A 62,131-nucleotide genomic window follows, 5' to 3' on the forward strand; every position below is an offset into this window, starting at 1 on the left:
GATGGACAATTGACCTTTTCAGTCATTTTTTTATCGACCATCCATCTTCACGGAATTAGAGAGCTAACTAAATTTAGACAACACAAGTTTTCTATTAAACAGTGAGACATACTAGTATTATGGTAATATTCAAAAGAATATCAATCTCAAATCTCAAATAAAATGCAGTAAGAAGAGACATAAACGTAAGTATGTTTAATACATCTCAAATATAAAATGTCACCTATTTACTTCGGCCGACACCGACTGCGAAATAACAATAATTATACAATATAGACATGTTACAAGAAAGAAGAGAACTTTCTTGTAGAGTTTAGAGAGTTTTCATGACATTATTTTGTTTCTTCTTAGTGCATTTTGTTTGAGATTGTTTTTTATGTTATTGTAAAGGTCACTTGTGCCGACATTTGAGCCGTTTATTTTGAAAGTGACCTAACTCCGTTTTTCATTTTTTTGCCGATTACCATGGTTACATGTACAACTTCATGTTATTTATCAGTGAAACACTTCAGATTATCAGAGAAAAAACGATAAATTTTTTACACATAAGTTTTCCGAATTAATTAAATAACTGATCCGTGTAGTTTGAAAGTGGCCCAACTCCATTTATAGTTACATCAAGTTATTGTTTCATGCATCTTAAAACATATTAAAAAATTTAAAAATTTACTGTACGTTCCCCAAAATTATTACAAGATTATTAAAAAGTGTCGGAAGGGTAATAATTTTATTCTAAATGAAATGAGACAGGAAGATTTTGTATCGACAAAATTATTAGAAGACGCTATTTTTAAAAGAGTAAAAAATTCTGATGGAGAATCAGTAAACTGGTTAAGAAAGAAATCAAAGAATATGTTGGATGCGTTTTGTCAGAAATGAACCATACAAATTTTTTTATAAGACATCCATGAATGAAAATGAAAATTTTAAAGTTCTGAATTTATTACCACGTCGGGGTAGTCTAGTAAATTGTTTTGTAATTTTATGTTTGTAATTTTCTATGTTCTGTAATTAAAAAATGTTTTGAATCGCATAAATTATGTTTCCGAAGTGTTTTCAACATATTATGCTAAACAAATTCCGTATTTTTTTTTTTTAATTTGAAACATCTTAAATTATGTTGAATGGACTTGGGCACCTTCAAATTTTATAATGAATCTGGCTGTTAATTTTGAAAGTGGCCCAACTCCATTCTTGATAAGAAAACGCACGTTATTTACTTAATAAATGCAACTATTTTAACAGGAACTTTAAATTTAACATCCTTAGATACGCTTAAGCAGCATGACTCCTTAGTATCTTATACGTATATTTTTAAATTCATTGAAACGCAAAACTTTCAATATCTCGATTTGAAGATAAATGGAGTTAGGCCACTTTCAAAATAAGCGGCTCATTTCATATATTAATTTTAGTATAACACAATTTAACATTATTTCACTAACATAATTATTTTATCTTTTTCCTCATTCTTTCTCGTTTTATCGTATACTTTTTTTTGTAAACAAACAAATTATCTTCGCTATTGTCTTTGCGCAGCGCACGTGCATCCCCGACCATTAGAAGGGTTGGGGCCATAAATCCATCGAGTTCGTTATCGCATTCTCTGTGCGGGCTGTCCATTTGATCCTTTGTTCATATTTTTAAAATGCAAAATTATTTTTCGTTGACCATGAAGAAGCCCCAAAAAAACAAACGACGGTAATAAACACCTAAATCCCTTTTGTTTTTGAGGAACGTTTATTGCGTGCACATTTCGTCTTTCGTATTTTTAAATTTATTTTTCATTGTTTGTTTCTTATCTACGCAATGACAAAAAAATCCTATTTGTACGCTTTTTCAAATGAACCATAAACGATTTTTTTTTATATTTTTTGCCGTCTTTAAACTTCAATATTAAAATAAACATTTTCGTCGCCAACAAAGTTTAGTTGTAATTTAGTTACGACGTTGAAGAGTTATGCACACTTGATTATTTTGATTGCAATTCAACGCAGTGTTTATCTTTTTTACTAGATTTTTGCGTTTCACGTATAAGACAAAGTGTATAATTATTGTATTTAGAATAAAGTACTTTCGTACCTTATGTTGATTTTATAACAAAATCATGTTCTAAAAAAAAGTGATGTTAAATAAATGAAAACTAGTTTTAATGTGAATAAAATGTAATATAGACTTTTCGAGATATTTGTGTAAATGTGAAATAATTAATAAACTTTGAAGGTGTCTAGCGCCTAAACTTCGCAATATTTGATAGAGGTAAGTTTGGTTAAATCGTCACTATTTTCTAACAAGGATTCTGCGTTACTCTTTTGATCAAGTCTTTCCCGGCCGCTCGGTGTATTGTATAACCTACATACACTCGCACTCGCTCGTTCTCGTTCTCTCTCGTTCTCGGTCACCATTCGACTCGCCGACGGTCCCCGAACATAGCCGAACTTACGAATGTAGCCTGATGCATAATTTAAATAAAATGACAACACGTCAATAAGTGTCTATTGTTACAATTAACGGACTAAATTAACGGAAGTGAAATTTAACGGAAGTTAACAAGAGCGTTAACACTTTTTGAATTTAACTTAAAAGTTAATCCGTTAAGGAAAATGTTAACTTCGTTAATTAACGATTAACGGATTAACGAGTTAATGCCCAGCTCTGGATGCTATAAACGATTAAATAAACGACACAATATTGCGTACATTGATTGAATTAAGGGTGTACAAAAAGACATTTTAAAATATTTCGTTTACATTTACCTAAAAACCAAAAAATAGTGTCATAAATATTTTTATGTTAATAATAATGTTTTAAGCTGCTCAGCTCATGAGGTGTCAAACTTTTATAAACAATTTGTATGAATTATCGTTTTCGTGTAAGGTATACACGTAAAGCGAAACTCTAACCTTGGTAGGTGTATTCGAATCATAATTTACTCTCCCCAAGCAGACAGCGTCAGTAAACAGAAGTATTACAATGTAAATAACGTTGTCTCACAAAATAAAATATCTCACATTATAACCTAGAATTTATATATATCAAAGAAAGTCGTGTTAGTTACACTATTTATAACTCAAGAACGGCTGAATCGATTTGACTGAAAATTGGTGGGCAGGTAGCTTAGAACCAGGAAACGGACATAGGATAATTTTTACCCCGTTTTCTATTTTTTATTCCGTGCGGACGGAGTCGCGGGTAAAAGCTAGTAAATAATAAAAACATGACGCTTTGTGAATTGAAGGTTATAATAAAAATCTAAGTAAATTATGTTATGTTTCTTTTTTCTTTAAAGTAAAAAAGTAGTAAGTTTTTGTAACGTTTGGTAATAAAATAAAGTATTCAACTTTAATAACTATGTAAACAAGTAATAAAGTACTAAGATGGCTGCAGCGTTTGGCAACGTTTCATATTGGCACTTAAACTAATTTAACGAGACTCGGAGGTAATTGTAATGTTTGTCTTTAGTCAAAATGTCAGCGCGTACACCTGTCCTAAACTAAAAGGGTGCGTTGCAATAAAGTGGAAGAGGAAGTGATAACGTGAGCTTTTGGCGGATCCCTTCTCCAGTGTGTTCGCTTATCATGCTAATATCATTCGAAATAATTACTTTATAATTTAGTATATTAATTATTTAGTAACTTAAATATTCATGTATTAATTTTTAACAATGATAATCAACAACTATCTCCATATTATAGAGTTTTAGAAATAAAATGTATGACGTTTTTGTAAAATAAGTTCAATGACTTTTTAATAGTAAATTCCGGTGAATCTTTTTTCAAATTCTGAGCTTCTTATTAATATATAAATAACGTGTTGATAACACGAATAGTAGCCAAATGTCCTAGATTATTTAAAATTGATGGCATTCCTACTCGAGCAACGAAATAAATCGAAGCGACAACGTACTGTACAGACTTTATAGCTGAATGTATCTGTGATTTTTATCATCTGATCCTATACAGACTATAAATGACGTACATCAAAGATTGCTATGAATTATATTGCTCAATCTGGGAATTTGTGACGTCATCCGTAACAATCAAATGCCCACCATTCAATGGTTAACACACGCACTTACTAATCTTGCTTCATTCCAGAAATCTTTGCAGAATTGTTATTTTCTTTGTATATTTCATAAACTTTATTTTCTCTGACGATACTGAATACTATATATTTTTTGAATATCTAATATATAAAATTCTCGTGTCACAGTTTTCGTCACCGTACTCCTCTGAAACGGCTTGACCGATTCTCATGAAATTTTGTGAGCATATTCAGTAGGTCTCAGAATCGGCCAACATCTATTTTTCATAACCCCCCCCCCATTTTTTAACTGCGCGCGGACGGAGTCGCGGGCGACAGCTAGTATTGTATATTTTAATCCAACATATTAGTTTTTTCAGTTTGTGAATTAATTCTACGTCTTTTTCATCTATACGCAAAAAAATGTTTAGGAACAACGTATACCATATTTTCCGGACAATTACATCGTAAGCACTTTTTTATTTTTATTTATGGACTTATAGAACAAAGTAAAATGTAGAATAGTCATCATTTAGTAAGAGGTACAGACATAAGCTATAAATGTCAGATTAATTTTAATTCATTCACATCTAACGATTGTAATAAAAGTGTTTTGTCGCCATAAATCATTATAAAACTTTAAGAAAAACTTTACACGATCGTGAAAGTTTATTTCCGTATTATTTGATCAAGATTTATAAACAACCCGCTATTTTTTTGCAAACTTTACTTGAAGTATTTTTAAAAATTTCAATAGAGTGAAAATAGTCGACAACCTAATCTAGTTCTTTAATAATAACTAAGCCACTGCGAACTCGTAGGACATAGATCAGCTCAGGAGACTTGTATGGTTTCATTATGCAGGTCACACTTATATTTGCGAGTCTCGTCTTGCGTCTACTCTTCAAGAGGAAGAAAGTCTTTATAATTTAAAAATAAATCAGCCCATATATATTTTTTTGATTTACCTCTTTGGTGAAAGATAGCAATAAGTATTTGTTTCCACAAACAAAGGTCTAACGATCATAAGCGTATGTAAGTTATCAATAAGAAAACTCGATATTCGAAATGCATTAAAAGACTTTATGACTGATCAAACATTAATACATATATGCATAGCCGTGTAAAGGTAATCTCGATTGCAAATAACTTCCAGAATTTTACAAATAAAACTTTTTATTGCCGCGATCGTAAAATTTTGCTTTAGCACATCACTAATTTTAATAGCGAATCACGAATTAATTCGGTGCTAAAGCGTTCATCCTCCAGCTTTTATTAAGCATAGATTCGAAACATTTTTTTGAAGGAAGATTTTAATTTTTTTTGTAATTGAAAACAAAATTACGATACCATATATCGTAGACAACCTTAGATTTATTTGTTGAGATCACCAAATTAAAACATATTTATAGTTGCTTTGTAGCCATTCGTAATTAGTGTATTTTGAGTTACGTAACTGCTGTCTCATAACTGGTTTGTTAAATCGTTACTATTATGTTAATTTGTAACTCACGAGCATGCAATGACATAAATGATCTAATTATATGCAATCTCTTGTCATTGACTTTGCTACGAGCCGAAGCGACGCGCTGCAATCTTGACGGCCTGCAAATTACTGCATGTTTAAAGTAGAGCAATGTTACTGCTAAAAACTAGTATTTATACCTTTCTTGTACTTACATATATGTACGCCATATACGGTCATACATGTTGATAATTAGCCATTTAAAATTAAATAAATAAGCTAATTAAATAGGGTGAAATATAATAAAACAAACTATAGTAGAAGCTACTATAACGAACTCCTGGAGAAGTAGTAACTTATTTGGTAAGTCATTTGATTTGTATGCTTCTGGTGACCACAGTCTAGTTTTGCAAAATGAAAACTTTCCAAGGTAGTTATTTCCAATCTTTTCTTCAAATGTAACCAATAAATTATATTTTAATTTTATACGGTTATTAGATCCTTACACTTCGTGCTCAAAATAAATGAAACTTTACATCTCATTAAAGATTTCAACAAGCAATTTGTTTAATTTACGAGCAGTTAGTGTTATAGACTGGCTGACTAATGATGCACTAAAGAGTTAAGGTTCCTAATATAGTAGTACTCTGATCCGATTAAGGAGTCTTAGAAATACTTTGCATTAGTGGATCGGTATTTCAATGCATTGAATCATGTGTCATGTTTATATTGCTTTTTTATTTCGAAATAGTCAAAACATCACGCTCGTAGTATTATGATTATGTGATCCTGAGATAAAAGACGGCCATCGCATACTTTTTATCTTATAATAATTGCGAGTATAATCAAGTCCGTCAATGTCAGTCAGAAAAAATTGTAGTTCGCTGTACTTAAATTTATTTAACAAGTTATTAAAATATGTTTTATTTTAATACTGTTACGTCTTTCTTTGAAGTTTTCGGAAGCTGCATTAATCTTTGATATTGTATCTTTATAACCATCTCACCTCATTTCGCAGTTTATTTTTATGTGCGAAATTATTTGGTACTTTTTTCATTAAGAATTATACACGTCTGGTTCCTTGACCTACATATTGTCTATATTATGCGTACATGCACGATCATAAATAGATAACGTTATCAGTATTTGAACAGATTAAATTCACAGAATTTGTATTCAATTACTAACCCAAGCCACATAACAGGAAATGCTTAAAATTTCTGCAGTCTTTGGAAAAAGTAAAACATGTTTAATGTGAATGCATTGCAATGGATCTATCTCTAGTTCAGATCCATCCCATTTATTTATTTTTTACTTTAAATCGAATGCACAAAGGTCATCGAACACACTATGATCGTTTCTCCACCAGTTGACGGACCCGATTTAAAACACGTAATTGTCTCTGGACAGTTTATAGCGCGTCGTTTATTTTTATAGTGTCACATTCCCGTGCACGGTGACCGACATCTATACTATATTGTCTGTGGCATCACGTCTGTACCTTTGCCCAGAATATCTATTTTATAGTTTACAAAATATTTACAGAAACATATAAACTGTTACAAACAAGAATATTCAATGTTCTGTAATGTAAAATAAGCGTTACAAACTTACTATTATCTATATGGGTCTTACGAATATCTATCTCAGTAATTATGTGCAAATCTCGATACAGTTGTACAACAAAATACATTATACAATCCTAACATCGCCGAACTGGTTTGCAGACAGAAACAATGGCTGTCAACGTGTTATTGTTTTAAATTGGGACTTCCTCGCGGCGCGGCTGCTAGCGCCGAGGCTCACTCACTTTTCTTATTGGCCAGTTTATGGCCGTCTTCCTGTGTTTGCTTGTTCCTACATTGTGCTTTGAACTAACTTGTTTACAGATTTATTAATTAATTTCTAATAGACCGTTTCAAAAATCTCGTAACAGTCTATTCAAATTGTTAGAATTCGAAATGTTTGAATGTATGATTATTTAGGTCAATGTTTGACCTTGAATAGGTGGAAATTTTTCATGGCCTCTACTTAAGAAAAGTATGCTTAAAAAGGTGATGTTTTCATATAAGTTAGCTTAGAAAATAATACGATAAAGTATTAAAGTATCGTTTCATTGTGCACTTTTAAGTGCAAATGTTAAAACGAAAACCAGAATGAAACAAGTATTAATTTAGTAATCATATAAATAACAATCTTTATTGCATTGCAAAGGTTAATTACCTCTGTAACTTTTTAAATAAGCCAATCATTCAAAGGATGCGAATTTTAAATATTAATACTCTTCCGTGTATCAGTTGATTAAAAAATTATATTTGAAATAAATGAAGATCGAGTTGGTGTTGGTGGTGATCGAATTAAAATTGTAACAAATTCTTTATACATTCGTTTGTTTTTAATGATAAAGTCAAATTATAATATTTATTTCATTTAGATATGAATTACTAATTGGCATGAGAACCGTATTTGTATTATGTTACTTCAAATTACCATCGAATAAACAAAATATGTCTTACTTAATTACCAAAAGAAGATTTTTTTCTTAAAGTGGAAAAAATTCACAAGCAGTAATGATCTATCGAGAGTAATTACTATTTTTGTTTTAGTGATTATTTTACAAGGAAGTAATGGAAGACTGATTTCTTAGCTTCATGTGTTTGATACAGGTACATCACTAGATTCGGGTCAAAAAATCAAAACTTTAAAATCAATTTTGGGTATCTAATAAATACATAAATTTAGTTAATATAAGCTCGGTATATATCAGGTTCCCTTTAGTCACATCTGACCTATAATAACTCGACAAAATGGGACAGATATATCTATCCCAAAACTTATTGATTGCCTCCATGAACCAGATAACACACGGGTGATGTCAGTCACATATAGTTTAAAAGTAAAAGAGACAGTTTAAATGCCTCCTACGGAGACCGCGGCCGACGGCATGCTCTGCCTGTCGCGACATGAGAACTGCCCCTGGCACGAAGCCCTCAAGTCCGCGGAGATCACGTGGACAGGCCTACAGTACACCTGTCTCAAAATCCTTCATCTGTACTGCAAAGTGTTCGAAAAGGAGGAGGTGCTCGAGTTAGTTCTTAGGTAAGTTTACATTTCCTTTTTACCGTTTTGATATTGCTATTGGCTATTGGTCTATTAAATCCCCTTCACATGATCAAATTGTACCTATATCCTTGTAAAAGCTGTAAAAAGGATTAAACACGATACTTATGTTGCATTATGTTAGTTACTAAACTAGGAGCCTTTAGGCGTCTGTTCTTTGCAGGTGATTATCGTTTAGGTCGTGGAAAGTTGATTTTTCATTAAACACTAACAAAAACTTTATAGCAAGCCATTTGGTCTTTACGATAAAGCTAACGTGTGATCTTCGATGTATCGATTCTGTGGCGAGTTATCGAGTAATACGAAATCATTAATTATCGCATCGCATAAAGTGTAGCAATCGACCGAAATTACGGCTATTTAATGGAAACGAAAACGCTATACTGTTGGCACTATCCCAGAAATATAGAGCAATATGTGTACACCAGTATTTGCTTGTTTAGGATTGATAATGATAATGAAAATAATGCTAATCGTTTATTTATTGATTCACAAAATTGTTCATTTTAGTTGTACCTTTTAACGGTGCTATAGCTAAGTAATTTTGAATTTGAATTGCTATCGAAATGTTATGTAAATTCTTACAGAATTTCAAAGTTGTATTTACAATTCAAGGCGAATTTTGTAATGTAACTTTTATCTTGTCTCTGTTTTCATTTGTTTTAATATACGATGTCATCTCCGTCTTTATTAAATAAATAAACATTTATTGTTATTTTAAGAATGTATGTATGGTATTTGTTTATTCCGATCATTGAATAAGTAGTATGTTTGTTTTTTATTGTCACGTTTCATATTTAGTAAACAATGAGACGATTTATATGATTGGATTTTCAGTCTGAAATTAAGCTTATGTTCCGATGACCTGAAGTTGAGGTGACAGTGTATTTTTTAAAAGAGATGAAACTGTCTTGTTTGTTTTGTTTTTTTATCAATGTCGCTTAAAAATGAGTATGCTTACAATCTATTTATCATCTCTAATCCGGACGTCTGGACGGATAATCCACGTATTTCTCAATTCTTTAAATTTGTATATAGAACACGGGAGAGACATTCTTGGCATGGGGTATAGCAGACGAAAGTTGAGTGACGACTATAAACTGTCAATTTGACAAGCTTGCTACGTCTCGTAGGACGTGTATAATTAAGATCAAAAATATCTACGAACTTTCATATTTTACGAGCTTTCTTTCATATTATGACGAGGTTCGTTTATTGCTAAAATAATTGAAAATTTAAATATGCGCCTTCTGTTGGAATTGAATTTTGAAAACAACTCAATCGATAGAAAAGTTCTTGGTGGATGGTTCTAATTGTGTTTCAGCATCCATTTCATAAATAAACTTGACCGCTATACAGTAATGTTTATTTTTTAATTTTACTATAAAAATACACCAGCGACAGAAACTAAACAATTGCTAAAAACTAGATCATAAACAAAGATGAAAATTTCATACAAACTTTGAGAAAAGTTTGATAGGTGTTTCCTTTACATGTTTTTTATGTTCAGAAGATGCACCGATGGATGTAAACAGTTGAATACACATCGAATATTATTTCTAAGGTTATTAAAACTTGTAATGAAACGAAAGTATTTTGTTTTTACCACCTTTGCTAATAGAGTGATAACGTTGCGTTATCTCTTGATAAAATTTTTATACTATTTACATTAAAAATAAGTAACGTAGAGTTAACGTCCATTAAACACTACTTACCCCTTAATTGGAAAGATTTTATTTAAGGCGTGTCTACAGATACTGTAAGTCTTCGACCGCGACCTTTACCTCTAGTCTAATGGAACTAACCAGCCAAGCCCACCGCATTTACTTTGCATTGCTTTCAAAATAAATAAATCTGATAATAGGGTTCCCACACCGTCGTAGATCACTGTTCAGTTCGTAAATATGTTACAGACAAATGTATTATAAATACTGGCATGACTGCATATTACTTGTGTCATAAATGGATGTTCCAAACCAAAGCGAAAAGTTTCTATAGCAACATAACGATTTATTTTTTACTTTAGCGTGTTACTGGCTAATAAGAAGGTAAAGGAGAAATAAAACAAATATAGTATCGACAAAAAACTTCGGCGTGATGCTGTTAATAAATAGCTTTTTCGTTTTCTATCTAACAGACATGTCACATTAGACCTTCGACGTTCATCGAAGCGTTTTGAAATATGTTTATTTCGAACAGGCTGTAACATTTTATATCAGCGTAGCAGCCGTTGTTTTGACATGGTCTAAAATGTGATCGGTTCGATTGTCTTGGAACTGACCCAAGAAGTATCCATTGTCGGTGACGTCATCTCATTCATGTTCCATGTACTCATCCCCCCTTACGTCACGATAATAAATAAATTGTAAAACTATTTCGGTGTGCCACACGACCGCTTCGTGAACATACAGGAAGCGGGAATCATTTTATATTTATGTGATTCGTAAATTATTGTAATTTATGATTTTTTAAGTACAAGCAATCAGATTGCAGCTGGTGGTACAACGCGTGCATTACAAGATGATAGTTACGTCAAATATTACAATTTTATTTCTAAAAAAAAAAAATAAATAAATATACACAATCCAACAAGTAAATATTCAATGTAGATAAACATATTATATCATGTGATTATATAATGGGAAAGCATAATAATTAGGCTTTTCCGTATTCAACGCGCGATGTGGTTAATCTATGTTTTGATGACTGGTTTTGTGTGATTTTTGCACAAATATTGAATGAACACCACATTACTACCTTATTTTACTACAAAATATGATATTTTGTAGTATTAAATATTGCTAGAAAATATTGAGAATATTAATTTGCAAAAACACATCGTTCGTAAACTGGCTTCTATGTTTAAATCACTTCATAAGACCTGCCTGGCTGAATATTTCTCCGCGTTTTAGTGTTCATAAGTATGACTTTATTCTCTATTGTTAAGGTAACGTTGTCTAGATTGTCTTTTGTTTCATATGTCTCTTGTTTCTCGAGGCGAAGGCATCTTGTACGAGTTTTATAACGAGCATTACAATTAGGGCATGCAAACGTAGTTACTCCTTTGAATTCTTTATCTCTCTTCGCAACTGCGCCATTTTTTTTTTATAAATGGACTACTAAAGTAATAGAATTAGTAAAAGAATCCATAAAATCAAGTACGCAGTAACGATTTAACATATGAAAAATCTTTTCTAACTAAATGTGAACCACAAGTTCAGACTAGTGCCAAGATTTGATCACTAAATTTCACTTTATCTCTGCGCCTAGAGGCATATATTATATTGAACACTTATTAAATTTGATAAATGGATCAATCTAGTTTCGAAATATAAAGATATAAGTATGCGTTTGTCATTGAGATAAGTAGAAAGAGTTAGAATTATATTCAAAGAAAATTCAAACAAATTAAGTGAGTTAGAGGGATGAAAATATGTTTTTATACATGTCTTTCTCCAGTGGAATCTCATGTAAATACAACTTGCGACATCTCTTACGAACAGATGTGTTTCTATAATAATAACAATAGCATTCATAAACATCCTGTACATTCCAAACGTATTGTTTTATACAGCGGACGTAACTTGTTTAGAATAATCTTACAAGTGTCGTGTTTGTACATTTTATAGCTCTATAGCCTTTAAAAAACTATACTTTGTACGTTTTAATGGAAAAATAAATAAACGTAGACAATGTTAAACATTTATGAATGAACATGGTAGTTGTTGTATGAATATTTTTCACCGAATTATAATGGCATTTCCTTGAACATATACTTCGAGTTGTAATTATTGATATTAAAACAACACGATGCTCTAAAAACTCTTACATCTGTGTATATGCCACAGTTTTTATAATTATGGTGAAGGAATTTAATGAATGTATTATAACGTTAAAATTTATATTCACTTTGTTGAGGATGTTATTAAATTTAACGTCGCTCGTATTCTCTGACTAATCAAAAGCAGTCACTTTCGCACCTGCTATTTCTTCGCACCTACGCCATATAGCTAACAAACTAAGGCCGATTTCACATTGGATCTGTTCCAACTCGCCATTCGCGAAAAATGAATCTGTCACGTATTTCTAACGCCTATGAAATAAATAAATAAAGATGATTTATTACCCTGGTGGCGATTTCACCGCTGGAAGTTTAACGGCAGCGGCAATAAATGACGATTGTAAATTAAGAATAGATTTATGATTGTTTTCATTGGAATCGGGAGTGCTGTGATAGACCGCGGTTTTGTTTTCTCTTCTGTGTGTAGATGTCTTTAGATAATTAAATACGTCATTCCTCCATTTGAACATTATACTCGCATAGGTTATTTTGCAAAAAGTTATAGGCCTAAAGTGGTTATTGTCATAAAAATTGTATATACCGATGGGATTTTTTTTTTGTTTTCGTCGTTCCTAAAATTTTACGAATATTTGCAGTAAATATCAATATAGAATTTGTAATGGGTTAGTTAAAATATTTTCTTAACAGCTTTGTTTGTGAAACAATTATAAATCACACATCAAAGCAATGTGTTTCAGTGCAGTCTATGTTTCTAATGATAAACAAACTTTGTTATGGCGAAACATTTGTTGTTCCTTGTTTCCTTGTTCTCATACGTCAGAGTTTTGACTAATTATGACAGACATAAACTTAATGCTACTACATTTTGTTGTTTTTTGTTTAAATACTCGCTAGATTCCTACATTTTTTTTAATATTAACTCTGCACTCTTATGGGCCTGTACTTCTTCGGTAATACACAATCTCCTTGTCTACCAAAGAGGCTGAATACCTACTTCAAACACAACTAAATTAAATAGTTTATTTAACTTTCAAAGTTTTATAACAAACCTTCAAACAAATATCCATTCATCCGTCTTAACTTTCGCATTTATAATATTATACTAGTAGTCGCCCGCGGATCCGTCCGAGCGGAATTAAAAAGAGCGTGATTAATAGCCTATATGTTCTTCCAGACTATATACATAAATCCATTGAGCCGTTTCGAAGATACCTTCAAACAAACATCCATCCATCTAAACATTCGCATTTATAATATAAGTAAGATGTAAACTGATCATACCTATTTTTGTTTAAAGATATTGCATGTATATTGCGTTATATCTTCTGCATAAACAATAGCCGCGGTTACCGGTTCCTGCCGCATTTACTGCACCCGAACTAATTCACATTGGCATATGATTTAATGTGTGTAAAGATAGTGTCAACACAACAATATATACGAGCGGAACGAAGCAGTTTTTATAACTCTGTTGTAAATATTTATGTTTTGTCATTAAATCGTGTCCGATATTTCTAGCAAATGCATTTTGGATAGTATCCTACAAAGAAATGATGAAGGTCGAAGTTTTATGCGGCTTCAAAATTGTCATTTGTCTTTAAGCTCAAGCTCACGTCAAATAACTTTTAATTACATTTGACCTCATTATTATAAATAACCTCACCAGTTTATTTTCATGTTCGTCTTCATAAACTATCGTCGTGTGCCATAAGTGCTTAATAAGGAACATTGTAATTAGAGCAATGTATGAGATACAATTTAGTGCGCCATCGCATATCCAACTAAATGGCTATGTAAATTGTGTCCAAAATACTTTATTTGTTTTGTAAGCGGAAGACAAAGTTGTTATGCAATAATTAGGGATGTCTTTTTGTTGATGTTACATAAATCAATTTCAAGATTAGTTTTGTCGTCAGCAATGTCTTGATTTACGTATGATCTTTTACGGCCGATCCCAATAATCGATTAAAACTAAGAGTGCAAACCAATATTCATCTTATTCAGTTGCATATAAAGTACTATATCGGTAGCAGCATATCAGTGTATCAAAGTAATGTAACGTTTAAAAAAAATAAACCACCTTTGACGAAATAAATCGACTGAGTGACAAAATGCAGTTGTCGACATTTGCGTCAAACATTCGAAGATTAACGGGCTCGTGATGAATGATAGATTATTGTCGTGGTTCTATTTCCGATACAGTTTTCAAACGACAACGCGAAGGAACCAACAGAAAATCGAACACTTTTTCATCGAAGCGTCACAATTTATTAATATCAGCCTATTTTAATTTCTATTTTACAGTACCTACATAAATTAATTATCTTTATTTAAGATGACGAAATTTTGAGATTCGTGTAATTTCAAACAATATTATCGAAACGGAGATTTTACGCTTCTTTCCGGTATATATTACTTGAAATAACAATAAAAAAAATTCATTTAAAAATCATCATCACAAAAATTACTTATGATGGGTGTATGGAACTTACCCCTTTATGACGAACACCTCTGAACTTTTTTTTAAATTCTTTACAATAAAAATGATCATCGGAGTGTCAACCCTATAATCATATAATCAAAGGATTAATAGAAAGGCATGCAATAACAAAAGTCGTTGACATCGTAGATGGCGCCGCCGCTGCAGCCTGCGCATACCAATTAAGCGAATTACAAATGCCGTGGGAACTGACGCTATCTCGTATCGGTTGTTGCGAGCCACCTCACACCGCAGTCATTATTACCTTATCATTATTTATCTATATGCAAAGTACAGGGAGGATGTAGATTCAAAAGATGACTTATATTAAAGTATCGGTAAGTAGTTCGAAATTGAACGGTAAACATTAAAAAAAAAAATTATCTTGACTTATCCCAATTCTCATACCAGAACATCCTGGATCTTGGAAAGTTATACCGAAGAAAAATTGTGTAAAATCTTATATTCATACACGTAATTGGACATACGATCGACTATGACCTTGAGCAATGTTAAGAGTTGAAAGTTAATATCAAGATGTGAAGCCATTACGAGACAGTTTAAAAGCCGCAGAAGGCGCAATCGCGTACCTCAAGATATTATAGATTGGAAGAAGTTAAACGTCGCCAAAGATAGTAGACTTGCTACAATGTTAATCTTATCTATTTTAAACGGTTCTTGTCATTTTATTATGATTAGTGTCTTAATGCATCATTTGTTTTTGTACATGGTAAACAGGAAATGGTATAAAACAATGAGTGTTCAGTACTTTTATAATCATACTTTAAATAGCTTGAGTTTAAATTAATTAATTAAGAAACGGCTTAACTCACGTTTGATTGTCCGGTGACGGCACCGACTAGTTTCGGACCCATCGGGGTCCATATTCAGGGCGAGTGTTTATTTCAAGGACTTCGCGGTCGCGTCGCGTCTAATAAACACTCGCCCTGAAGATGGACCCCCGATGGGTCCGAAACTAGTCGGTGCCGTCACCGGACGATCAAATGTGAGATAAGCCGTTTCTTAATTAATTAATTATGATGTCTCACGAAAGTTTAAACAATTTAATAGCTTGAATTTCGTTTTCATTTTGTCATTTTATTATTTCGGCAGCAATTGTGACTTCTTGTACAATTTTAAACATACATCATTCAATCATATACATTTTGGTTTTGGTTTGTGTTGCTTGGGTTACAACAAAACCAATAATTTTGGGTACGTATTTAATTAATGTTCTCTTAGAGCTGTAATAATAACAAAGTGTAAGTGCTATATATTTTGGACCTTTTAGTGTTTACGATTTAAAAACAAATAGCAGGCGGGAAGTAACAGCGCGGCGCCACCGCACCAGAATAGATGTTTGTAGTACGATCTGTTTTATGTACACTGTGTTCCGAATACTATCATAATTTTATATGTTGACAATGATATTGGGAATATCGAGGATGGATACTATGTTATATTAATTCATAGATTTAAAACTGTAAATTGATAGAAAATTTTACATAAATAATATTTATATGATAACTGTATTTTTTAAATATCCTACTGATTGTTGATAATTTATTTTGCCTGGAAATTAGACAATTTATATTTTGAAAACTGTATTGTGGAATATGTGACAGTCGTCTAATATCTGATAACATAATAAATGCAACTTAATTAAGTTAACATATCACATTTAATGTAGTTTTGTGTTTTAAATTATCAACAAAAAATACAAGGATTGCTGAATAATGACATTTGACTTATTTAGGACTAGTCTCGATGTAATTGAAACTGATGGTGTTCGTAGTGTAAGAGTGAATCATATTAAGTCGCCTGTTATTTGCCGTCGTATCCGTACTCAAGCAGGTAGCGTAGTATTGGCCAGGTTGCCAGTACATTGCTGGATAATTTATATTTAGCGTTTACATGTCACTCTAGTTCAAGGCTCGATGTACACGTGTATTGTATACAATATATAAATCTTCACTAATTCTAATTCATTATGGTAAATAGAGATTGGAGACTTTATTTATTATTGCTTTGTATGAGATTGAATGTAACCATGTGAGTATATAAGCTTTTATTTAATTATAACTTACAACAGTTTCTGTTATCAGCGTCTATTGAATCTTGACAGTTTATTTCCAGAGGGCACTGATTTATAACACTTATCATATTAAAATGCGAATTATGTGCACTCAGTCATATCGGTCGAATGAAGTTACTTTATGATTCGCCATACAATGACCCATCTTGATGCAAACAAATGTCAAGATTCACGATTGTTCTAAAAATATTCACTTCAATTGGTTACATCCCTTGTGACAAATTTTGTGATGTTCCTTGAATTTCAGAAACTTCAAAAATGTACGCTTAAGAAAAGTTAACTCATAGACATTAAGTGGTGACTCCGGAATCCATTTATTTAGATTAGATAGATTTTTTCAAATCTACAGTGGTCACTAATATGCATTTATTTGTAACTAGTTGTTGACCGCAACTCCGTCCGCACGGATTTAAAAAAAAAAGTAATTAGTAGCCTATGTGTTCTTCCTGATTATGATCTACATATATGCCAAATTTTATCGAGATCCGCTTAGCCGTTCTGGAGATACCTCCAAACAAACATCCATCCATCCATCCAAACATTCGTATTTATAATATTAGTAAGATTACAATTTAAAAAAACAAAAGCTAAATCGTGACGATAAATGTTTGCAGATCAGCATAACGATATCACACTTTACATATTGAAGTTGTCAAGTACAGCCATTGATGTGTAACGTACGGTCACGCAACATCGCCGGCCTATTAGATGTACGATGCCTCGTCACGACCATGCTCACTGTATTTATACATGAGACTTGTTTGTACATGCTAATTGTATAAACGAATCCTAACTATAGGGTTGGCAGTATTTATGCAGATTCAGATTTTCTTATCGTGAACTTGGCAACCCTAATTTTTCTTCAGATGAATAAAACCTTTTTTATAGTTTTTATTTATGAAGCATTTTCACAAAAACGACACAAATTTGTTCCACATCTTCGATTTATTAAAATTATAATCTATTTTTGATTGTACTTGAACCCACTGAAGATTGAAATAACAACAAAAAGACCACGGACTTTCAAACTGCGAACTGCAAGTGATCGTCTGGGCTATTTATATTGCACCTCAAAGATACTTGTATTGAGATTTATCAAACAAAGATAATTAGTCCATTACATTAGTGTAATGTAAATATGTGAGATAAACATAACATTCCATTACACGCCTTTAAACAAGAGGACTAAAAATGTACTTTATGAGACTTACTTACTAACTTACATGAGACATGTACTCATGTTGCCAATTATGTTAATTAGTGTTCTATGTTTGTAACCAATGTGTTTATGTATTATTTGCAGAAAGACATGCAAGTCATGTGGTTGCGACCGGCTGCAGCACTCGGTGTACCACGAGGAGCTGGGCTCCGTACGCGACCGGCTCGGTTTGCGCGACGCGCGTCTCAACCACCACGCCTACGATAGCCCGCCCGGACTCACCGCCAAGCAGGTAACTCTCAGCCACTAACGGAATATGCATTGACACGCTCCTGATGTCAAAACTAGCAAATATCTAATTCAACTTGTCAAGGATTTAAAATTTATTCTTTTTTCACAATAAACCATGACTATTCAAGTTCAGGTTTAAAAATTCAAGAGTGCACTAAGACATGTAATAAAATGGACAATTTTACAAACTTATAAATAAGATATCCGATATAAAAAAAGGTTAAAACCTATTTTCGCAGGCAAGATTCAAAATTTAAAGGCACGTGTGCATTAAACGTGTTGCGGTCAAAGTTACACACAGTCTTTAGCCCCGATGATATCTTCCAACAATGGTTGTGTACAAAAAAAATATAAAAGAATATCCAATAATAACCGACCTCCAGTAAAGCAGGAACACTACCGTTTACATCAACTGTCAGATGTTTAAATTAACGCCAATACTCCCAAACTAGGTGCAGTCAATGTCAGTCGTTTCGCATGTAACCTTCTCGCCTACCAACTATAGTAACAGTATTAAAACTAGCAGTTTTTTTTAAAGACAAATTGCTGTCGGAAATGTTTGCAATTATTATAAATTTGCATATGTATTTATTAGTATTTTGTTTATCTTTTAGACGGAATTATACTGGGCTTCGCTAGCTGAGCGAGCGCCGACTAGCGTTGGGGGCGCCACTGGGTCGGCGGCGTGGCGAGCGTGGAGGATCCGTGCTTTAGCCACGCAGTTACCTAAACAAGACCTCTCTCTATCTCACTGCCGACATATAGATGAACAGCATCGTAAACAGTTTGAAGATTTTGTAGCGGCTAGGAACGAAATTGCTTTAGACATCGGTAAGCAGCGCCATCTGTTGATAAAATTTTGAAATGTCACATTATATTATTTATTTTAATTTTATAATTGTCTACTTTCAGGTCTAGCTTGCCAGCATCATGGTGCTTCTATTGAATGCATGGGATGTAACAAACCTATTCGAAGTGGAAGTATTATGGTTCAAGCTCCAAGGATAGGTGAAGAGGTAAACTTAACTTTGTTATCTGTGTTATGTAATGTATAGAATAGAATTGAGGGGAACTTATAAGAAATGAAGTAGTAGTTGAAATAAAACTAATTCACAAGTTCACAACTATCATTCAAGAGCCTGTGGAACTTCTAATAAATTGGCTAATTTTTGCAATTTTAAACGCATTTAAAATACGTAAACAATAAAATAATTATTACAAAGGTGGCGTTCCATCCGGCTTGCTTTACCTGCTCGGAGTGCGACGAGCTGCTGGTGGAGCTGGCGTACTGCGCACTGGATGGCCGTCTCTATTGCGTGCGCCACTACTCCGAGCGCCTCAAGCCGCGCTGCCACGCCTGCGATGAGGTTGGTTAGACCAATTAAGTAATACGCCATCTGTCGGTGAATAGACTAAAATTAAACTCGATTTTTTAAGTTTTGATTGCACGATTTCAGCAAAAACATTATTTCCAGCGATAGATGGCAGGCAAAGATTTAACCAAGCACGCCATCTATCGCCAAAAACCACCATGGAAAATTTATTTATGCCATCTGGTGGAAAATGAACCATGTTTGTCTATCTTTCTGACGATAGATGGCAGGTGAATTTAAGCAAGCTATCAATTGGCCAAATATTTTTTAAAAATTTAATTTTTAAAGACAAAGCACTTTTAAGAAAGCACAATTAAGTAAGTGTGCAGATTAGTGGGGACATTACTAGTTAATAACAAACTCTCAGCTTATGTTTAGTTCACGAGATATTGGCACACCGGTTAGTCATAACTAAAGGCGCTTTTAAAGTGTCAGGAGGTAAACAATATTTGATTTAATTGAAGATATAATGGATATCGCTGTGAAGTAATAAACAAGACTTCCCACATAAACGAACGCACAAAGGTACGAATATGTGGCATCAATGGACGCTATTCTGGTCTCTAATCGACCACCTGTCAGCGTGAAGCTTACCAGGTGCGCACATTGACAGATGGCCGTTTGCATCTTAAATGTGGAAGCCGAAATCATACATCACAGTGGAATAGTACTAATAATACTTGGTAACAATTGATGTTAAGAAAACTTGATAGGCTTCAATATAGTTGGTTAAAAATCAATTATGTATGTCAGTCGTCTGTCGGATTCATTAACTAATGAACATGAATTATCTACCCTTATTTTATCATGCCTTCATAAACCATCTTGTGCTGAATGGTAATTATAATAATAACAATCTAAGAAATAAAATCCCAGATTATACGAATTCAACAATTGCATTATTGCAACTCCTTTCAATCATCGTTTATTTGCGTCGGACAGTGTTCGCCACGTTAATTATAACCGCTCCCAATAACATCGCAACCAGTGCCGTATGACTAACACATCGGATGAATGCAACTTGATTACAATAAATATAAAGCGATATTTATTTTATTGCTATTAGATACACTTGAAAAATCGAAAGAAATTCGCAATAACATTAATACCACTCTAATCATAACGCAAATATTGCAATTCTAAAACGTTCTCAGTAAGATGAATTATTAGATAACAGAGAATAGGTAATTCAGGGTATAGGCGTGTAGCACACTGGTTTTATTTTTTAAATTTTTAATCAAAATATACGAGACATTATAAGTACTTTATAAAAAAGTCTGATATATGTACATATCTGTATTGTTTAAACCCGCTTCCTCTTCTATGTTGGGCCGTGCTGGGCCATGACAATATAAATGAGGTGCAACTGTGCTCCCATTCATGCGGGAATGGCGCTTCTATAAATTATCCGTGTGTAGTAAACTTCGTGGCCTCGCGTTTGTGGAAAGCTCGACTCCCATAAATGTCAAATTGTGACAAACGGACTCCTGTGTCCGTTCACAAGGTCTCCTGATTGTAAACAACCTGGTCTTTTATGTTTTTGGTGGACACGGGTAGATCACTCGTTCTCCTAAATTATTATTTCAGTTACCTAAATATTGTTACTCGTTATATCTTTCTATCCGGGCTTCGCTTGAAAACCATACCAAGTGCAACTGTTTTAAAATTAACTAAGTCGGATGAAATTATCTAAACTAAGCACTTTTAATAAAACATTGTTGAAATTGGTTTTCAAGAATTGGTTATATGAAGGCTTTTCGATAAGGAACAGATTGATAACTGTTGGATAAGTTCAGTTTTATTTTTAATTGACACCTAAGTGATGACGTCATAAATACAGCTTTATAAAATACGTTTGAAATATTTATTGCTTTATATCCGTATATTTTTCCTTGAATTTTTTCTCAGTTCTTGAACAACCTTCTAATTTGTTTATAGTAGATCCTTCTATATTTGAACATTCCATCCCATTTACCACGTTCGCATAATAAATTAGTTGGGGTTTTGATTTTAGTTAAAAATAAACTTTTGCTACAGTTAGAGTAGTGTGCAGGATCGTTCACACCTTGTGCGCCATTCGGTCGAAGCTGCACAGAGCGGGAAATTCGTGCGCCCTTACACCACCAACGTTCAGACGCTCTAGTTGTCAGAGAGTAAAAAAGTGTCTACTAACAACAAACCTTAACCTTTTTTTGGTAAGTTAATAAATATTTTCACTTTTCTTTTAGTAACTGTAAACTGAATTATTAAAAAAAGATCACAATGACAAAAGCCCTGTGTGTAGGAAGGAGGAATCGACTAGTTTCAGACCCGTTAGGTGTTTTTAGGTAGTAATTACGAAAGTGTTGAAAATTTCATTTTTATATTTTTATTCATAACTAGCTTTTACCCGCGACTCCGTCCGCGCGGAATAAGAAAAGTGCACACAAGATAAAAAAGTTCCTATGTCCGTCTCCTAGTTCTAAGCTACCTCCCCATCAATTTTCAGCTAAATCAGTTCTACCGATCTTGAGTTATAAATAGTGTAACTAACACGACTTTCTTTTATATATATAAAGATTTTCATTTAGTATTGTATTTAGTGTGAAATAATTTATTGATCTTTCTTCTTATAATAGAAAAAATAATAAACTAAGATGTTATTGTTTTTAGAAATACCAAACAAAAAATTTTAATTGAGAACAGTATACAAAACAATAACAGGAAGATAAATAGAAACTGAAGTCTTAATTTTATTTTCATAATTGGCATCTGAATTTATTGATAACCTTTTGAGTCAGTGATTTATTGTGGCTGCATCTGGAGTGGTGTGGCCTAAATTGTGCGAATAAATTACTGAAGATAAAAGCAGTTGCCTAATTCGTTTGGCAAATTGACTGAATTAAATTAATAATCTGTTGTATTCGATTCGATTGTGATATTCAAAAACATATGAATTTATTTGATCAATTTTTGATGTAATATAAAATAGTTTGACGTGGTCTGTTATTTTCTAATTTTCCGCCAGTTGTGTCGTAAGGTGTGTCAACCATGTGTAGCTTGGTTATCGATCCTCTAAATAGCAATTGATCTCTTTGAAGTGTCGGTCGTCTGGGAATGTTTACGGACACAGTATCGGTGTGATAAATATAATTAACCCACGTCTACGAGGACTTTGGTGACGGTGGAGCGAGAATTCAAACGTCTTTCAACAGCTCTGGAAGACGTGCATCTTCCAGGGTTTAATTCCAGTTGAAGATCATTTGATCGTTTTCAAATTTATCCGCGTGTCCAGTGTGTGCTGTAACAAGCCATTTAGTGAGATATTAATGTGAGTTTTGTTTTTATATATTGAATTTCTTAATTTTAAAGTGTACTGTATTACTCCTGTAATTTTAAAATTTAATAATTGAATAGTTCTATTGTGTATTTCCATTTATAAAATTAGTTTTTGTACTATTTCAACTGGTGTTCGCAGTAAATAAGAAGTATAAATAAACAGTTTTAAAGTTTTCTATCTTCAATTAAATTTGATAAAAAATATTGCATAATTTTCAAATTGGTTGTCTAAATAATTTTTACGCATAGTAATTAAAACATGGTTTTGCTATTCGACGATAGATGGCGCGGTAATTACATAAGCTGAAATCATAGCTCTTAATAACATCACCTGATTTTAAAATCAAATTTATACTAATTAACTAACTTAAAATAGGTTAATAATAAGTAACATTGATTTTATTAAAAAAAAATTGGATAATATGAAAGCCTTATTGTTTAAAAAAAAATCTGGTATTAAAGAGGAATAAGTGTAGTAAAGCATATAAAAAAATGTAGCCTTGTCCCTATAATATTTCAGACTTTATTTTGTCATATTGTGCTTACAGCGCACTTGCTGATGACCTTCTAAACATTTCAATCTGAAGGCGCATTTGTGACAAACTTCGTCACGTAGTATTAATTCGTTGCAGGGACGTCGTGTAGGTCAGTTCCACTATGATGTCTTTCTTTTCGTCTTTTGCCAAGGAAAATGTATGAACTTAACTATTCAAAAATGTTTCAAAACGTTTTGATCGTCTAATGTAAAAGCGTAACGTTTAACGCTTTGCTTCTATTTATATAAATAAATGTGATGTTATTATTTTTTTAGGTAACATGGTTTAACATCTGGAGAATTGCCTTAAACGATTTTATGTTTAACTCATTAACTTATTATTACGACTACGATGTGTACGCGCCCTTATATTTTTCGATAAGCCGCGTTGAAACAAGTCGATTCGTCTCTACATTTGACAATTAGGTTTGTACACAAGTCAACGTAAATCTTCAAGACTCGGCGATTTTAGTCGTTAAGCGAATTACGCAATACAATGCCATAATGGTTCGTACACAGCACTTGTTGCCGACATTTTGTTTTTTGATCGCCAAAACCTATCGTTACCTGTATTTAAAGGTCATGAGAAAGCTGCGTTTTTCAAGATGACAGAGCAAATCTATGCAGTTGACAGTTAGTCGCTATCCCTGTACTGACCGAATAATAGACACGCGTCGACGACTCACCATTGTGTGTACGGAGCACGCGCATCGCGAAAATCGCTACGCAAGGATACAGTATTCGTTTCGAAGACTTACGTTGTGTATGAAGGGGCTTAGATTTATACAATCGTGTAATGTGTTTGCATATTTTTAGGCAAGTTTTGGAATAATTAATGTAAATCCCACACGCTGCGGTATGCTTCGGTCTATATAAGAGCGGTGACACTTTGTTTTTCGCCCACCATCTTTCATATGGCTGCATTAATAATCTTAGTATCGCTTAGAGGTCGACCGTGAAAAATGTCGTTGACATAAGCCGTGCGAATATTTGACAAAAATATAAGAATCTGCGCAGTTGATTATCTCTTGACAGATTGACGCTTACAATTTGACGGCTCGCCAATTCTATTATTTAATTAAATAATAATCTATTTTTGTATAATAAAATAAACATTATTTTCCCTTGAAACAAATTCATGATAAACAGTCAATAATTTTAAATATGGTTCTTAACTTAAAGAGGTATGGGTAAATAACTTAAATTTTTCATTTAATTAAATTTTGCTAAAAACCAGTGGTTGCCCTTTTGTCGAAATTTAACCGTAATTCATGATTGAAGTTTATTTTATTAAAATATCTTTATTCACTTCTCCCCATAAAAATCACATTAATCCGATAGCGTAATTCCCTTCAAAAGGAAGGTTTTCTTCAACTTCGCTTTGCATAATATTAGGTACAATGATGGATTATGGGCGTTGCCAGAGGTGTAGGAAGGGGCAGCTGCCAAACTCCTCTCTCCTAGAGAACTGAAAAATGTAAAATGGTTTTAGTTCTATTTTACATTTTTCAGTTCTCTACTACTACTTGGAATCAGACCGTATTAATAGTCCGTTCCCCTATCGCCCTCCCAGTAGACCTAGCCTAGTTTATAGAATGGCGACGCGAATGCTCGTAGTGTACTTCACTCTAGTATACTAAAGTAAAAGGTTCAAAACCTTACTTAATTCTCATTTCTCACAATCTTTATACTACATTACTATTAGTAATAATTCAATACATCTTTAAACACGACTATAATTTTTGAGTCTGTCGTTAGAACTGACAAAACATTTATCAATATTTTTTTCAAGAAAGAAAAATCTCTTAACGATTTAATTAAATATACGATGTATCCATGACATTGAAAATAAAAAAGCAGATGTCTTTAAAAAAAACATCAGTCTGTAATTCATGACGAAGAAGTACGTAAATCGTAATAAAGTACGATCTAAAAAACTAAATTGTCGGACGAAAGCGAAGCGTTCGCGCGGCCGCCGCGCTTCGGATCAAACGGTACAAGAATGATATCATCCGATATATCTTCATGATCCGTAAATTTCATCTTCAACATCCGATAACCTTGCAACTGTTAAAAAGAAATGAGCGGTAAAATGTAACACTCAATTTATTTAATTCATATGCAGTCGTTGACCTCGGAACCTAATAGTTTAATAAATGTTCTTTTTTTAATCTTCCGTTTGACCTTAGTGACAAGTAATACGTTATTTTCTACACAATGTCGCAAGTACGTAGATAAATATAGAGCGTTTAAAGGTTCTTAACTGACTCCCGATGACCCCAAGGTATTTTTTCTTCGCCTAAAACCTTCGGTAAAAAGCTAATAACGTTTTATCCATTTAGGTTCGAGACATGATCAGTGCTTAAATTTATTAACACAGATGGCGCCTCAAGTAACATCACAATTTCTATTAAAAGAATTTCCATAACGTTATTCCTTTCCATTCAACCGCGTCTAGTGAAAAATATTTTTATGAATGGAGGCATTGAATGTAGGCCGCGAAAACCTTGAAATTTGTTTGCGCGTCGTTGTACGCCGTTGTAACGGCGTTACTATCGTGACGCCACGTGCTACGTTATTTTATTTTCGTTCGTTACTTTACAAAAAAAACTATGCGTTTCACACATCGTTATCATTCTACGTTAGTAGATTGACGGTTAAAATAATTAATCTTTTAAGTAATTGTTTATTTTTAATATTTATATGGTAGTTTAATCTTTCAACACTAATACGGGCTGCGTCCTTATTGCATGGGCCCGGCCGCTGGTGCGCACGGCCCGCGTGACGTCACGCGGTGTAGAGTTTCAGCGTGCGCCCGCGCCGCGCCACTTCTGATTACTTTCACTACAGCTAAAGGCAAGGTCATTCAGAGCTTTTACGGCACTCTGGAAAAAGCGTCCAGACAATACCCATGCCTTATAATAATCTTATAATGTATATTTGTATATAGACAATGATTGGTATATTTTTTAAAGAAACATTTACAAAAACAAACTTCTAAATGTCGCTGTAATGTCCCGAATGACCGGTTACAATCTTATGCTATAAATCGTATTGCTAATAGAGACTTTTATTCGAAATAGACGCGATTAGTGTTAGGCCTAAAGTAAACCTGCATGACGTGCGGCCACTGTCTCTTAATGTAGAGTTTTTGTTGTAGTTGCCACATCACGAGGGTGATAGCCGAGGGGCTATATATACATAAATGACACGTATAACTAAGATTTGGTAAAATTTTCCTCGAGAGTTATAATTAGAAGACACGATAGTTATATTTTATGAAAAGATTTTCATACGAGTATGGTTGGATGAGATGGATTGCTCAAAGTATACGCCGAATTGTAGAATTTCGTCAGTTTTGCGTAAATAAAAAAAAATCTTTAATTTGGTCATCTTTTCTTTAGAATTATAATGTTTTTCTCTTCAGAAAGAATATTCCGATTGTGAAAATCTATTGGAAAATAAACGTGTACGGTAGACTACCCATTGCCCACACGTTTGGTAGCCGGTATCTTCTCGGCCTGCCCGCGTCATACATCGGGTTGCAATTAGATCCGTGCGATTTACAAACATACAAACGAACAAAAACAGATCGCACTATACCAACATTAACATCGTTTACATTCTATTAATAAAACAAAATATATTCGCCCAGCTTTTGTTTCCTCTAACAATGCACACTCTTTAACAAACTTTATCGATCAGATCTTTTATTTTAGATAAGGTTCAAATATAGTTTAATAGTGGTAGACACCAGCAATAATTACATCAGGTGCACGAATGAGCTGACTCTACCGTAGCAATACCACAGAAGACAGGCGTGAAATGGAAGTAATTCCGCGTAGCCTGAGGAGTATGCGTGCCGGAGGCTTAATTCTAGTCCTATTTCTCTTCCCACCATTTTCTTATAAGGAAATGATGAGAAATGGAAGTGGATTTGACGTAGGAGGGGACGCATAGGAAAGGTAAAAATCCTCTTTTTGTCCGTCCTCCGTCTAAATATAGTCAATGGGCAGCGGCTTACAATATAAAATAAATATAAACAGAAATCTTAACCGTAAATAAAAAAAAATAAGACTTAACTATGTTCTGTGAAATTGTTCAGACAGTAGAAGCCCACGTTTAAATGTAACTATAGTATATAACATAAGCAATCAAGAATTAACTTTGTATATATAAAACATATGTACCGGATGTAGACTTATTCGAATTAAATTAAATACATTCTGAACTTTACGTAGGTTAAATGTTTGATCAATTTATTATGTAAATTTGATCGTTTGGCAACGACGCATACAACTATAAAACTATTGTACAGGCTATTATTTGAGTTCTACTGACCAATGTACCGTGTCTGTGCTTTGAAGTATATAGGAAATTATATAATCATTTGCATAGAGCATGCAGTGTCAGACACCTCAGAAATATCATGAAATTAAAAAAAATCTTAATCTTACATCGTATTTTGGTTTTTAAAATAAGTATAAATAGAACAGATTTGCAGACCACAAATACCAAAGCTTCTTTACAATAAACATTTAACCATTGGATTAAAGTGTCAAGACTGAGTATTTAAAAAAAGATCAATTAGCAAATAAAAATATCTTCAACATAAATAACAGGCGTTAATAGTTCTAATACATAAAATAGTTAACTAACAACAACTATTTCTATTAGTTAATTAATTGGTTAAACAATTGATTGCCAGTTTAGAATTCAAAATTAAATTAGAAACAAAAATGTTCAGCCTTAGGTAAATTTAATCACGATCAACACTAAATTAAACAGAGTACAATAAAAAAATCATCAACATCATCATTATCAACCTGAGTTTGTCCACTGCTGGACGTAGGCCTCCCCCATCGATTGCCACAATGCCCGGTCCTGTGCCGCCCGCATCCAGTGCACTCCCGCAACAAAAAAAAACAATAATGGCTAAAAAAAAATTGTTAGAAAAATATTTTCATAATTGGTTATTTATTAAAATAATGCTACATAATTTATTTTCTCACTTTATGAATAAATTTAAATTAGACGATTCACATTTTAAAATGTTTTGAAAAAGAAAAATCAAAGTACGTATTGCACACAGAAAGGAAGTTTCCGTCTACAATATAGCTATTGTATAAACGTGTAGGCTTTGTAATAAAACAATTGGCATCATGACAACGGATCGCTGATGTTTTTCTGCGAAAGCTGTCGACGGTAACGCTAAATGTCATGTCTTCAAAAGCGCGTGCGCAAATAATAGTGCGTCAAATGTTATTGTTACGATTTTAATTGATTTTTTTGAGAATTTTCTTAAATATTTACATACGAAAAACTTAAACTATTAACAGATATCTTTTACTGCTTAATAACCCCTAAAGCTAAAACTTTATTTTATGAAGCTAAAGCTACGTTTTAGTTATGATGATCTGCAGTAGCCTACATTTATTAATCATTTGAGAATGAGTTATGTAGCGGTTTTCGTGGTCACAGACCTTCTCTGTCCAAGTCCAATACAGAAGTTTGTACTTTGTTTCTTTTTTATATTAATAAACAGTTATAAGTCTTCTTTAGGCTTTAGTATTCATCTTTACTTAATGTCGATAACTCACTGTAAGCCAGTATAATTAATATTATACTTACTATTTTAGGAGCTACGAAACATGATTTCAATGTCAGGTCATCGGAGGCGTTACGTTGTATCAAAATAAATCTCCGCCTATGAACAACGGCTCGTTTTTTTTTTAAATATTGCTTGAGTTATTGGACGCTTGTAAAAATAGATTCACAGCAGAGAGCTGCGAGGCGGATAAATTTACATTTGATTCATTGCAGATTTAAATTAATATGTCTAAACGTCAATAATATTACGCAATATTCTTAAAATGAAGTAGAAGAAGTAGTTGTTGATTCAATAAAGTTGAATTGACCAAAAGCTTGATGACAATACGGTTACAAACATATAGCGCACTAGCTGTCGCCCGCGACTCCGTCTGCGCGCAGTTAAAAAAAACTTAATAGGGGTATGAAAAATAGATGTTGGCCGATTCTCAGACCTACTCAATATGCTCACAAAATTTCATGAGAATCGGTCAAGCCGTTTCGGAGGAGTTTAACCACAAACACCACGACACGAGAATTTTATATATTAGATTAAATCTTTAGATCAATCAAATTCATTGAACATCCAACCTTGAACGTCGAGATTAAACGAGACATAATAGTAACAAAGTTTGGCCACACGGCCAAAATCTTTAGCTAAAAGTGGACACTAATCTGGCAAGAATAGCATTTTAATTTTCAGTTGTTCATGTCTTGCCCCGGCGTCACATCGCTGCATCCCGCGCCCCGTCACCCACTCGTACTCCGAGGAACTTTAACCCCACTCCTGTCACCTCCCTAGTTCGTGCCTCCAAGAATGGGACTGATGCTTTCACTCGTAATATCATACGCGGGAATAAACGAAGCGATAGAATGCTTGAAGCACATAATTAGAGGTGTCGTGCCCGACGGCGAACCTAACTTTGAAGCACTAGTCGAATACTACACGCGGCTACTAAATAAATCATCAAACCCATCGTCCCCCGGAGAATGGATAAAGGAATGCGGCCAAGGATATCTCGTCTTGACGGAAGATAAAAATGGTTCACTCAAATCCGCAGCTGTCAAATATTATGGACAAACACGGTCGGCCGCCATCTTGTTCTCCACCAAAATCTCTAGTTTCGGTCAAGAATCTGTCGAAGAGAATTCTCAAGCTAACGGTGACTATGGAGCAGATCTATATACACCGACAAAAACTAAAACCATTATATCAAATACTTCCGAGTCAATTAGTATAGGAGGAAGGAGTAGAATAACTACTCCTCAAAATACATTTGATAACGAAGAAGAATTAAATGCAGCTATTGAAAACAAAGATAAATTGTCTTGGCATTACAAACCCCAAAGTCCATCCCGGAAACCACTACCAGAAATACATTTCCAATCATACGACGCCGACAGGGACAGCACCGCTTACAGCGATGATTTTTTAAGGTTAATATTCAGTGATTTTGAAAGCATGCTTATGAGTGTGACTTCACATACATCACGAACCATTGTGACATTGTTACGTGTTTGTTCACATTCAGTGCATTTCCTCATGAGCACCAGAGCACGTAATGAGATTAGCGAGTCACTTATTTCACGGATTCATAACACATGATGATAATCCGACTCACATAATGTTAATTTGTTTAAGATCACTTGACGGGATTAAGTTTCGCCCTTTACAACGTAACGACCCGAGCGGGCGTCGCAGAAGTTTTAGGAAACGCCATTCTTCTTCATCAAATTCATCGAGAGACTCAAAAGCATCGCGAGACGAAGAATTAAAAATGTTTACTTCACTAGAGGAGGAAGAATTTAGAAAAATGAATGAAAACGAGAACATCGGAAGATTCGGAAGCACGCCTAATTTATCGGCTCGTTCTTATTCCAGAAGTCGATCGAGAGAGAAGTCGAAGGAGAGAAGAAACGATAGATGGAGCACAGAAGGGTCAGTGGATAGCTCGCCCAAAGCAGACGTTGAAGAGGTCAGACCTAGACTGAAAGAGGTGCCGAAATTAGGCTCGTTCGTGGAAGAAAAAGACGATAGCAAAGATCCAAACGAGGTAACCGAGGAGACGGAAGAAGATATTGATTTCTGGGCTAACTTCGGAGATTAGCGCTTACAGTTGCCGCCGCACGCATTGCACCAGCTTCGATACAAGCATGACTGACAATGTTGAATATAAAGCGTTAAGACCCTTCCTTGCGTTTTGTTTTTGTTACATTCCGTAGAGTTCTTACCATAGTACATTCCTTTACGACGGGAACCTTGTGTGTAAGTTGCAGCTTTAATTTGTTTGGCTTTTATTAGAAATTATAGAATCGAAAACTATGCTTAAAATCTTTGTAAAATATTACACCTGCTACATAAACAAGCAATATTACACATTTATCTAGTAATGACAAAATGGTCTTTTAATTTCCACCTCAACAAAACATACGATAAACAAGACTGTAGAACCAGAGTGGCTACGCTATAGTTATCGAAATGTTAAATTATTCTAACTGGCACTAGGCACCAACACCACAATTCGATAGCAGCTTCATCTCTAATAACATTAAGCAAATTGGGTTTAGGTAACTTTAGTTTTTTTTTATATCGGTTACTTTAACGTAAAGACTAATAATCTTACCCAAAATATTCATACATAAACTGACATACATTTTGTAATACCTTTATATCGTAACTATTTGTGATCTTTCATAAATTAGTTTGTCTTATTGGATGTGAGTTGCATAAGTCGTACGAAAATACCAAGACATGGTGAGCCGGGGACCTCGACACACTTCTGTCTTAATGAAGATGACGCGCTTCGCATTCACCAGAGGTTATCATAATTAATTCACATTATTATGAGGTTATTGATGTTATTTATCGAGACAAATAATATACCAATATTTTTAATTGTTATAAAGATTACTGCAACTATGCGACGAAAGTTTTTCGTAGAATCATAACATGTGACTTGCGAATTCAACGTCAAATCACAATTGTGACAGTTTAAAAATTATTCTCGCGCTTTAATATGTTTAATACATATTAACGTTTAGAAGACATATTATGTACATTCGTTTTACATTAAATTAGACTTTATGTCATTAACTTTCGACATAGTATTTATTCCATAAAAGTAATGACGAAACGACAAATTGATAAGTTTCGAAAAGTTAAAAGTCGTCAAATTGATTTGTTTGAATAAGTTAAAAATAAACTTGTTTAATGTTAAAACTGCATAACATCGCAGCGCAAACTGAGTTGCTGAATGTTTCCTAGACTGCGGTTTAGAAAACGAGTCAGCAACGATATTATTACCGCGGTTGTTTCTAACACAATGGCCTTCCTGCTGTAAACCAACACTTCTACATTTATTTCAAAGCGACCACTCAAAAGGTTTTTAACGACCAGTAACTCCTCTATGATGAGAAAATAAAGCAAATTCAAAAGACCTTGATGTGTTACAACTTGCCTTTATTGACGAAACGAAATTCACATTTTAGTTATTTCTTATAAATTGGTTTAATTCAAATTAAATAAATTGAAAACTCCTTACTAACTTACTTTGAATCAACAAACAATTCAATATTGTAAGATAAATTGCAAATATTTCTGATTTACATATAAGTATTTCTTGCCTCAAGTAGTCTTCTTTCAACTGTCAATGTGGGTGTATTCACAACGAATTTAGATACGTTCTTTTTTGTTTCCCGCCATCGTTCTTTCGTCACAGACTAAAAATATTCCGTTCAGACTTGACGTAATGCCAAGCCAAATTTGATAATTATACCATAAAGAAAGATTTCTAAAGAATTTATTCAGTATCGGGCTATTCAGTATCACTGACACTGACAGGTATGAAAATTCATCAGTGTCAAACACACCTACAACTATTACATGGTTGTTTTCTTATATGCACCTAGACAGTAAACTTGATTACATCGAATTAAATATCAAAACCTCCTTGCTTGAGCCCATTTCTGCAAATACTAATGATAAGTTACTGAAATTTTATATTTTATGTAAATCTTTCAGCAGAGTGAGTGAAACTAGAACTAGAAATCTAAACTGAATGAAACTGTGATATAGTTAAATGATAGTTTAGTTTGTAATTACTCATAATTCAGCGAAGATTTAGAAAAGCTTTCATTCCAAAAAGTACGTAAAAACTTTTTTCTGCGAAACGCGTGGGTTGGTTTTGAATGTCAACTGTATGATAAATGATTGTTTTATTTTGCATCGGATGTATCAAAACAATTTTGGGATAGCAACTCATCTGAAAACAACGTTGTTCTTGAAAAATCTAGATATGTTTTCTTAATAAAAAGATAATAACATTAATATAAAAAGGACAATTTTAGATGTTTTAAAATAATTATGTACCAAAATTTTTAATTCAATATAATTAAATTAAATACTGACAAAACAAAAAAAAAATCTAAAAAAGTAAAATTGGTTAATGTCTTAATATACACGGCATAGAATACCAAGGATGATTAGTGCGAGTTCATTTACCTCTATTAATCCTCATGCTCTTCAAAATGAATTACTAAAACGCCAATTATTAAAAGACACGGACAAAGATTCATTAAGATAATATTTCTGGTAGTTTTTTGACGTCAGTACTTTTAATTCTTGTCATGTTGTAAAGTTCACAAAAAAGCTCTGATAAAACAATTTGAATCGTATATTTGTAACAAACACACAAAAAGCAAATAGACTTAAACAAAATTATGCAAGCTCTGTAACGTCATACAACGTGTTATATTGAACTTTTATCACAGTCCTGGCACAACTATTTATTTTCACAAATCCAAATATCCTTGCAAGTCGATTAGGATTCGAAGGAGACGACTTTCTTTGTGTCAATAATTTTAATTAAAAACTTACGTCCTCGAAATTCAATATCAGAATATTCATTCAAATATCAGTCTACTAGTTAACATGGAATTCGAATACTTCACATATTGAAACAAATTAGTAATAGAAATGCTGACGAAAATTGTGTAATTTCCACACGTCGTCCGACTCAAGTTTGTCGAATTCCTCCCACGACCAGATGTTGCCTTACAAACCCACGGTCTCAGGAGACGCCGGAAGTATTTATTTTTAAGTCGGTGAATGAATCTCACGATCACGACCAAGACCTTGCGAGGTCTGAAACAAACAACACACTCAACGTCTAGATATGTGCAAATAACAAGAAAACTTTCGTTGTTTAACTTCAATCATTTACAATTTTACTTTGTTTACAGCTTAATTATTTATGGAAAAATTACATTAAATCTACATAGGTACATATGAAATTTTCTAATGAAAGTAAAACTAACTAATTTTCATTAAAAAATAACTGCTTCTAGTAGAACGAATGAATCTATCACACACGAAACAATGCTTAACCAAAATCAAATATTTGTGATTTATAAAATAGCAACATAAGAATTAAATAGAAATGATTTAATAAGTTTAGTATAAATCGCTAGCACAATTTTAAGTGACTTTTGTATACAGACAATTCAATCCATTGCATCTTGTATTGATAGGTTCGAGGAATGAACGGCAACATATGGGGTAAATCCGTCAATCCGTACAATTCTAAATGCGTACTTTAGAAGATTCTACGAAACATATCATCTTTGATGTTACAGTTTGAATTAGTAATGCTTATTGTTATAGCGTATCGGGTTATTTTTTTTTCCAGAAAAACGGTTTGTTTTATTTCTACTGTGTTGACATTCTCGATGTATCCCCCAACACACAAATAACGTGAATTCAATCAATGCATAATTAAGTTCTAATCAAATTGGTACCTTTTGTATGTTTTAGTCTTAAATTTTTGTAATTATGTTTGTAACTATCACCGGTAGATATATGATTAAGGTTTCCGTCCGTCATCAAGTTCGTTTTCGCAGCTGATCATCGACAAATTGACAGACATATAGCAATCATATTGTATTGTGCCAATAAATTAATGCCTGCCAATTACAATTGAGTGATAGTCAAATACGAGCCAAGTGATAAGGGATAAAGTCATATCGCAACTGATGTTTGTAGGCCTACATTTCATAAGTGTTCGGGGCGGAATCGGATCCGGTGAAGCGAGCGCGGGGGATTAACGTTCGCCAGGGAAACGTGCGATTCTCGGGACGTTCGGAAACGCCGCCCGCGCACCTGCCCTCTCCGTCACTCTTCCAAATTTAAATCCGAAACTCCCCCCCACCGGCTCGACCGCTTGCGCCGCTAAAGATTCTGGAATAATTCCTCCAATTCAGCTCTACCGGTGCTCGCCATTCGAATTCGGGTCGCGACCGCGTTCGGTGATATCGCTTTCTTCGCAACGATAGGCGAAATCAACTCCAGCCATGGCCGACGTAGACGTACAAGTCCAGTACACCACTACCGAGAGAAAGACCAGGAAGGTCAAGAAAACGTCGAAGCGTAGGGAGTCTAAGGACGGCGAGGTGACTGTCACCGAGCTCGAGCAGACCAACACGACCAACACCAACGACGATGGGTATGTGCAGTGGTGGCCAGCTCCCTTGACCCCGTGACAAGTGCCATGTGACGCCGCTCGTAGTGCATCTGTGTCCGAGTGTCGATTACTGATCGCGTTTGATCTTTAGTGATGTTTACAGCTCTCTTTAATATCAGTATATTAGTCGTCCTATTTTGGCCACCCTCACATACCCGACCTAATTTAAGGTATATATTTATAAAATTAGAAAATAGTCAAAAAAACATATTTTTATACAATTTTGTACTTCTTAACCATTTTGAAAATATGACTGTTCACATAACTATCAAATTACAAAACAATCTGATTGGCTTTTCCACTCTATTGAGATCTCATAGTTTTTCTGTTTGTGAATTAAAGTTTCTTTTGATTTAACGTCATGTTTTATGAATATGTTGATTGTTTGTCCTCAGCTCATTTTCAGCGGCGAATACACGAAGGCGATGAACAAGGACTGGCACAGCGGTCACTTTTGCTGCTGGCAGTGCGACGAGTCGCTGACCGGTCAGCGCTATGTGCTGCGCGACGACCACCCCTACTGCATCAAGTGCTACGAGAGCGTCTTCGCCAACGGCTGCGAGGAGTGCAACAAGATCATCGGCATCGACTCCAAGGTTAGCTTCATCGAGTACCAGGGTATCATTAAATGTTGGTAACGTAGATGTACAAGTACTGCGACTACACTTTGCAAGATAAAAATCATTGTTAATCCTAAATTCTCAATGTGGCTGTTAGCTTAGCGAGTTAGAGATTTTTTTTGTTTGTTTGCAAGTTTACAAAACAAAAATGAATCAGTAATATAATTTACCGTCTGACATATCTACTAAACTAAATAGGATCAATATTAATAGGTAGTTATCTTTTTCATTGTAATTTTTGTATTCAAAACATAAAATTTCTAGTATAATTTCATGTAAACTAAAGGTACAGACAATTAGGCAGTCTTAAAATATAATCAAAGATCATCTTCCGAATGCCGTCCTTAGAATAGCACAGAGTGATGGCATTGCTTTGCTTTGTTACACTGATCAAATTTAGTTATGTCACTCCAGCCGGCCCAGATTCTTCAGGCGTACTGCACACGGCCCCAGTTACCGCTGCCAAGCCGACATAAAGTGATACGTGACTGCTCACAATATACATATATCTATAGCACGTCTGAGTTTTCCTGTCGGGTCTAACATATCTATAGCTAACATACATATGTATGTACTACGATTGTTCTCGCGGCTTGCTTCATCCACTGCTAATTAAATCTCAAATGAGGATGATCTAACAGAGGAAATGTAAACATTTCATAGCAATTCGAATTTAGTATGTTTAATTACATTTTCTTTGTTTATTCAATCACGCGTCAAGCAAACACTTTTGTGTATGTTATGTATATCGGCTGTGGTGAAATCGTCTTAATGTTCGGCTTCGAACAAATCTGCGTTGCGTTTTTCGAAAACAAACAGCGTCGCTCCAGGCGAGCTATTCTCGGCCCGGGGATACAGTATTTTCGACGTGTTTGTTGCTGGCTTAACCTTGAGCAGCCATGGGTGGATCCATCAGGCGATTCGCTGGAGATTTATGCGCGATCCGAGTCCCGTTAAGAGTTTCGTAATCGGCCAAAATAAACATTCATATTTTATTGACATTACGACATTTAGTTCTAAGCGCGAGTTCTCCGGTTCTTGTCGGCCTGCCAAGAATAGAACACAAAATGAGGGGAGCTTTATTTTGAAACCGAAAACATTCGTCAACGACCGCTATGCACAGTTATCTCTGTGTTAACGTCATTTGACTTTCGTAAGAAGAACATATTTTTACTCGCATAAAAATCTCATACTGTTTATAATATATGACAACAGTACAAGTTCGCAAGTAAAATATGGGCACATTGAAATTGAAATCTAGTTATCATTAAAATTTGCTATAGGTACCTACAACATGTCTGCGATGAAGTAAATTTTGATACCCACAAAATAAAATTATAAAAATCCAAATTCAGTTATTGGATTATGTTTATTTATCAGTAAACAACACCATATATAAGGCTATTATTAAACATATAATATACAAAATCGTTATTTGGTCGCTGAACTCGTGAGCGATTTAGAAATTGCTGCTCTTGAAATATCTGGAAACATAAAATACAACGCACTAAGATTTTCAATTGTTTGAAATTGTTCCAACTATTTCCCAACACGCATAAACATGCACACTCATGTGAAACGATAAGACTGTGGTTTAAATTGTTGCTCTATTTGTATTGTTATATATGTATTATTTTATACTTTTGCTTTATCCATGATCAATAAGTCGATGTTTTTGTTATATCTAAAGCTTTGTTCGCGTATGAAGTTAATGGAGATGCCATCACTAAGTAAATCTTCTCTTATCAAATTAATTTAAAGAAATCTTAATAACCAGTAAAAGTCCTAGTTTTATGATAAAATACGAAGTGAAAAAGCTTGAATAAAGTATACAAAGTGCTGATTAATTTTCATGAAAAGGAATTACTTTAATACGTCACAGATCAAACACCAACAAATCAAATCTAATAATCAAATAATTTAAATACAATTGTCTAAACACATCAGGTAAAAAAAAAGTTATATCGATTGACAAAGTTCATTGTCGTTGTCTAACGGTACATTGATTGTAGGTAGTAAACAGTAGGATAGGATAAAGAAAATTCTAGAACATAAACACGGCCTGTCCCTCTGATGTATTATAATTTCAACCCACGCTGAATTAACAATGTCGTAGCAACAATTACTATTTATATGGTGCTTGTATCCATTAATATTTAATGAGAGCGTAAACTTAATGTGACTTTCAGAAGATGAATGACTTCTATACTCAACATAGTAATAATCTTAACAAATGAAAATTCAAAAATTTCTTTGTCGCATGTATTCTTGGATATTGATGAGATTTACTTAAGTCGTAAGAAATTGCGGCCCCTATTGTAGTCAGATATAGATGTTATGATTGAAATTGTGTTGTATATTATCCAGGATCTGTCGTACAAGGACAAGCACTGGCACGAGGCTTGCTTCTTGTGTGCCAAGTGCCGCGTGTCGCTCGTCGACAAGCAGTTCGGCTCCAAGCTTGAGAAGATCTACTGCGGCAACTGCTACGACGCACAGTTCGCCAGCCGTTGCGATGGCTGCGGAGAGGTCTTCCGTGCTGGTGAGTACTTATCTTTACGTAAACAAACTATAGTTGTGCTGTCAGGTGGTGGTGATTAGAAAAACATTACAAAACGAATCATACTTATTATTAAAGCTACTTAAAAAGTAGTTCGTATAAATAAAATTATTGAAAGAAAAATTTATGAGGTACAACTCCATCACGTAAAAAAAAACAAGGGACCTTTTAGAACCAGATGTTAGTTCACATTTGATCAAACATTTGCTTGTTCTCCATCGCTAGTCTTTCTTATAAAGCAAATTCACTGCGGACCTTTGATGCTAATACAACAATAACATAATTCCCGTAACATATAGGGGTTCGCAGAGACCACAGATCTCCATTTGACGCGGTCCTGACTCATCACTAATAATTATGCTTCAAATGAACGATAACGATCTTTTAAAACTCCTAAGAATATCTTGTTATCGAAGCAAGACAAGAAAATAATATTTGTTTTATAAATAGCTCGGATGCATAGGGTTTAATTCGTGTATTCTTCACACGTATTAGAATACTTCAAACATGTATTCTAGTCCAATATATAAATAGAGCAAACAGATTGATACTTCTAAATATGGTGCGGTAAATCAAGTCATAAAGAATCCTTTAATCGTAGTTACAAAGGATTATTTATCGAAGCGTTCCAATGACTCACACTTGCCGACAAAATATGTTGGTCATTTATTTTTGTGTCATTACTTATATTTTAAATAATTACCAATATTATTATTATTAACTTTTCTAGAATGTTTTTACAACTGATAACAATTAGAACATGTCATTATATTTAATTTCTCTTTTTCTTTTTATAAATAATCGTAAGCTAATTTCTTCATTCTTACTTTTTAAAACTTTTTAATCGACGTTAAATTCGAATAGACTAAATTTTGTACAAGTCATGTTTTCCAATTTCTAGATCAGACGAATAGACACTTCACACGAATTTAACGTTGCCAGGCGTCCGGATAAAGCCGGACATAGGTAGCCTTTTTGATTGCATGTCCGGCCAAAATAAACGGTTGTCCGGCTTTTGTTAGGCTTTTTAAATTTCCAAAACGAGAGTGTATCTATTAATACAGAGACAAAATTTTAAATAATGTAGGGTGTCCGACCTTTCTACCCGAATGTCCGGCCAAACTGGCTGCTCTGTCCGGCTAGTAGGTTTGGCGACCTGGCAACCCTACACGAATTGCTAAGTTGGTGGTGCTAGTGTACATACACTGGCAGGAATTCTCGATGACTCGTGGCCTGACCAGCCTTATAAGGTCCGTCACTTACCCTTGCTGGATAAGGAGTCAGTAAGGTTATTCAAGAAAAAACCCGGCCATTGCCAATGTCGAAGCCTCGTATATCGCGAGTACATAACGGGGCATAATTTTGACTTTTAAATCGCGCATAAAGATTCCGACTCGCGAGTTCCTAGAATATGTCACATACTTTTAACTTGTTCTCCTTTATGTGTCGTATTTGATATGTTTTCGATGTGCCCTTTTCGTGCAATTTTAACTGCCTGGTATTATTGGCCTTATTGGAAAACAATAAATAATGCTGTTGAAGGTTCTTTCGATATTTAAAACAAGATCTATAAAAATTTAATACCATTTTTAAATAAAAACTCTTACAGTTTGCACTTTCAAAAAACACAAACATACTGTAACTGTAACTTCTTTTTTTTTCAGAGTAATCGAAAGGCATAACAATATGTTATAGACAGGTGTTTCGATAGATCCTTATAAAGTTCATGATAGTAAATTGTAAAATAATTGAATTCACAAACTGAATCTGTAGGGGTACGAGCGAGTCCTTTTGTATAGCTCAATCAAACAGGTCCCCTCGAGTTTTCGTCTATGTTACATACCTACCTCTATTTGAACGTTCATATTTCGCGCTCGTGCACATGAATAGGGCTGCCTGCGTTGATCCAGTACTTACAAATCCCAGTCTTTTAATGCTATAGATTTTAAATTTCTACAAGGCAGAACGTCAAAGGTGTATTTTGTCAAAATAAAATAATAGTCAGTTATGATCCAAACAAAGTACCGTAACATACTATAACTCGACTAACAGAGTATTGTATTTGTACGTTATCTTTGTCCGGTCTATTGTGACCTGTAGTCTAAAGTTTTTGGTGAGTGAAACCTCTTCGATTCTTATTATTTCCAAGACTTATTAATTTTTGGTTTATTTTTATAAATTGTCACAATTACCTATATCCACACTTTTCTAATCGTGGTCATCTAGTCAATCCGAATTAGTTTTACAATTGTGTGAAGCCGCAGGATTAGTAAGTTGTCACTGTCCACCGGCTAGAGCGATGCCTAATTGGGCGCGAATCGGCAATTTACGACACGCCCGTTGTCGGATTGTATCACAAGTTAATTCACTAACGTGTCGGAACTATTTGAGGATATTATGTCACACGTTTTAAATATGTAATTGTAATCTATATATATAAAAGAAAGTTGTGTTAGTTACACCATTTATAACTCGAGAACGGCTGAATCGATTTGACTGAAAATTGGTGGGCAGGTAGCTTAGAACCAGGAAAAGGACATAGGATAAATTTTACCCCGTTTTCTTTTCTTTTTTTTTTTTTTATTCCGCGCGGACGGAGTCGCGGGCAAAAACTAGTTTTACATAAAAAATATTGTGTGTACACATATACATACTATTGTCGGCAGTATAATAGTGTTACCACAAGCTTTGTTACCGTTACAGCTCGCGGTCGCGGCCACAATACAGAAGTGATAAACCGTTAACCTTGTTTAAGATCCAATCATCAATCCACTAAACTACTCGGATTACGAACCATGAATTATTTTATTATTTTTCTAACTGCATCTTTAAAAATGTAAAATTTTAGTCTAATTAAATGCCCAAGAATTCCTTAGCCATCTTATTTGTCTCAAGTTTTTCGATTAAACACATTGTCCTTTGTCACATTTTAAAATATATTAACTTATAAAATTCAATTAGAATTATCTTCGGAACAATATCTTACTAATATTATAAATGCGAATGTTTAGATGGATGGATGGATGTTTGAAGGTATCTCCGGATCTGCTCAACGGATTTCGCTGAAATTTGGCACAGATGTGGAACATAGTCTGGAAGAACAAGTAGGCTACTTATTATCTTTTTTTAAAGTAAACTATTTAAAGGTGAAGTATTATTGAAAAAGTATACAAAACCATTGTTAAATTTATTTTGTATCTGTCCTACAGTCAGAATGACACTAAGTTAACATTAATTGAGTCATCGCGTAGGCGATATTATTGGTCAGTAATAAATTATCATACGCCATTACGATGGACGCAAACTATATATAAATTTGACCAAATCTAGGAATGAATTCCTAACAAGAAGATGCGTCATATACATACATTTTTAAAGTAAACTCAAACAGAATTCTAGTCACATATTACAACATCATAACCAATATTTTTACTATTACATCAACACTTTTAAAACAATTTAGCATACATATATACCTATACATGGAGTTTTCATAAAATTATGACGTTTAATCATTATTTATTTCTATATTTAAAATGTCACGACTAATTATATTATTCATTATAAATTTTACAAGACTAGACACAAAATAAAAATAAAAATTGCAAATTACCAATTAATGTTAATGCCAACAATGGGGCATTCAGTGAAGAGATATCAAAGATGACATCTCACATGTACATATGTGGATGGAGGGATGGAACTACAAAGTTAGAGGAAGAATTAAAAAAGTATCGATGGATTTTGTGAAAGAGAATATGCGTAAGAAGGGAGTCAATTCAAATATTATGACGGCTGATAGAGATGTATGAAAGAGTAGTACATACTGTGCCGAACCCCTTAGGTACAAGGGCAAGTTGATTATGAGAAGGTACAAAAATTTGGTGCTCATAGAATGTTTTTAATAGAACAACATACAATTATAGTCATATTTACGTTTACATCCCAGCACTTCTGTACATGCGTTGTTATATGTTTGTAGTCCGGTCTAATATTTCAGTTTAATCACGTCTCATATTTCAATGAATCATCAATTATTTTTAATATTCCTATGTTATGGCTACTGTTGTGTCTAATGTTATCGACATTTGACTATGAAGTGTGCTATGAACTATGATTGTGAATGAAGTTTATTATGTTTATAAAACATATTATGAGTATTGTAATGTAAATAATTAAATGTTTATTTTAATAAGTAGTAATTTTTGAATATGTTATTATAAATAGGAAGGATTTATTAACAATGTTCTGTTTCGATGTAGACGTGTGTATGAATACATAAGCTACGTCATAATTCGACACACAATTGTATACATTTCTCTTTAATATATTTTATTACCAAAGTATATTGCCTGAAAAATACAAAACATAGATTTGCATAAGAATTGCAGATTCAATACCGCACAATTGTTACAAGCTTTTTTATACCGTTTAAATGTTCGGATTTCATGTTTACATGTCATTGAACTTATGAATAATATTTATAAAATATTTATTTATAACAGTAAAGATACTCTCCTTCTTACTTAGCATTTAAAATCTTAATTAGTCTTGTCGTTTGTTTCTAAGACCAAAATCTCTGTATTAAAATATATCGTAATCTGTGGCAAAACAGAGATGACATGTTTTAAACGGAGATTTTGGACTCAACTAGTCTTCTAAGCAATCAAATTCTGCTTATTATTAAGGCTTTAGAGCCCTTGACGAGTTTGAAACTTGTCAGTGTCGTTTTTGATTAGTTTACTAGCAAAAACCCATTGTCATCTCTGTCTGTCTCAGAAACCCACTGTAGGTGAATAAGGGAACGTCATAATTAAAGTAAGGTCAAAGATGTAATGTCATTTTGATTGTTTATCGGCCATTTCAATTATTGCCCGGTCATATCTCAGTCATTAATTTAACAAGATAAGTAGCGGTTTATTTAATGAAGTCATGTCATATTATAACACACCAGTATAGAAATCCTTCGAAAAAATTAATACGCTTAAAAAATACCGAGTACAGTCACCCAGACCACTTAAAAATGTGATGAACCATCGACAGACTGCGGACCCCGCGGTAAAAATGACAGTCTGCTCTCCCTTCCCATATACATACAAACATCAACACGAACTTTGTTCCGCGTAATAACTTACATGTATTTTGTTTTATTTTCGCTAGTAATTTAATTGTCACTTACTATTAAATGAGTCACTAATTACAGAAATCACCATCATAGTCTAGTAGTCTCCGTTGTAGTTGACAGCAGCAGTAAACTATTTAGTCCTAGCTATTAAGAAACGTAAACTTTTAACCTATACTAAATTATACTTATATACATTTCCTATTATCAAAATAGGTTGTAAGATCTTTTAATGTAAGTACTCTGTCATTATTTAGTACCAACGACGTGTAAAGGAAATTTCTAAAGGAGCTGTTATCGTGTGCGATCAATTAAGTTAATCCACAGGCTGCCAGTGCCGGGTGTAGGCGAGCGTTGTGTTGTGCCCGTCGCATCAGTAGCGCACCGCCAGCCGCGAAGCCTGCACGGCCATTACTCGAAAATTCCACTCGTAAATTCCCGCGCCTTTTTAATCTGTGGCACTAAAATTGTCAATCGAACGAACTGCCAACTTGTTTTTGGTTTGACATTGTTTTTTTATGTAATTAAAAGTTAATGGACCGTATTATTTTTTAACTGGAAATAAAGTAATAAAAGTTGTTTTAAACTACGGGAAATTGTATGAAAAATGTCCGCAGACGTTTTAAGTGACGATTTCAAATCTCGCCTGCACCTAACTTCGAAAACTGTAGGACAGGAGAGGATACGAAGGGCAAGGGAGAATAATGAGGATGTAGCTATACTATCCATGTTCTTGCCCAACGCGACAGCCGAGCGGGAAAACAAGAAATTCTGTTGTGCACTTCGGGACAAGTGCTTACAAGGCGATGCCAGGAAAACTATTGCAGGTTTTTCTTTACTTTTCTACATCTATATAACATAGAGAAAGTATTTTTTTTTGTGTTTAAAATCCTCCCATTAAGCTCTCCTTCCACCAAATACTAAATTTGATGCAATTCGGTTATTCTTTTTGTTTAAATAAATATATCTAAATGCATTACAATGACTGGCTGGTATTAAATTTATCAACAAAAGCTTCGTTTTTCAGAAAGTTAAACTTTCTAAAACGAGTTTCGTACATCGTGATAAGCTCTTATAAGTAAAACGTTGAGCTAAATCTAAAATATTAGCGGTGGATTTCTGAGACCGATGAGATGAAAATCTCTGTATGAAATATATCGTCATCCCCGTCGTTATCTTTGACAAAACGGAGATAAAAATATGTTTTAAACGGGGCTTATGACCTCAGAAACCCACGCTAAGTGAACTACTTATTGAACAGTTTAGTGGATATTTAATATTTTAATGTTATTTAGTTTGATTCTGCACGGATCATACACTTCTACACCAGAATATAAAAACATGATCAACTTTGTTTCAGTCACCTTTCAAATTTATAAATACATATTATTTATATTCCATTACATCACAATATTCTTATTACTCATCTTTGTTGTTCTTTAATTAAATAAATTTTGTATTCAAACAATTCCAAAGTAATTAGAGTTGTTTTGAAAATCCAGCAGTAAAGTTGTTGGTATCCAAAAGTTGTAAATACGGAACGCAGACTTGATCTCAATACGGACGAGGCTACAATTTTAACGTTCTATTCGTTCCTTTATTGAACTTTAGACACAATATATTAAAGAATCAACTCACGTAATACATATTTAAATCTTTAAAACTAACAATAGACATATTTAAACGCGTTTATGTTACACAAGTAGAAAATTAACTCCTTATTTGAAATACAAACCCTCATACATAAATACATACAAAGTTACATACGCACGAAAAAAACATTACCCTTCTGAGGCTTATAGGAAAATATACAAACTTTACGCTTGAATTCCTCCTTTGGCATATTCCTTGCCCTAAGCTGACTAGACGACCTACACTTGATGATAATTTGAAAGGCACGCGGATTCCCCCCCGCACTTTAAACAGAACCTTACATACTTCAAATCTCTTTATAACGAGTCTCATTAAATGAGCAAATTTTCAAGTACAAACAACACGTAATTCTATATTTCAAAATGAATATGTTACATGGATGTACTAAAATTTATCTTGTCTACTTTTACTTACTTTATTTTTTCTTTTCAATTACAGACTTTTTTGTTTAATAATTGCAACACGCTGTATTTAAAAAAAAAATTACGAATATCTCGTTCCGTTCAATTAGAGTCAATCTACATGGAAGGCGGAGTCCAGCCTAAATTTCGTTCATTAACAAAACTAACATACTGTATACGGAACGAACGTTAGCAAATATTTGCGTATCGATTTTACACCGTGCGTGTTTGGGACACTTGTATACCCTGACGTGATTTTATTATTTGAACCTCAAATAGGTATAGGTTTGGCGTTGAACCCTGGGTTTGTGTAGTTTCCCCGTTTATGGCCTCAAGTATACGATAATGATCATTACTATATTATAATTAAAAATACGAGCGAGTTATGATACAATATTATAGAGAGGTACATAATTAAATGTACTCATCGTACTGATTTTTAAAATCACAAAGCGTTTTTCATCCTATTTATTTAAGACGAGAGCTGTTAATATGATTTTATAGCTCGCCTATGGTCCGTGTGCTAGTTTTTCACGCGAGCTGCGATACGGTGCGTGGCTTTAGCTGTCACACCATGTTACATTTGACGCGTTGCACCTTGACATGCTTTGACATTACATGTTACGTTAATTTGTTGCGGATTTACGATGCATAATTTTATTTTTGTAGGGTAGTTTTTAATATCGGTCCCTAATTTTTATGCGTCGTTTACGTTATGCTAGTACAGTAGAACAGTTGTGTTGGTCTGGCATGGAATGTGTTTGCTCCCTGGCTACAGTTTTATGCTAGTTCTGATTTAGAAAGATACTGTCTTACTGTACTGGTATAATGTAAAATATCCATTAATTTGTTTAATCGTGAGCTTTCAACGTCAAAGCACCAAGAGCGACATTATTATAGACAGCTGTCTTTGTACATACGTTGAAAAAATAATTGCACGAAACTATATCATTCAAACATATTTACTTTAAAAAATAGTAAGGCATGTTATATACAATAATATGTACCTCTCTGACGGCTTTGAACGGATATTGTTTGAACCCTCCGGAAATTGTCAATTGAGAAATATGACACTAAAGAGGAAGGAATTTTAGAAATTTACAAATTGATTTGCACAATCTAATCTAACTGTAAAAAAAAATTTTGTGGCATGTTATTAGCGGCATTAAATTTGTATTTTATATTTTATTTATTAAGACATGTTTATTAAAAAAATCTAATATATATAAAATTCTCGTGTCGCGGTGTTTGTGGTTAAACTCCTCCGAAACGGCTTCACCGATTCTCATGAAATTTTGTGAGCATATTGGGTAGATCTGAGAATCGGCCAACATCTATTTTTCATAAACCCCCCCCCCATGTTTTTTAATTGCGCGCGGACTGTGTCGCGGGCGACAGGTAGTATATTATAGTAGTTTGTAACAAACATCTCATACGTTCTTTTAACAGCAGTAAAAATTTCAGTAGTGCACTATAAAACATGTAATAAATTGTTTTCAATTTTAAATTTTATGCGAAAATAATCTCGAAAACAATTCGACGGTTTAATCATTCTTGAGATGTATGCAACTTGTCGTTATTGTATGAAATATTACGAACATTAAGTCAATTAAAGCCAACCTAAAATTTCGGACCTTGACCCAAAATTTTGCTTTTGCAAATATGCCGACCACGTTAATTAGTATTCAAGGATTAAAAGCTGCGTATGAAATAAACGTTTCGTATATTTTATATTTACTACCATGTTCGATATTTTAAGATATTTGAAACTTCTTTTTAAATCAGTTATACAAGATAAACAAAATCTCTATAAAACATACCGTCATCCCAATTATCTTTAACAAAAAAGAAATTACAATATGTTTGAACGGAGATTTCGGTCTCAGAAACCTATGGTAAGTTGTTTATTTGTAATAGCCATTACCATTTAAATGAAATACTCGATGTTTTCAGTCGTAGCAGATTCAAAGTAGCAGTTTATGGTCTGAATATAATTTGTTGTGACTGCATTCATAACGGTATAAAGAGCGGGACAATTCGTACTCGTTCAATTGAAACTAAATTTAAATCATACATATTTTTATGTTTTCGTTTAGATATTGCTGTATGAGAAATTTACAAATTTTATAATTTCATAGACAAAGTGATATTTTTATTTCATTTTCGTTCAAAAGTTGAAATATCCAAACTTATGGTTTCTTTTAATTGGCATAATAATGGGTACTGTTTTTTGTTTCTGTTTTTTTTGTCAAATTTTTTCGAAAATAAGCCAAGAATATTTATCAATTATAATGGTCTAAGCGGGCTTCGTTCAGATTTAAAGGAAGGCCATTTATTTAGTATATTATTTATTTTAGCTGTATTATAATTAACATCACGTTACGCTAATAATAAAATAATAATTGAACAAGTGTGACGCTGATAAGCTGGGTTTGACGCAATTACATGGTTTCTGATTAATCGAATACAGCCGTTCTTAAATAATTTTTAATTGCTTAACGTTCAAAATGAACAAAGCATTGATATTTCAGCCACTGAATGTTTTACCTTTAATTCGAATAGGGTTGCTTTCAAGAATTCTTTTCAAATATAAACGATTCGTTGCATATTACAGGAATTACTCTAATTTACATCAAAATTGATTTATTATCATTTTACTTAAGTCAAACTGGTCGACTGCATACTAAGAAACTAAGGTTAGCACTAAACTTTGTAGTCCATGCTGCGACTTTTTTAATGATTACAAAGGACTTCACGCGACATTTTAAAACAGTTTTAATGTGAGAAATCCACACTAAGGGACTGTTAGCATTGTTCATTTCCGAGTGTGGCAGTTAGACATTTATCGATACAAACCGTAATCAATACAAGTTCCGGTGTGGGTTGGCACATAGCAGTTTGTCTTATTTAGATAAAATCGTGGCAAAGCGTGGGTGGTCCCGAGGGTATACGGGTTTCTAGTAATTCTGCTTCAAACACCGTTCACTTGGATATTTGTATTGCCAATAATTGACGCTTCGCTTAGAACCTGACAGTAGTATTGATTTAATAATTTCAAACTGAATTAAAAGAACTGTTTTAAGAAATTTTTATTCTTTAAGTTAGGTTCAATACAATATTTCTATAGGTGTTAAAGTCCTCTTCATAGCCAGTCATTTGAAAAGAATTAATCTAGGAAATATCTTCTTATTTTATAACCTTACCCTAAGTTATGAGATTTTTACAAAACATTTTCGTAGAATTAAATGTTTTCAAAAAATTCTTTTATTTTTGTGTCCCTAACTTGTAATTCTATAGATAGTTTGTAAGGAATTAAAGTATATAAATAGTTTAAACACCAAACCTGGCACCCCACCATAATAATTCGAGATACTGTAGTAGATGTGTTGCAGTACTGTATTTATTATCTAACGCTTCAGTGCCAATGTATATTGGCGACAGCTATTGTTCCACTGTAAAATATTAATGCCAAATAACAATGTTATTTTCATTACCTAAATATACCATAGAAAATGTGTAGAAGAAAAAACTACAGTTCAACTTACTGGCGTATTCGTTCGTATAAGAACAACAAACTCGAATATGGTGTTTTAAATTAACTTTCCTTCAAGGATTTTTTTTAAGAAAACAATGCTTTTAAGTACAAAACGTAATAATTTAAATAAAATAATGGACACTTGCATTCAATTTGTTTTTGAGTCATAACACTGCAATAAGTGTTTTATGAGTCGCCAGTATTGCAAAAAAATAACAATAAATCTTTCTTTAATTGTACTTGTCCGAGTATCGGCACATATATGGGTGTTCGGGGCCCTTACTGGTAAGGCTAATCATGCGTGTCGGGTGCAGAAGGTTGAGGTGAACCGCACGCCATCTGTCGAAGCAACCTTTGCCCACAAACATCGAGCATGCCTTCAACTCCGGCGGCATGATAACTACACTGTTTTACAAATTACCTAAGATTTGATGCACACGATTTTAATTTTTAATACAAGTAATTAAATAACTATTATTCTTAATTATATTAATACCTCCCTTACTCTATTTTATATTCGCTTTAAGCACTTATTAAAACTCTATTTACAATTTCATGGTAATTCGATTAAACAAATGAAATTGTAAGCAAGAAAGAATACGTTACAGATATTGTAAATGGTAGAATTTTTCCGATAGACCAAGTATTGTGAAAGAACAATGCGTTGCTAATTTTCGTTATCGCATGTAAGAACTGCGTTGTATTTATTCTAGTAAAAACAAACGTTATATACATACGACATATATATGCACTTATACCTACTTACGTCCCCTGCAATTATGTAATGATTCAATAACCAGCTTTTTATCTTGTTATAAACGAATCATTTAAAGAATTTTTGTCTTATAATTATGTTGTACCAATACATAATTGCAGTCTATTATTCGTTTAATGTTTATTTAATTAATATTCAATAAAAGGAATCTAGATAAGGGACTCCCTGAGTGAAAAGTTAAAAAGTTAAAAACTTTGAGTGCGACATTAATACTTGTGATATTTATATTTGTAACTAACGGTTGCCTTTGACTTATACATTATCTACCTTCCAGTGATAGTCCCTTTAAAATAGGTCTAGTCGTTTTGGAAATTAACCAAAACAAAAGCCGATTTGCGAACGGACAGACACACAGGCAAAAGTTTAAAAATTGACAAGCAACGCGAATAAAATAAAAACATAAAGAAAAAAATATTTTTTTTAGGTACAGATAAGCCAATTTTATTTATTGTAAAGATTTTTATGTATGTTACTCGGTACAGATGAGTACATAAGACATTAATAAACATGTGAACCAGTTCCTTCACAATTGTTTTGTTTAGCATAATTTATGCGAAGATAAACATCGCGCGGTTTTTTTGCAAGTCAAAGCATAACTATTGTTGACAGATGACTATGTTAAGGTAAATATTTATTTTAATTACTTTAAATATATAATAATCTGGTGGATTTTTGAGTTCGTACGCGTGTACTATAAATAACTTTGTTTCTTTAGGTATTTCGCAATCTTGAATACATTTAAGGATAATTTATTTAAATATGTTTGAAATCTCGGCTTAAATACCATCTTTCGAAACAAAATAAGCAACAAACAAAAATATTTACACGCTTAATATCCGTAAGTGGTTTCTGTATACTTGTGTATGCAAATAAGTGCTCAATGATCATTACGTAAGCGACCAATTTGGCTTGCACCGTTCTAAACATGTAAAGAGACTTGTGTTGCCGTATATACAGCTTTGCCCACGCGCCTCGGCTGACATCATGCGACCTACTGCTCTGTTTGACGTAGCCTTCGACACTTATACGATGTCTAAACTTGATCATGAAAAAAATCGAACCTTGGTCGCATTTATATTGAGTTATTATGTCATAAACAAGATATCACTGAGGTTATGGATGAATACGTCCTTACTTTACGTATTACAGTAGACAGAAATTGTAATTACGCGTTCGGTACGTACAATATAAAAGTTTTGTAAACTTAATCGAAAGCTAATGGTGAAATATATAAACTATATTTTGTTCGTAATTTGTTAAATTGTATTTTGTTTGCTTTGACATTGAAAAAAAAAACTATTTTTAATGATTACGATTCTAGAAAAGTGATCGTACTAAGTTGAACAAAAATTATGTTTTCTATCGTACGAGGTTCAAAGACCTATGAACATTTACGACGTGTGTCATTGTGAAATAGAAGTCGCTATAGCTCTCAGCACGCTATGTTCTACACAAAACTTTATCTGGTATTCGATCCAATAAGTTTTCCCATTAAACTTTAATATCCCCTAACGTACGGTTGACTCGGAAAATGTTTTCGTGGTATAAATCGTTTTGCACGAAATTGACAGACACAATAAATTACATTGTTGGTTTTATAAATTAACTTACGATCATATACAGTTGTATTGGCAAAAATCTCTTGTTTCTTTATATACATAAAAGCTTACTTTATAAAAAAAAAACTTTTATAAATAAATGTATTTATAATACAAAACAAAATAATAATAATAAAATGGACTATTTTATTTCTTACCCTAAACATGTTACTAAAGTGTCTTATTTCTAGTAGTTCTCGTAGTTTTCGCTTTTTACTTGTGTTATCAGACAACATAAATTGTCTCGCTAAGTGAAAGTAAGCCTCTCTAAAGACAAACTCGCTCATCAGGGTTCACTTTCTAAAGCTTTTAAAACGGTAATTCTATTAGATAGTAATTGTAACTAAACAGTAATATTTTCACTTATTTTTTAACCAGTTGTTTAAGATTTTACCCTTAAAATAAAAAAGTAAAACGTTACTACTATTGTGACTTCTTTACAACCCTCGGGAAAATATTGCATACAAATATGCATGTAGAAACGAATAAAATATAAAATCAATAAATCGATTTCGAAGTTAATTATCATAAGGTCCTTGCAAAGCGGAATGAACCTTGAAATGGGGAACATCGCGTGGAATATAGGTATATCAGGGTTCCATTGGTAGTTGTCACATGCATAGAGACTCAGCTCTGTCAAGGACGAGAAAACAATTCCAATGTATTGACAGCGACACGACAGCAGCACTACTGGTAAGGGTGCGTTTACATTGCCCTCGTGGTAAATCACTTGCATGAAAACCAAGTTAAGATTATCTTGACAGAGAACAGAATCCATCAAATATTTATCTAAATACAAATTTATGGAAAAAAAAAGATTGCTACATAACTTTTAATTACGATTTCATTAGTTTTTAACTCTTTAACAAAGTACATGTATTATATTTTAATCAGTTAGCGTATTGAAAATGCAAAGAAATTGCGTATACGTATTTTCATGACTGCTTCAAAGAGATTCCTTATTCAGATAATATCACAATACCTACCATTCAATTCATTTTAAAAACTTGAATAAAGAAAACCAATGTTTAAGAAGAATATGCATTTAGCTTCAGAATCTTTTCTCTCTTAAATGCGGAAAAAGTCTTTGTTAGAATATAGTAGGTAGATATAATAGGTCTTTGTAAGCGAACCTTTATCAATGGCGGATGATGTCTGAAACGATTCGACAGTGCGGCGTTGAATTTGCTTTATATTATTGTTTGAGGTAGGAATATCTCGACGGGCGCACACCACCCCATTTGTGAATGCAGATAGGTTTTATACGATCGATAAAAAAGCATTCCTGTCTAGTGACTACATGCTATTATTTTTACCATTTTATGATTGAATTGAAATCTGCTAACTGCAATTATATCGCAAGTAAATTATTGTAAAGACACGTTTTGGTTTCTAAATTTCCCTTTATGTCATGTATCACAAAAAAGTTATATTTTCATTTTCGAGGTTTTTTAATTCTTCACGTACCATTTGATATCGGTCAATCTCTGTTGTAGAATAATCACATACAATGGAATCGGAATCAGAAATCGGATTAAAAGATTTTATCTTTTATCTGACTACATTATGAACATTATTCGTCCGATGAAAGCAGTCGTCCCAGCGTCAAAATGACTCTTCGTTAATTGGACTCTTGCGTTTTCTCTCGCGTTTCAATCAAGACAACACTCATACAATTATTTAATTATTAATCTTCAGTTAATAACGGTACTATGGATAAATTATAAGTACATAAAATATCATTGTCGCAAACTTACTTTATTATTATTTTGCAAGTACTGGCTACGTCATTTGCATTGTTGCCAAAATGTTTTTGCGTATGTTATTGGCGAACAAAGACATGTATTTTTAAATATGCAACGTTTGATATATATGTCGTGCGACCTTCTATAACCTTGGCCCCTCGGCAATTAGCGAAGGTCTGTTGACTTCGGCTCATCAAAACTAATCGGTGACGCTATTATATGTTCACAAAATAGCAATAAATGATATAAACACTGTAAGAATTTTGTCAACTTAAATAATACCTTATATACCGTTGCAATCCTTACTATAGAAATGCAGTTCATTAAAGATTGAAAAATACTTACATTAACTGCCTCACCACTATGAAGAAATCCGATAACTTTAAGTACCTTACTTGAAATACACTTGACTAACGAGATCTTATTTGTTGTTCAGGCACTAAGAAGATGGAGTACAAGACCCGGCAGTGGCACGAGAAGTGCTTCTGCTGCGTGGTGTGCAAGAACCCCATCGGCACCAAGAGCTTCATCCCGCGCGAGCAGGAGATCTACTGCGCCGGCTGCTACGAGGACAAGTTCGCCACTCGCTGCGTCAAGTGCAATAAGGTGACTGCCACACTTACTCAACACAATAACATACTCTTATCAACATAAATTGAATGGTATTGACAACCTAATTCAAATGAGATGATTTCGTTACTGCGAGTTAATTCGCCAATGGCGCCATCTAGTTTGACTTAATGTAATCGAGTAATGTATTTGTTTTTTTTTTGGTCAGATAATAACTCAAGGCGGCGTGACATACAAGAACGAGCCGTGGCACCGCGAGTGCTTCACGTGCACTCACTGCGACACGTCGCTGGCGGGACAGCGCTTCACGTCGCGTGACGACAAGCCTTACTGCGCCGACTGCTTCGGAGAGCTCTTCGCCAAGCGCTGCACTTCCTGCACCAAGCCCATTACTGGTACACTTCATTACCTTACTGAAGGCACCTCCTGATGAACATGACTACAGTAATAAAGTGAAGATGCCGCATATGAATAATTAACATTTGATAGAAGAATGAATAGCCGATTATTGTGAACAAAAAACGATTAAATGTGTTCATATTCTTACTACTCGTAAAATCACAATAATATTATATTTTCAGGTATCGGCGGAACTCGCTTCATCTCGTTCGAGGACCGACACTGGCACAACGACTGCTTCATCTGCGCGCAGTGCAGCGCCTCACTCGTCGGCAAGGGCTTCATCACCGACGGCCAGGACATCATCTGTCCCGAGTGCGCCAAACAGAAGCTCATGTAAATACCGCCCTCGCCCCGCCCTCGCCCGCCCTCGCCCCGCCCACACGCACACACAACATATAACATTACTTCAAACTATATATATTTACGATAATATCATTGTACACAACGAACAACGAACATCACAAGACACAACATATAATAAATAACAACGATTTACTCGCGATACGATCCGATCATGTCTGCGTGAACATTAACGCTTCACATCTAAATACTGAATTTTTAAATCATCTTCATTGGCGGTAGATTTAAATCTAACATTTCGATAGCACTAAAGCTAATTTATAAGGAGCTAATAAATGTGATGCGATGCTTGGACCACTCAAAATGGTCATTTTGTAAAATCGTAAATCTACCAAGATATATTATATCTTCATCTTGCCTATTTACAAGAAAATAAAATATTTTTAGATGTTTTTGGTAGAATTTAATAGCTTTAGCCTCACGAGGACTCGCAGGCTTACAGCTTGGTGTGTTCCCGCTAAATATATGAAATCCTCACGATGTTCTGTGCTTGTTGTGCAGCGACAAAACGATCCTACCGTTAGTCGCTAAAGCGCGAGACTGGTGCGTGTTCCGAGAGCAGGGCCCCGCCCCCGAGACCCTGGACGACCTTCTACACAAAACCAATTTCAGAAAGGTCTTCCCTAAATAACATCTGTACGATATTTTTATAAAGAAAACTATAAAATAACAAAAAAAAAATGTGGATGCACAAATAAAGTATTTAATTTCGCTTCATATTACCGAATTTTTATTTAAGTTTTTTTATATATATTGTTTGTTTTTTAACTGTTGTTACTAATTACGATACATCCACGCAGCCCATTTACTTATGTAATTAGTTACGATCGCTAATCGCCGTATAATATTGCTTTGGCTGTTGTCTTAGACATTTAGATTATTTTTTAATGTCAATTCGTCTAGTGCAATTCACACGTTGCCTTAATAACATATCTAAGTCAATTTCGAGAATATATATATTTTATTTAGTGATCATTGTCATGTTTGAAGATTAACGCGTGCCGTGTAACGTAACCGACCCGCGGTATATTTTCATATTTATTGCTGGAGAACTCGCGACTCCGGCGGAAAGTTTCATAAATTGCATAACATTGTATAATTATAAGAAATTTTAAACATATTAAGTGTTAAGTATTTATTTTTATGAGAAGGCACTTATTACGCAAAAGAGGAGATAGAGAGGGGCCGCCGAGGTTGCCATGTCGCGTTGTCGCGTAGTAATGTTGCCATACTCCCGGCGGCCGAAGCTTCCTAACACTTAAACGACTTACGTCGACTAGTTTCTACTAATAAAATATTAAATTTTTCGTTGTCGAATAGGACCTTGTTACGATAATGTAATTGAGATGTTATTCATATTTTTACATTATAATAATATTTTCTAGTATTAGAATTAAGTAACATCAGAGTTTCGAGATGACCACGACATGTTTGGGGATCACTTTATAAGGGTTATTTGTTAAGGGTTAAATTATTCAGATGTTGAAAATATATTTATAATAAATATGTACACATATTCGTATAAATAAACCGCTTAGCAAACTGTGTGATCTGATCTTATTAATCTGTACCCGTACGTTATTGTATAAACTATGAAACTGAAATAAAACTATTTAAAGTAACTTAATTGTGAGTTATTATTATTTCACCTTTCCCCCCCCCCCCAAAAAAAAAACAAAAAAGATAAGATAGATGTAATAAGTTAATAAAAAAGATATAAAAGCTTCATAGATTTATTATACTCAATATATTAGAAGAGAAATACAATTTGTTCTCAGATAATAAAGTCTTAAACTTGGTTTAACATTTTAGAATATTCCAGTCTGAAGCCACACACGAAAATTGATTATATTTTAAAGCTCCTATACAAACGTTTTTGATATAATTTACAATTTCTCACATTTACAATTACAATATACAATTTAAATAGAAACATTCAGAAGTTTAAAGCTTAAAATAATAGATTTCTTAATATTACTCTTCATTATATGATGGATGAAATTCAAACATCGTTAGAAATTACAATTTTTTTTTTATTGTAATTTAAATTTAATAATTAAATACTGCCTGTATTTTATAAACTTTCACTATGTGATATACAACAAAGCAAAAAAACATCCACATCACAATATAATAAATATATCTAATCTGTGGCAACTTTTTACAACATTATAAATACTTACATTGTTTTACTACAACTAAAAGTTTGCTTGCTAAAAAAAACAAGTACTTTTTTGCAAAGAATTTCAAAGAGCAAATAAGCATTATTATAAGGCGAAGTTACAAAGCAAAAGATTTTTTTTTAAATGGCAACATTATTTGTTTTGTCTTTGGTTAACCTTAAAATCCGTTGTGTTGGCTATCTTTTAATAAATTATTTGAATTAATTTCGCAATAATTATTTACATATTACCAAAAATTCTTGACATTAAGAAACAATAACTTAACATTTTGAATTGTTACCATTTTCAGAATAATTCAATTGAAACTAAGGCATGGTAACTAATGTTCCTAAATTTTACAGGCAAGTTAATAAAAAATAATTTAGAACACATTATAATATTATTTGAACATGTTCACTAAAATTGACTTCTTATCGTCATAAATCATAATTTTTTTCTTTAGTCAAAGATTAAATTACGACAAAATATAATAGAAGTGTACCATACTTATAGGAATAAAGCTCTCAAAATTGATGTAATAATGTTTGAAGAACATTAATATACTGTATTTACAAGAAAACATGACTCATGTTTCAGAAGTTAAATTATAAAATTCATACCATGTCAAATAAAACCTTCGAGCATGTCCAAATTAGGAACTATCATCCTCATATCAGTCCGTACCAAAGTACTTCTGTCCGAAGTGGTTAGGTGCTACAGGATGCAGCTCAGAGGTGAGGATCTTGAGACGTGGCACATAGTCCACTACGGCTTGCGCTGCCGCCGGTGTGCAGAACAGATTCGAAAGTATTATACGCTCTTCTTTAACTCCGTGTTGTGTTAAAACATTTACCGCCTGTAAATATAAAAATAGTATTTTAACAAATTCTATGAATAACAAGAAAACACCCTAATTACCATGACACAGAATGAATTAAAACATTTCCCAATGAATTATACCAAATGTGGTAAGAAAGAATATTGAAAGAGAGGTTAGCATTTAAAAAGCAATCATACAAAGCTACAACCATAATAATCATGAAAAGCTAGACTCATACATTTACCTGTTTGACAGTGTTGCCAGTAGACATAATGGGATACATGAGTAGAACCTGCCGACGCGCTATATCCTCCGGGAACTTAGCATACACAACGTGCGCTTCATGTGTGTCCGTGTCACTCTCTACCAGGATCTTACCAATACGAATTGATCGACAACAGTCCCTTAGACCCTGGAATATATAATTAACATATTCAATGCCACTGGTTGATACGTACTTTTATAATAATAAATAGTTTTGGCTAGATAATTAAAACCTATGTCAACCTGCATTATATGAACATTAACACCAGCTTAGTTTATTAAGGCATCATTGATCCCTATCAAAATTAGTTCTAACCTCAACATAGTGGGAACAATCTTTAAATTATATAGATTTTTTGTTACCTTGATTTGCTTGTACTAGTACTAGTAAGGAAGACTTAGTAAGTAGGACAACCTAGACTTACTTGTTCCATGGCCTCCCCTGATCTCACTATAGACACTCCGCAGTTCCCTGCGCCATATTTAAGTCCCTTGTATAGTGCACCCGTTGGAGTGACCACTTCACAATCTGTGAAGGGCAAGTTGTTTAAACTTTCCTCAATAACAAGACGGATCAGACGGTCCGCATAAAACTTGAAATCACTTCGAGTTGTGTTTCTGTGAAATTGTGACAAAAGAAATTAGGAAAAGTTACTATGTTATGTAATGGTAACATGTAGTGTTATCTGCTTATTTTACAGATCTTTTATTAGTTAAGGTATTGTAAAGCAAACAAAATGACATTCACCTTGAAGTAAGGAAAAATAATTTTCTTTATCTACAATGTTTAAGGTTAATATTTCGATATATAAATATTTTGGACCATAATTTTTACAAATAAAGTTATGTTTCATAAAATAAAATATTTCTTGTTTATGGTAATAAACAACAGTCGCAGCTAATACAAATACAATAATTAAATTAAGCTACGTAAATCCTATCGTACATTCATGTTATATTTATTGATATGGATAAAACGTACTTAATACGTCCGTAAGATAAGGAACATAATATAACAGTTATAAATTATAATAAAAAAAATAATCTCATCGATTATAACCTCACTTACTTATCCCTTAAGATTGTTTGCAGTTCTTTGATGTTGTCATTGGAAGGAAGGAGACTCAAGCTATCTCCGAATTGTTCTTTTACATCTTCAGCATTCCATGGTCTGATATCAGTGTCAATCAACTCCATTTTTGGAAAATTAATAATGAAAACGTGAATTGATTCAGAAAACTCGAAGTAAGACGTCAAATATTGTGAATGTCAAATAAAAACACAACCAGCTGCTTTATATTTCGTTCGGAATTCATGAATAAAAATTCCCAAATTAAATAGCACTTATCAATACGAAAGATTTTGATATCATAATTATTAAATAATCCTGTATTCAAGTAACGTTTAGGTCTTTTTTCTTTAATCTTTTACTTACTAAGCTGCCTCTGTCGGGATGAGCCACAATATCTTTTTACCTTAACAACTGGAGGTCGACGACTTCAAATAGCTATAAAGATTGCTCTCATCCATGTCTCTTGCAAACTTGCCCATTCTATCACCACTTAACATCAGATAGGATTGTGGTCAAGCTCTAGTTTACTCAGTATAAATGAGGTACTTACACATAAGTTCATTTAGTCTGGTGAATCTGGTGCAATACGTTGTTAATTTAGTATTCACGTATGTTTGAATATTTCCATACTCGATAATTATTATATGATTTTCATATCAGTCAGGAATAAAACAAATAAATAAAACAATACAATATAATGCGTAACGCTTTATTTGCCCAGAAAATACAAATCAATGAATGCAAGAATAATTCCACATCTCAAGTTACAGTCACTTGCGAGCGACCTTCGCTCCAGCGTATCCGTGTAACCTCAAAACATCCATCACAAAAATATATTATTCAAAATATACCTTTCCATTTGGAACTGTGACCGTTAATTCTTTCTAGGCTGATAAACAACAGTTTATTATAAATGCGAGAGCTCAACCATGTAAAAAATAAATGCTACGATGACTGCGATCTTATTTGTTCTGTATTTATATATTATGAATAATCCCTTTCCGTATAAACAATGAACTTTGTGGTTTGATTTGATAATATTAAACAAAATCGTTTACAAAGGATCTTAACGACTCCGAGGAGTATTAGAGTTGTTAAAAAAATACGCAACAGCCCCTAAGTCTAGTAAACAACTCGAGTAATGCTATGTAAATAACAGCAGCAAAGCGATAAGCGAAAAACGTAATAGAAATGGATCAATAAATTCCAGTCGGAAAATAAACACAGCCCGTTTTCAAAACTCGGCTTAAAATTTATCAAAAACAAAACATCAAAATCAAATAAAGTTGAATCATCATTATTTACATATACGTGTCGTGTAAAATATTAACAAAAATGAAATAAATTAGAGCGTAAAATACTACGATAATTCGTATAAAATTGTCGAAACATGTCCGCCGTCCGACAGAAGCAATACTAGCCATTTCACATTAAAAAAAAATTATTAAATGAAGAACGTATGAGCTCCCAACCCCTGATATTTATCTATTAATGTTCATGAAATTATAATCATTCTAAATTAAACATAAAGCCAGAAATCAAATAAAGGTAGCGGCTTACGCTCGAACTATCTAAAAACTTCTCTATGGTCAAAATTCTCTATGATCTAGATAAAATTGACCTGTCCTAAATCTATCCTAAATTCTGTCTATGTCACTGACACTTGAATCAAAATCTGTTTTGTAACGAAACAATACTCTATATAATCTAAAAATTGTTATTCAAATCAACCACCAGATTATAACTTCATTTAATTAAAACTTTATTTACATACTTTAATATTTTAATCTGTCTGCTTTCTGCTTCTGCTCTCTGTACTTTTATTAATGGCATTAACAAACTTAACAATATTTTGAACCCTTATATAATTTGCATTTTAAAATCGAACATGAAAATAAATTCACTAGAATACTTACAGATAAAAATGTTTATATTTTTTTTAGGTTAGGTTACTACCAAATTAGTGTGTTTAGTTCACAAACTAATATTATTTTTTAAAAAACAAAAAGAAATATTTGCAGTATATTTTTCTACAAGGTCCTAATTGACCGATTGGCTTTTATAACAATCATAGTTTAATGTACTAAGATTTTAGTAATTATTTTGCATTTAGATTTGTACTAAAAAGTTATTGAAATTATCAACTTTATTGTAGTCCATTCTGACAGATTCAGCCATTACGACCTATAGACAAAGATGTAGTTAGTAGCGTAGAAAATGACAAGACGGCTACATTAGTATCTCTTTTGATTACCGGGCCAAATAATTCTATCAAAGTGTAATCCGATTTTGTACGTTATCCATATGAAAAAGCTTATTTCGTTATAAAGGTAATGACAATCTGTACGCTTGTCTTACAAGCGCCATAAAGTTTAAGAAATATTCAAGGATAGGCCTCTCCACACCATCATTGGTACATTATTGCTTATATATTTTCTTATGTATTCAGAAGGCCTCTCCTTTAACAACGCGGTGATGTCATCAACTTTACATTCTGTACAGGTCGATATAAACTATTACTTTACAAATAAATTATTTTCAAAATCACTCTTCCCTTTATTTAAGTAATAAATACATTAAACGATAACTAAGATGATTTTGCTGGCACTTAGGTTACTCTACTCTGAATTAAGTGAAAAAATACGATTAGATTTTAATATAATTGTACTAATAAAATTTTATATAAGAGCAAAATTCACCCGCTA

At 33.3% G+C, this 62,131-nt stretch overlaps 2 protein-coding genes across 8 annotated transcripts; one reads left to right on the forward strand and one right to left on the reverse strand.

The window, feature by feature from the left end:
* The first annotated feature begins 8,362 nt into the window (after positions 1 to 8,362).
* On the forward strand, positions 8,363 to 55,814 carry LOC106710977 (four and a half LIM domains protein 2). 7 transcript variants are annotated; one of them, XM_014503172.2, is made up of 10 exons: positions 8,363 to 8,587; positions 18,288 to 18,435; positions 19,049 to 19,265; positions 19,347 to 19,450; positions 19,658 to 19,801; positions 36,163 to 36,363; positions 38,755 to 38,929; positions 54,213 to 54,382; positions 54,555 to 54,741; positions 54,928 to 55,814. In XM_014503172.2, the coding sequence occupies exons 1-10, from the start codon at positions 8,403 to 8,405 to the stop codon at positions 55,083 to 55,085; spliced, it is 1,689 nt and encodes a 562-aa protein (XP_014358658.1). In that variant the 5' UTR covers positions 8,363 to 8,402; the 3' UTR covers positions 55,086 to 55,814. The 7 variants fall into 7 exon arrangements, with proteins under 7 accessions (XP_014358658.1, XP_014358664.1, XP_014358662.1 ...); XM_014503179.2 differs by lacking the exons at positions 8,363 to 8,587; positions 18,288 to 18,435; positions 19,049 to 19,265; positions 19,347 to 19,450; positions 19,658 to 19,801 and adding exons at positions 29,953 to 30,686; positions 30,892 to 31,303; XM_014503178.2 differs by lacking the exons at positions 8,363 to 8,587; positions 18,288 to 18,435; positions 19,049 to 19,265; positions 19,347 to 19,450; positions 19,658 to 19,801 and adding an exon at positions 21,928 to 22,002.
* A 1,978-nt stretch (positions 55,815 to 57,792) lies between these two features.
* LOC106710973 (uracil phosphoribosyltransferase homolog) lies at positions 57,793 to 59,611 on the reverse strand. Its single transcript, XM_045678367.1, has 4 exons — positions 59,424 to 59,611; positions 58,780 to 58,972; positions 58,335 to 58,502; positions 57,793 to 58,126 (listed from the first exon to the last, which is right to left on the reverse strand). The coding sequence occupies exons 1-4, from the start codon at positions 59,549 to 59,551 to the stop codon at positions 57,944 to 57,946; spliced, it is 672 nt and encodes a 223-aa protein (XP_045534323.1). The 5' UTR covers positions 59,552 to 59,611; the 3' UTR covers positions 57,793 to 57,943.
* Between the last annotated feature and the right edge of the window lie 2,520 nt (positions 59,612 to 62,131).

This window comes from Papilio machaon, chromosome 6 (genome assembly GCF_912999745.1).
Source record: "Papilio machaon chromosome 6, ilPapMach1.1, whole genome shotgun sequence".
Taxonomy (NCBI): Eukaryota; Metazoa; Arthropoda; class Insecta; order Lepidoptera; family Papilionidae; genus Papilio; species Papilio machaon.

What these genes read in the sequence shown, in the direction of transcription:
- LOC106710977 (XM_014503179.2), top strand. Translation starts at nt 30,067, where the DNA reads ATGGGACTGATGCTTTCACTCGTAATATCATACGCGGGAATAAACGAA. An exon ending in ATAGCAAAGATCCAAACGAG is followed by an intron (nt 31,304 to 36,162) that starts GTAACCGAGGAG and finishes GTTTGTCCTCAG; the next exon opens with CTCATTTTCAGCGGCGAATA. An exon ending in CTGCACCAAGCCCATTACTG is followed by an intron (nt 54,742 to 54,927) that starts GTACACTTCATT and finishes TTATATTTTCAG; the next exon opens with GTATCGGCGGAACTCGCTTC.
- LOC106710973 (XM_045678367.1), bottom strand. Translation starts at nt 59,551, where the DNA reads ATGGAGTTGATTGACACTGATATCAGACCATGGAATGCTGAAGATGTA. An exon ending in CAAACAATCTTAAGGGATAA is followed by an intron (nt 58,973 to 59,423) that starts GTAAGTGAGGTT and finishes ACAATTTCACAG; the next exon opens with AAACACAACTCGAAGTGATT. An exon ending in CAGGGGAGGCCATGGAACAA is followed by an intron (nt 58,503 to 58,779) that starts GTAAGTCTAGGT and finishes TATATATTCCAG; the next exon opens with GGTCTAAGGGACTGTTGTCG.